The sequence below is a fragment of the Musa acuminata genome, chromosome BXJ2-10 (assembly GCF_036884655.1).
Source record: "Musa acuminata AAA Group cultivar baxijiao chromosome BXJ2-10, Cavendish_Baxijiao_AAA, whole genome shotgun sequence".
In the NCBI taxonomy this organism is placed as follows: Eukaryota; Viridiplantae; Streptophyta; class Magnoliopsida; order Zingiberales; family Musaceae; genus Musa; species Musa acuminata.
Genome location: NC_088347.1, coordinates 19202764 through 19274852, shown reverse-complemented (window position 1 = coordinate 19274852; position 72089 = coordinate 19202764). Strand labels below are relative to the sequence as shown.

At 38.2% G+C, this 72089-nt stretch overlaps 5 protein-coding genes and 1 non-coding gene across 7 annotated transcripts; 2 read left to right on the top strand and 4 right to left on the bottom strand.

Moving 5' to 3' along the window:
* Positions 1-38668: 38668 nt before the first annotated feature.
* Positions 38669-40296, bottom strand: LOC135626051 (uncharacterized). The gene is made up of 2 exons (XM_065131240.1): positions 40265-40296; positions 38669-39413 (listed from the first exon to the last, which is right to left on the bottom strand). The coding sequence occupies exons 1-2, from the start codon at positions 40279-40281 to the stop codon at positions 38873-38875; spliced, it is 558 nt and encodes a 185-aa protein (XP_064987312.1). The 5' UTR covers positions 40282-40296; the 3' UTR covers positions 38669-38872.
* Positions 40297-42851: 2555 nt separating this feature from the next.
* Positions 42852-44387, top strand: LOC135626030 (protein PHYTOCHROME KINASE SUBSTRATE 4-like). Its single transcript, XM_065131217.1, has one exon. It carries the CDS (start codon positions 42852-42854, stop codon positions 44385-44387), a length of 1536 nt encoding a protein of 511 aa, XP_064987289.1.
* A 1630-nt stretch (positions 44388-46017) lies between these two features.
* Positions 46018-49031, bottom strand: LOC104000035 (uncharacterized). The gene is made up of 6 exons (XM_009421973.3): positions 48863-49031; positions 48480-48550; positions 48219-48395; positions 47789-47887; positions 47458-47700; positions 46018-46688 (listed from the first exon to the last, which is right to left on the bottom strand). Exons 2-6 carry the CDS (start codon positions 48546-48548, stop codon positions 46224-46226), a joined length of 1053 nt encoding a protein of 350 aa, XP_009420248.2. The 5' UTR covers positions 48549-48550; positions 48863-49031; the 3' UTR covers positions 46018-46223.
* A 1065-nt stretch (positions 49032-50096) lies between these two features.
* Positions 50097-51387, bottom strand: LOC104000063 (non-specific lipid transfer protein GPI-anchored 11-like). Of its 2 annotated transcripts, XM_018820029.2 has the most exons (3): positions 50641-51387; positions 50501-50557; positions 50097-50434 (listed from the first exon to the last, which is right to left on the bottom strand). In XM_018820029.2, the coding sequence occupies exons 1-3, from the start codon at positions 50984-50986 to the stop codon at positions 50289-50291; spliced, it is 549 nt and encodes a 182-aa protein (XP_018675574.1). In that variant the 5' UTR covers positions 50987-51387; the 3' UTR covers positions 50097-50288. The 2 variants fall into 2 exon arrangements, with proteins under 2 accessions (XP_018675574.1, XP_064983994.1); XM_065127922.1 differs by having other exon boundaries at positions 50097-50557.
* A 112-nt stretch (positions 51388-51499) lies between these two features.
* On the bottom strand, positions 51500-62208 carry LOC135624389 (mitochondrial import receptor subunit TOM40-1-like). The gene is made up of 11 exons (XM_065127921.1): positions 61883-62208; positions 60765-60846; positions 60593-60692; positions 60404-60499; positions 60256-60306; positions 55666-55731; positions 54540-54641; positions 53412-53480; positions 53245-53328; positions 52052-52147; positions 51500-51896 (listed from the first exon to the last, which is right to left on the bottom strand). Exons 1-11 carry the CDS (start codon positions 62070-62072, stop codon positions 51840-51842), a joined length of 993 nt encoding a protein of 330 aa, XP_064983993.1. The 5' UTR covers positions 62073-62208; the 3' UTR covers positions 51500-51839.
* A 221-nt stretch (positions 62209-62429) lies between these two features.
* On the top strand, positions 62430-62501 carry TRNAC-GCA (transfer RNA cysteine (anticodon GCA)). The gene has a single exon. It is a non-coding gene; the product is annotated as a tRNA-Cys (tRNA).
* The last annotated feature ends 9588 nt before the right edge of the window (positions 62502-72089 follow it).

The window sequence follows — 72089 nt, the reverse complement described above, 5'->3', positions numbered from 1 at the left end:
CCATAGATCTATGTAATGAAAATTAGATCATGATGAAATCACGATAATGAGACCAATTCACCTTTAAACATTGACCCTAAATAATCCTGATCATAGGTTATTCGAAAGGGACATTAAGATAACCGGACAAACTGGTGTGCTGTATATCCATCCATATGATGAAGACAGTTGGCCTTATAGCTACTTGTGTGGGGACATTAAGGATATAGTGTAGGTGCTCGTTGGAGAATGAGTTCACTAATTGATCCACTCACGGAATACTGGATAGTTGATGATGTCTTATTATCAAACAGTTATTCTGTAGTCTCAATAGTATATCTGGTTCTTGTTAGGATCGAGAGCACTAAGAGGGGGGGGGGGGGGGGGGGGGGGGGGGGGGGGGGGGTGAATTAGTGCAGCGGAAATCTTTAAGCGATTAAAAACGAAAGCTGCGTTCGTTCAATAAAAGCGACTTCGATGTAAAAGCCGATTCTAAGATAACTTAAGATTAAGCGCAGTTTACGTCTAAACGCAGTTTGCGTCTAAACGCAATTTACGTCTAAACGCAGTTTGCGTCTAATCGTAGTTTGCGTCTAAACGCAGTTTGCCTCTAAACTCAGTTTACGTCTAAACTCAATTTACGTCTAAACTTCGTTTACATCTAAACGCAGTTTGCGTCTAAACGCAGTTTTACGTCTAAACGCAGTTTACGTCTAAACGCAGTTTTACGTCTAAACGTAGTTTTATGTCTAAACGCAGTTTTGCGTCTAAACGTAGTTTTACGTCTAAACGCAGTTTTGCGTCTAAACGTAGTTTTACGTCTAAACGCAGATTCTGAACTTTGAAAAGCGTTTTATGAATGCGCAGAAAGCAGTTTGCAGTTATGAATGGAATCAACAGGTAAACGTAAACTGCAATGTAATGATCGTACGTAAAACGTCGATTTACGTCTAAACGCAGATTCGGAAAGATCTGAACTTAGAAGCTTGTTTGTAAAAGCACAGAAGACAGTTTGCAGTTATAAATAGAATCAGAACGTAAGCGTAAACTGCAATGTAAAGATCGTACGAAAACACCGATTTACGTCTGAATGCAGATTCGGAAAGATCAGAACTTATAGACTCGTTCGTAAAAGCGCAGAGGGCAGTAGCTATGTAGGAGATTTGCAGTAATGATAAAGTGCTCAAAGTAAAAGCAAACCAGAGATTTAGAGTGGTTCGGTCAGTCTTGACCTACTCCACTTTTGGCTTCCTCCACCGACGAGGTCACCGACGTCAACTAGAGGCCTTCCTTCAATAGGCGAAGGCCAACTGCCCTTTTACAGTTTCTTCTCCTTTTGACAGGCTCAGGAGACAACCCTTACAGATCCTTTCTCTCCTCTCTTTACAACTCAAGACTTGAAGAACAGAAAGAGGAGAACTTTTGGACTTTACACAAATTTTGAGCTATTAGAATCACAGAAAAGATCAAGAATTCGGTGTGGATCTGTTTTCTTTCTGTGCTGAATGGGTGGGGTGTTTATAGGCCCCAACCCAGTTCAAATTTGGAGCTCAAAATGATCAAATCTTGGAATTCCGGGATCAGGCGGTTGCACCTCCTGACTAGAGAGGTTGCACCGCTTGGCAGAGCTCGAAGACTGAGCCTCTGGGCGGTGCCACCTCTGTCAGAGGCGGTTGCACCTCTCTGCCAGAGCTCGAAGACTGAGCTCAGGCGGTTGCACCGCCTGACTGGAGAGGTTGCACCGCTTGGCAGGGCTCGAAACTTGAGCTCTGGCGGTGCTACCTCTTGACAGAGGAGGTTGCACCGCCCAGTTTCGCTCGAAGACTGAGCCCTGGGCGGTTGCACCTCTTGGCTGGGGCGGTTGCACCGCCCAGTCTCGCTGGAAGACATAGCCTGGGCGGTGCTACCTCCAACCCTGGCGGTGCCACCTCTTTCACTATTCCAGCTCACTTGGTTTGGCTCCAAACTTGGTCCAAACCAGTCCGAACTTGGGCCTAATTGGCCCCTACTTGAGTTATAGGATTAACACCTAATCCTAACCCTAATTAATGTGCTAACTATGAATTTAAAGACATTTTCTAAGCTATTACAAAGTCTGCAAGTCAAGACTTCTTCTGGCGAGCTTCCGGCAAACTTCCGGCGGTCATCCGATGAACTCTCGGAAACCATTCTGCGGACTCCCGGCAAGCTCCTAGACTTCACGATTTGATCTTAGCGAGTTTCAACGAGCTTCATCGGCAAGCTCCGATCTTTCTCGGCGAGCTCCGCGAACTTCCAACGAACCTTCCGGCGAGCTTCCGAAAAACCCTTCGGCAAGCTCCCAACTCATTCTCGGCTAGTTCCGGTAGCATTCTCGACGAACCTTCAGACTTCCGTCGAACTCTCGAACTCGCAACAAATCCTTCGCGCATGACTCCAACACTTTGTTTCACTTTATGTCTTCATTGTTATCATAGTTAATCCTGCACAACAAAACAAAACTTCGATCGAGACAATTAATCCTAAGCAATTAACCAAGTTGTCCGACATGTCATTGGTCCCTCGACGCTTCGTTCGATTCTTCGACGCATCGTCCTCTTCTGCAGCCTATTGCCCAATCGGCCAGTTGACTCCGCAACTCCGATATCCTTGGCACAATACCCGCTCTTCTTGGCCCGATACCCGATTCCACGGCCCGAAGCCTTCTGTCAATACGTTGACCGATCCACCGGCCCGACGTCCAATCTTCTGACATGTTCCTTCGGCACAACATGATTTTCCTGCTTTAATTGTCTCATCCTGATCGAAGCATCCTGCGTCACTCAAAACGCAGATTAAATCATAAACATATATCAAGTAGTTTCATCATCAAAATACGAGATTCAACAATCTCCCCCTTTTTGATGATGACAACCACTTGATGACGGAGTTAAACTTAACTCCCAGAGTTTAAATAAACTCCCCCTATCAATATGCCATATTGATAGAACCTTGAATTCAAACTGAATTCAAGTCATTGCAATATTCATCATGAATACTTGCAACACGTCAACATGAACATATGCATAAACTTATGCATCACATGTCATGTCATCAACATACTTCTCCCCCTTTGTCATCAACAAAAAGGAGAAGTATCACAATTAATCGTTTGTGTGTGATATTGGTTCAACTCATTGCATAAAAATCATAATATCAAGTTTTATCATCATGCAATCTTGTAGCTAGAAGATTTAGCAAGTGTTACATCATGCTTAGAACATTCATGCTATCAAGTTTTAGATATGCAAGTTTTATAGCATATAAGATAGCACTTTTGGTAATGTTCAAGATAGTAAGTTCTACATCATGCAAGCTAGCAAATTAGAGATGTTCAAGAAGGGCGCAAGTTAGCATTTTTGCCTCTTGAGATAGGCAAGATAGCACATTTGCTTCTTTTGAGATAGCAACTTTTTGCTTCTCTTTAGACCAACAAGCTAGCAATTTTTACGATATACAAGTTTCACAATATATAAGCTAGCAAAAATTTCGAAAGCAAATGCAAGATAGCTTTCTTGTGTAAGCTCATGATTCTTGCTTCCTATTGCAATGTGCAAATTGTAAGTTTTGCTTCTTGAGATATTCAAGATAGTGATGTTCAAGAAGACAATTTTTCTTCTTGAAATAAGCAAGTTAGCAATCTTTGCTACTTAAAATAGGCAAGCTAGCAATCAAGTTTTTGCATCTTCTTGACTTGTACAAGCTAGCTATCTCCCCCTTTGTCATTGTAAAAAAGAAAGAGAGAATACAGTTTTGTAGTTCTCTTTTCCTTTTACAACGATTTCAAAATCATGACAAATGATGAATAATCAAGTTATGAATGTCAAGACAATTTTTCATCATGAATATTTTATCATTGCATGCATCATTATCATAAATTGAAGTATTACATGCATGATATCATATCACCATTCATAATTACATTAATGTTTCAATATAACAATTTCTTCTCAAAATGTGTAACTCGGCACTCATAGCATTTTAAATCATGATTTACATTATATGTAATGCATCACATCATAATTAGAAAGCACAAGTATTGCATGCATAATTGCACATCATAAATGTTTCATATCACGATGGTATCAATTTTGTCAAATTATATCCTACCATGCATGATCAAAACTTCTCCCCATTTTATCATTGAAAACAAGAAGAAAGTAGGGGGAAGAGCATAAAAGTGTTAAATATTTCAATCATTTCAAGGCATTTACATCATAGATCAAGTCATGATTCGTGATTCATCATAAAGCAAGTTAGTTTTCAATCATCACATAAGGCTTTTAAGGAATTTTTGAAACATAGGAGAATGATTAATTTAAGCATACAATGTTTCAATCCATGAATACCACAAGATATTATTTGTGACTTCAATTTTGCAAGATCAAGATTATGATTTAGATAAAACTTATTCAAATCAAATCATTAACTTGAAATTCATAATCAAGTCATTAAAATTAATTTCGAGATTCACAAAATATCATGAAATCATTAATCTCGATCAGATGGGAAAAGCATTTTTTAAGAGATTCTTTTTCATCTAAGCATGCCTTAGTATTTATATGCCAAATTAAGATAAGCATGAAAGTTCAAGACATAAGGCAAATAAATCTTGTATTATGAAATATATGATATCAAGGCTCATGATTCATTCGAAAAGATATAGTATAAAGAGCAACTTGAAACATTCTTATCAAGATCACATTTTAAAATATTCCAAGTTTCAAGATATCAATATGACACTTCATTGAATTGCATTTCATTTGAAGAACTCCTTTTTGATAAATGTAGGGAGCATAATGAAGGATCTTGATTTATAAAGAGCTTCATGTTATAATTACCAAGATCATGATTTTAATAATTATTCTCTTGAGCAAAGAATCACAAAAGCACTTTATTTTTGCATAAGAAATCTCATTGTATTATGATTTATAAATTCTTTTTCTGCACATGAATCATAGGAGATATGAATGTGAAACAAATCTTTGCAAGCAAAAACACTATCATTCATATTTCAAGATGGAATTTATAAGCAGGAATCATTTCATCAAATCCATTTTAGAAAAATATTTTTCATAAGTGTATGAGAAAATCTGATTGTTAGGATACCAATTGTTAAGTGAATCCGAAAATGAAATTAACACTTTCATATATTCAGACATGATTTTTGCTATAGATGTTGAAATTAAATCAAGAAGATCAAACAAGCTCGTGATCATGGATAACTTAAAATCTCATGCATAAAATTGTTAATAACCATTTAATATTACATCTTTATGCATTACTTTAAATCAAACGTGATTTCATTCAACAATGTTAATCAAACATGATACACATTATTACTTCTTAACCATGATCAAAATCATTTGTTTGTTTATCATGCAATATTATCATTTTCCAAATTATCAGCATGATCATAATTTTTGTATTTTTATTTTTAAACATGTAATTTTCAAGAAAATTAATTCTAAACTAAAAAAGAAAATATATTATGAAAGCATCAAGTAATTTTAAAATAAACCAAAGGCATTTTAATTACCTCAATGTCGTAGGCTGGTAAGGCGTAGTTTGCCGCCTCACTTTTGTTGACTTTCTCGTCTTCAGAGGAGCTCGATTCATCCCAATTTTTGTTCTTCTTCTTGCGTTTAAAACAAGTAGTTCCATTCTTTTTGCTTTTTAATTTTCGTTTTATTTGTAGTTTAAGTTCATCATCACTTGAGCTTACGCTCGAGTGGTCTTCAAATGTTCTATGTCCCAAATCCTTCCTTTTCTTTGGAAGGTTGGTTTGTTCATCATTGTCCTCATCACTTGAGTCATCGCTCAAGTGGCATTCATTTGTCCAGAGTTTCAAATCCTTCCTGTTCTTTGGAAGGTGATTGTGTTCAACATATTCATCATGTGCATTGTGCACCATTTCATATGTCATCAATGAACCAATTAGTTCTTCAAGTGGTAAGTTGTTTAGATTTTTAGCTTCTTGTATTGCAGTTACTTTTGAATCCCACTTTTTAGAAAGAGAACGCAAAATCTTGTTTACGAGTTCAAAATTCGAAAAATATTTTCCAAGAGCTCTTAAACTATTGACGACATCCGTGAAACGGGTGTACATGTCGCCTATAGTCTCGCTTGGTTGCATTTGAAAAAACTCAAAATCATGCAATAAAAAGTTAACTTTCAAGTTTTTGACTCTACTAGTTCCCTCGTGCGTGATTTCAAGAATTCGCCAAATGTAAAGCCGTTTCACACGTAGAAATCCGATTGAACTCATTTTTGTCTAATGCGCAAAATAAGGCATTCATAGCCTTTGCGTTTAAAGAAAAATACTTCTTCTCCAAATCCGACCATTCGTTCATCGGTTTGGAGGGAAGTTGAAAACCATTTTCAATGATACTCCATAAGTCTAAATTCGTAGAAATCAAGAAAACTCTCATTCGAGTTTTCCAATAAGTGTAGTCCAATCCGTTAAACAACGGTGGACGAAAGACCGAAAAGCCCTCTTGAAGAGCCATTTCTCTCGGGTGTAAATCCGAAATGACAAATACCCCGCTCTGATACCAATTGTTAGGATCGAGAGCACTAAGAGGGGGGGGGGGGGGGGGGGTGAATTAGTGCAGCGGAAATCTTTAAGCGATTAAAAACAAAAGCTGCGTTCGTTCAATAAAAGCGACTTCGATGTAAAAGTAGATTCTAAGATAACTTAAGATTAAGCGCAGTTTACATCTAAACGCAGTTTGCGTCTAAACGCAGTTTACGTCTAAATGCAGTTTGCGTCTAAACGCAGTTTGCGTCTAAACTCAGTTTACGTCTAAACTCAATTTACGTCTAAACTCCGTTTACGTCTAAACGCAGTTTGCGTCTAAACGCAGTTTTACGTCTAAACGTAGTTTACGTCTAAACGCAGTTTTACGTCTAAACGTAGTTTTATGTCTAAACGCAATTTTGCGTCTAAACGCAGTTTTACGTCTAAACGTAGTTTTACGTCTAAACGCAGATTCTGAACTTTGAAAAGCGTTTTATGAATGCGCAGAAAGCAGTTTGCAGTTATGAATGGAATCAACAGGTAAACGTAAACTGCAATGTAATGATCGTACGTAAAACGTCGATTTACGTCTAAACGCAGATTCAGAAAGATCTGAACTTAGAAGCTTGTTTGTAAAAGCACAGAAGACAGTTTGCAGTTATAAATAGAATCAGAACGTAAGCGTAAACTGCAATGTAAAGATCGTACGAAAACATCGATTTACGTCTGAATGCAGATTCGGAAAGATCAAAACTTAGAGACTCGTTCGTAAAAGCGCAGAGGGCAGTAGCTATGTAGGAGGTTTGCAGTAATGATAAAGTGCTCAAAGTAAAAGCAAACCAGAGATTCAGAGTGGTTCGGTCAGTCTTGACCTACTCCACTTTTGGCTTCCTCCACCGACGAGGTCACCGACGTCAACTAGAGGCCTTCCTTCAATAGGCGAAGGCCAACTGCCCTTTTACAGTTTCTTCTCCTTTTGACAGGCTCAGGAGACAACCCTTACAGATCCTTTCTCTCCTCTCTTTACAACTCAAGACTTGAAGAACAGAAAGAGGAGAACTTTTGGACTTTACACAAATTTTGAGCTCTTAGAATCACAGAAAAGATCAAAAATTCGGTGTGGATCTGTGTTCTTTCTGTGCTGAATGGGTGGGGTATTTATAGGCCCCAACCCAGTTCAAATTTGGAGCTCAAAACGATCAAATCCCGGAATTCCGGGATCAGGCGGTTGCACCGCCTGACTAGAGAGGTTGCACCGCCTGGTAGAGCTTGAAGACTGAGCCTCTGGGCAGTGCCACCTCTGTCAGAGGCGGTTGCACCTCTCTGCCAGAGCTCGAAGACCGAGCTCAGGCGGTTGCACCGCTTGACTGGAGAGGTTGCACCGCCTAGCAGGGCTCGAAACTTGAGCTCTGGCGGTGCTACCTCTTGACAGAGGAGGTTGCACCGCCCAGTCTCGCTCGAAGACTGAGCCCTGGGCGGTTGCACCTCTTGGCTGGGGCGGTTGTACCGCCCAGTCTCGCTGGAAGACATAGCCTGGGCGGTGCTACCTCCAACCCTGGCGGTGCCACCTCTTTCACTATTCCAGCTCACTTGGTTTGGCTCCAAACTTGGTCCAAACCAGTCCGAACTTGGGCCTAATTGGCCCCTACTTGGGTCATAGGATTAACACCTAATCCTAACCCTAATTAACGTGCTAACTATGAATTTAAAGACATTTTCTAAGCTATTACAAAGTCCGCAAGTCAAGACTTCTTCTGGCGAGCTTCCGGCAAACTTCCGGCGGTCTTCCGATGAACTCTCGGAAACCATTCTGCGGACTCCCGGCAAGCTCCTAGACTTCACGATTTGATCTTAGCGAGTTTCAACGAGCTTCGTCGGCAAGCTCCGATCTTTCTCGGCGAGCTCCGCGAACTTCCAACGAACCTTCTGGCGAGCTTCCGAAAAACCCTTCGGCAAGCTCCCAACTCATTCTCGGCTAGTTCCGGTAGCATTCCCGACGAACCTTCGGACTTCCGTCGAACTCTCGAACTCGCAACAAATCCTTCGCGCATGACTCCGACACTTTGTTTCGCTTTATGTCTTCATTGTTATCATAGTTAATCCTGCACAACAAAACAAAACTTCGATCGAGACAATTAATCCTAAGCAATTAACCAAGTTGTCCGACATGTCATTGGTCCCTTGACGCTTCGTCCGATTCTTCGGCGCATCGTCCTCTTCTGCAGCCTATTGCCCAATCGGCCAGTTGACTCCGCAACTCCGATATCCTTGGCACAATACTCGCTCTTCTTGGCCCGATGCCCGATTCCACGGCCCGAAGCCTTCTGTCGATACGTTGACCGATCCACCGGCCCGACGTCCAATCTTCTGACATGTTCCTTCGGCACAACATGATTTTCCTGCTTTAATTGTCTCATCCTGATCGAAGCATCCTGCATCACTCAAAACGCAGATTAAATCATAAACATATATCAAGTAGTTTCATCATCAAAATACGAGATTCAACAGTTCTTAGATTTGAGACACAAAGGATGTCTTATATGAGTACTCCACTTTTTGATAATAGTCTTATTTGTTTGGAAGTTCCAAATCTAGTACAGCCGGTTATTGAGAGTGACAACCAACCTTACGAGGGCTATTGAATATCGATAGAGGATCATCCGCTCTCGATATCATGAGAGGATATCCTGCGTATTCTTGCTCAGACAAATCATTGGCCAAGGTCATTCGGATTGAGAGAGAAAGAGTTCTCTAAGAGAATCCGATTAGAGCGAGACTCGAGGAGAAACTATACGGGCCTAACAGCACCATGCCCGATATATAGTCTATGGAATATTAGATGGTTGAGGGACTATGATACATGGTAACTAAGGACAGATAGGTTCAAAGGATTGGATTCCCCTGTATCGTTTGGGGACTGCGGCGTAGTGGCCTAGTATGTCTGCAGTCGATGAGTTAAGTGAATTATTATGGAGATAATAATTCACCAAGCCAAAAGGAGTCCTGATAGGTATGACTCATGAACAACTCGATATTGGGCCTAGAGGGTCACATATGTTGAATCTCGTATTTTGATGATGAAATCACTTGATATATGTTTATGTTTTAATCTGCATTTTGAGTGACGTAGGATGCTTCAATCAGGATGAGAGAATTAAAGCAGGAAAATCATGTTGTGCCGGAGGAACATGTTAGAAGATTAGACGTCGGGCCGGTGGATCGGTCGACGTATCGACAGAAGGCTTTGGGCCGTGGACTCGGGCATCGGGTCAAGAAGAGCGGGTATTGTGCCAAGGATATCGGAGTTGTGGATTTAACTAGCCGATTGGGCAATAGGCCACAGGAGAGGACGATGCGCCAAAGAATCGGACGAAGCGTCGAAGGACCAATGACATGCCGGACAACTTGGTTAATTACTTAGGATTAATTGTCTCGATTGAAGTTTTGTTTTACATATGCAGGATTAACTATGATGGAAGTAAGACATGCAGCAGGAGTTTGTCGGATGTCCGCCGGAGCATCACCGAAGGTTCGTCGGATGTTCGCCGGAAGAAGCGATTGACGCACCTGAGCAAGTTGTAGTAAATGTCCTAAGAAATATCGTAGTTAGCATGTAGATTAAGTTAGGAATGGGAGGTGATCCCATTAACTTAATCTGGGGGCAATTGGGCCCTTGACAGACCCAAATTGGGCCAAATAGATCAACCCATTCGGACCAGAATTCTTGCTAGGCGGTGGCACCGCTAGGGTCGACGGTGGCATCGCCCAGGAGAGGGTCTCCCAGCGAGACTAGGTGATGCAACCGCCCTAGGCAGGCGGTGGCACCGCCCAGAGGCTCAGTCTCCGAGCTGCTAGGCGGTTGTACCGCCCCAGTCAGGCGGTGGTACCACCAGGACCTCGGAAATCCAGGAAAAGATATTTTTGAGCTCCAAATTCAAACTATTTTGGGGCCTATATATACTCCACCCTTTCCTGCATGAAAGGGCACTAAAAATCCAATCTTACTCTGTGATTTTTAGAGCTCAAAAGTGTTGTAAAGGCTAGAAGTTCTCCTCCCTCTTTTTCCAAGTTTTGATCTTTCAAGAGAGGAGAGAAAAGTTTGTAAGGGTTGTCTCCTAAGCCCATCAAAAGGAGTGAAACTATAAAAGGGTGGTTGGCCTTCGCCTATTGAAGGAAGGCCTCTAATGGACGTCGATGACCTCGTTGGAGGAGGAAGCCGAAAGTGAATGTAGGTCACGTTTGACCGAACCACTCTAAATCTCGGTTTGCATTTACTTTGAGCATCTAATCTTTACTGCAAACCTCCTCAGTAGCTTACTGCCTTATGCTTATTTACGAACGTATTTCATAGTTAAGTATTTTCCGAATTGGCATTAAGATGAAAATCGGTTTTATCGTACGAACGTCATATGTCAGTTTGCGCTTACATTCTGATTTCTATCTTAACTGCAAATTGCCTTCCTTACTTTACTTCAAATATATTTCCGTAAGCTTTCAAAGTTATTATCTGCATGAAACGACTTTTACATCGGAATCAGATTTCAACGTACGAACACAGTTTTAATCATCGAAAGTTTTTCGCTGCACTAATTCACCGCCCCCACCCCCTCTTAGTGCTCTTGATCCTAACAATTGGTATTAGAGCCCGGTTTTTCTCATTTCAGATTTACACCCGAGAGAAATGGCTCTTCATGGCTTTCAAGATGGCTTATCGGTTGTTCGTCCATCGTTGTTTAATGGATTGGACTACACTTATTGAAAAACTCGAATGAGAGTTTTCTTGATTTCTATGAATTTGGATTTATGGAATATTGTTAAAAACGGTTTTCAACTTCCCTCTAAACCGATGAACGAATGGTCGGATTTGGAGAAGAAGTATTTTTCTTTAAATGCAAAGGCCATGAATGCCTTATTTTATGCTTTGGACAAAAATGAGTTCAATCAGATTTCTACATGCGAAACGACTTTTGATATTTGGTGAACACTTGAAATCACACACGAGGGAACTAGTAGAGTCAAAGACTCGAAAGTTAATATTTTATTGCATGATTTTGAGCTTTTTCGAATGCAACCAAGCGAGACTATAGGCGACATGTACACCTGTTTCACGGATGTCGTCAATAATCTAAGAGTTCTTAGTAAATCTTTTTCGAATTTTGATCTCGTAAGCAAGATCTTAAGATCCCTTCCAAAAAGGTGGGATCGTAAAATAATCGCAATACAAGAAACAAAAGATTTAAATATTTTTCTACTTGAAGAACTAATTGGTTCGTTGATGACATATGAAATGGTGCATAATGCACATGATGAACATGATGAACAAAATCACCTTCCAAAGAATAGGAAGGATTTGGAACTCCGGACAAATGAATACTACTTGAGCGATGACTCAAGTGATGAGGACAATGATGAATTTGAACTTCGAACACTAAATCTTAATAAGTTTATTAAACAAAAATCTAAAATAAACAATGAACTTGAATGGAGGAAGAGGCCAAAGAAGAGGAAGGCAACCAAGGATAAATAAAAAAACTTCCAAAGGTGAAACGACGAATTGGGTTTTGACGAGCTTCGACTACAAGATAAGTAACTCAACTCACCTGAATTATTTTGAAATTACTTAAAGTCTTTCATGAGTGCTTAATTTAGATAGTAGGAATAGGAAATAAAAAATTGTTTTTTAAAAATTATATCATGTTTTTCTTTTTAGCATCTTTGAAAAATTAAAATTTTGATCATGAAAAGTATATTGCTAAGGTTTCATGCATGATATGTTTTGAAATGTTGAATGATGTATACAACATTAGGGATGATAATTATATGATATGTGATAATGCTTAGGATTAATCCATGCATGTGTATCTTGATGATTTTACACTATTACATACCTTAATAACATGTTGGAAATTATGTATTTTGGATACAAAAATTTTCATGATCATGAGCATGTTTTATCTTTATGATTGAATTTGAAAATCTATAGTAAAACCATGTCCGAATGCATGAAAGTGTTAAATTTTATTTTCGGATTTTCTTGATCCTAACAATTCATTTTTTAGAATCTATTGATCTTGATGACGAAATTCATTTTTCGATCCTAAATGTCGATGCATGTTTTTATTTAACATAAATAAAAAAGCATGCTAACATGAAATCAATCACTTAAAATGAAATACTTAAAAAAAAGGAAAATATATTATCAATGAAATCATGAATCTACCTATGTTATGAATTTTGTGAACCATAAAAGTGATTTTGATGATTTGAATTTGAAATGAGTTTTATCAAAATCATGATATTGATTTCTTGGAATAACATGAGATTACCTTTGATGATCATTTTGATTCATGGAATTTTAGATTCATGACTTGGTCTTACATTTGTTTATGAGATGGTTGAAATCTTTGTACCTTTGAATTATTCCATTCTCTTTTCAATTTTTGAATTTATGCATGTTATATGTCAAATATTTGAAACCATGTTTTGGTATCATACATATCTAAGAAATGTTGATTTGACAAATTGAATGAGTTGAAAAAGAATGATGATTTTTCTCTTGAATATAACTTGTGATATTTTTTATATAAATCATCATTTTGATTTCTCGACATTCGATACATGAGATTTTATTATGAATCAAAATTTCTTGTTAATCGATCTCCTATGATTCTACTTGATATTTTCATAAGAGGAGATTTTCTAAATGAATCATGATTTTTCCTTGTGAGTTCTTAGATTTATTACTTGATTTTCTTTTAAAACAAGATCTCTTCTTTGTACCCCTATGATTTTTCTTGATATTTTATTTAAAGAAGATATTTACTATATGAATCATGTCTTTTGGTATTCAAATGATTTTATCCTTCATGACATGATTTCTTTGTATTTATGGCTTGCATGGCTTGAAATGTTTTGGAATGATGCATGCAACACTATGATTTTTCCCTTAGATAAAAAAGCATGCAACACTTTGATTTTTTTTGAAATAATGTGAAAATCAATAATTATCATTTTCTGATAGAATGATGATTTGGAATCATGCATGTAATGATGATGCTATATTTTATATACATGATGATTTGGTATTATGCATGCAATACTTATGTCTTTTATTATGATGTATGTGATGTATTGCATATGATGTGAATCATGATTAAAATTACCTTAATTTGAATTCAAGGTTTATCTCAATTATGGAATTTAAAAATAATAATGATTACTCACCTTTGTCATGATTTAGAAATTGACGCAAAGGGTCTTCCTTCTTTTTGACATTGACAAAGGGAGAGAAATATCGCTAGCTAATCTTGCAAAATTTAGAAACATGCACTTTACAAAGGAAGCAAATATTTGCTAGCTTAGATATTGCAAGGAAAAGAACTTGACATCTTGAACATCACAAAAATTTGCTACCTTGCATGATGTAAAATTTACTAGAATCGCTAGCTTGTGATCTAAAGAGAAGCAAAAAGTTGCTATCTCAAAAGTAGCAAATTGTACAATTCAAGAAGAAAGCAAAAATTGCACTTCTCAAAAGAAAAGAAATTGCTATCTTGAACATCACCGAGAATTGCTGGCTTGAAATCTCAAGAAAATGCAAAAATGTGCTATCGTGCCTCTCTCAAGAAAAGCAAATACGCCAACTTGCATATCTTTGAATTTGCTAGCTTATATAACTTGCATATTTCAAGAAGCAAGAGTTGCTTTCTTGAACATCTCTAAATTGCTAACTTGCATGTTCTAAAATGTTGTAACATTGCTAGCTTGCAAGATGTAGAGCTTGCTATCTTAAACATCTTAAGAAACAAAAATTACAAAAGTACTATCTTGCTTATCTCAAAAAGCAAAACATGCTAACTTTCACATCTAGCAAAGTTGACAAAATTTACATATTTCAAGAAGCAAGAGTTGCCTTCTTGAACATCTCTAATTTGCTAGCTTGCATGATGTAGAAGTTGCTATCTCAAAAGAAACAAAAGTGCTATCTTGTATGTTGTAAAACTTGTATATCTAAAACTTGATAGCTTGAATGTTCTAAGCATGATGTAACACTTGCTAAATTTTCTAGCTTCAAAACTGCATGATGATAAAACCTGATATTATGTTTTTCATGCAATGAGTTGAACTTATATCACAAACACAAGAATAGTTGGACTTCTCCTTTTTGTTGATGACAAAGGGGGAGAAGTATGATGTTATGCATAAGTTCATGATGACGTGTTGCAAGTATTCATGATAAATATTGCAATGACTTGAATTCAGTTTGAATTCAAGGTTCTATCAATATGACATATTGATAGGGGGAGTTTGTTTAAACTCTGGGAGTTAAGGTTAACTCTGTCAACAAGTGGTTGTCATCATAAAAAATGGGGAGATTGTTAAATCTCGTATTTTGATGATGAAACCACTTGATATATGTTTATGTTAATCTGTGTTTTGAGTGACATAGGATTCTTCGATCAGGATAAGACAATTAAAGCAGAAAAATCATGTTGTGCTAGAGGAACATGTCAGAAGATTGGACGTCGGGCCGGTAGATCGGTCGACGTATCGACAGAAGGCTTCGGGCCATGGACTCGGGTATCGGGCCAAGAAGAGCGGGTATTGTGCCAAGGATATCGGAGTTGTGGAGTCAACTAGCCGATTGGGCAATAGGCCGTAGGAGAGGACGATGCGCCGAAGAATCAGACAAAGCGTCGAGGGACCAATGACATGCCGGACAACTTGGTTAATTGCTTAGGATTAATTGTCTTGATTGAAGTTTTATTTTACATGTGCAGGATTAACTACGATGGAAGTAAGACATGCAGTAGGAGTTTGTCGGAAGTCCGCCAGAGCATCGCCGAAGGTTCGTTGGATGTTCGCCGGAAGTTCACCGGAAGCTCGCTGGAAGAAGCGATTGACGCACCGGAGCAAGTTGTAGTAAATGTCTTAAGAAATGTCGTAGTTAGCATGTAGATTAAGTTAGGAATGGGAGGTGATCTCAATAACTTAATTTGGGGGCAATTGGGCCGAATGGATCAACCCATTCGGACCAGAATTCCTGCTAGGCGGTGGCACCGCTTGGGCTCAGTCTATGAGAGAGACTGGTTGGTGCAACCGCCCCAGTCAGGCGGTGGCACCGCTTGGGCTTAGTCTCCGAGTGAGACTGGGCGGTGCAACCACCCCTGTCAGGTGGTGGAACCGCCTAGAGGCTCAGTCTCCGAGCTGCCGACGGTTGTACCGCCCCAATCAGGCGGTGGTATCGCCAGGACCCCGGAAATCTAGGAAAAGACATTTTTGAGCTCCAAATTCAAACTAGTTTGGGGCCTATATATTCCCCACCCTTTCCTGCATGAAAGGGCATAGAAAATCCAATCTTACTCTGTGATTTTTAGAGCTCAAAAGTGTTGTAAAGGCTAGAAGTTCTCCTCCCTCTTTTTCCAAGTTTTGATCTTGAAAGAGAGGAGAGAAAAGTTTCTAAGGGTTGTCTCCTAAGCCTTGTCAAAAGGAGTGAAAATATAAAAGGGTGATTGGCCTTCGTCTATTGAAGGAAGGCCTCTAGTGGATGTTGATGACCTCGTTGGAGGAGGAAGCCGAAAGTGGATGTAGGTCACGTTTGACCGAACCACTCTAAATCTTGGTTTGAATTTACTTTGAGCATCTTATCTTTACTACAAAGCTCCTCAGTAGCTTACTACCTTCTGCTCATTTATGAACGTGTTTCATAGTTAAGTATTTTCCGAATTGGCGTTAAGACGAAAATCGATTTTATCGTACGAACATCATATTTTAGTTTGTGCTTACATTCTAATTTCTATCTTAACTGCAAACTGTCTTCCTTACTTTACTTCAAATACGTTTTCGTAAGCTTTCAAAGTTATTATCTGCACGAAACAACTTTTATGTCGGAATCGGATTTCAACGTACGAACGCAGTTTTAATCATCGAAAGTTTTCTGCTGCATTAATTCACACCCCCCCCCCCCCCCTCTTAGTGCTTTTGATCCTAACAACATATATATGGTAAGTGTTGCAACGAGTATAGGTTCGAATATGAGATATCCGTTGGAGCCCCTATCTTATTAGATATCCAATAAGCCCCTGAATTATTAGATCCCATGGATGAGATCCAATAAGAGCTAATAAGAGATTATTGGATAAAGCTCACTAATATAAGAGGCTTGGATAATTGGATGGAGATCTTGTACTCAATAGGGCAGAATCCATTAGGGTTAACTGGGGATCTCTATAAATAGGAGAGAACTAAAGGCCCATAGGTTAGGGCTTCTTGGTTGTCACCTTCTATTCTTCTCTCCCCTTTTCCTCCTCAGATAGTAGGTATGGAGATTTGAGGAGCGTCGTCGTAGCCTTACTGTGTGGATCACCGCTAGAGAGGAGGACACTTGACCTCCTTCATTCTATCCAACAGATCTATAGGGATTCAAGGATATATGATCTCCCTAAGTAAAACATAATTATCTTTCTGATATACAGTTTTCAATTTTGTATATTTCAAGTACCAATCTTCGTATGATGATTAATACATATTGGGAAAGTTGAGCTTTTTAGTTTTGTTCTTTCGCTATGCATGTGATGTCACCCCTAAATTTCCTATAGCCACAACAAATCTTGATGACCCTCAACACTGTCCTACCTAAGCTAACCCTAGATATGACATTGAACTCTATATCAACACTTGTGCTAAGACTTAACTACCCTATCATCTTCCACGAAAGAAGTAGTCATCTTAAGGTGCTCCCAATCAGTTCTACTTGAATCAGAAGGGCAATCAACTAATGAATTGAATTATACATCACACACCCATATCTAGGAGATGGATCAATTTGGAGTACATGCATTGGGAATTCTAGCTTAGTAAGGTAGGTGATGGAGCTATCCTACATGACAAATCCCCTTTCATCCAGAAGACCTAAGAAGAGTTTATCCCCTAATGGTCTACCTATTAAACATAGAGACATTCGATAGCAATGTCGACCCTGTAAAGCATGTGACAACATTTTGGAGATACTTCAATTTTGAAAATTAATGGTTTGTTAGGTGATACATGATATACTTCAATTAAGGGTGTGGATGGCTGCAGAACCGATCATTATATTGAATGATCATCAAGTTAGGAAATTAGATATTCCAAAAGATTAGATGATGTGTTCGATGACATGACAGAAGTTTTAATGCCATGTTAGAAGGGTAGTTGATGTGCCAAACTTTCTGTCGAAGTCAAATTGGATTGTTAATTGGGTTGGAAGAGAGATTAGAACCAATCATTACTTCGACAAAATTTTTGTTGAAGTGAAAGTTAATATAGTTTTAGGTAATTCATGAATATCTAAATAAGAATCAACATATGTGCATTAACTATCTTTTGAGCTTCACCAATGGATCTAGAGACATAGTCAGCCAACGACTCATCATCCCCATGACAAACTACTTGGAGAGTGGTAACAGATCGCTTAGGGCATCGACCACTAATGAAGTGTAGTTCAAATCATTTTACTAGTTAATCTTATTAGGATCTTAATGATACTAAGAGGGAGTGAATTATGCCTATAAAAATTTAACCAATTTATAAATTTAAACCAAGAAAATCAACTATAATATATTATGATAAGCAAGTCAGAGATAGACACACTGAGTTATAGTGGTACAATTTTACTTACCTATATTTACAATTAATTCCTCTATTCTTAATATCATCAGTTTTCACTAATAATCTTCCTCTCAACTATCCTTTTACAACAATTTTTTTTTTTATAGCTTAGGAGAAAACCTTACACTTAATCTTTTATAAGTCAATCTCACTTCCTATAACTTGGAATGATAACTTCAGTATGTAAAAGAGTTTAAACAAGGTTCAATAAGAGAGTTGCAACAGTTTGCAAACTTAATAGATGTTTCAGATCTAAGCTCAAATAAGATATTTGTAGCCCCCACAAAAAGCCTCAAAAGTGTAGCCAAAATAGTGAAAGTGCCTTAATATCAGGATATTGGTGACACTACTACAGACTCGAGGTGATACTACCATAAGAATGATGTTGACACATGCTAACGTTTGATGTAGGTGGTACTGCCATCGACGGTAGGTGGTACCTCCATTGGCCTAAATGATACCACCATCAGCTTAGGGATTATTATCATTGACAATGTTGACAAAGCATCGATATTATTGTCGACTGACTTAGTCATACCACTTATTGAGTTGGTAGAACCATCACCCTTTTGTAGTAGCTTGCCACATGTTTCGCTTAGTAAAAGCTCAAGTTTGGCCCGGATTTAAGCCCATTGGTTATAATAAGTTGTCACGACAAGTGAGCTCTCTTCCAACCCAATTAACAATCTAATTTGACTTCGACAAAAAGTTTGGCACATCAACTACCCTTCTAACATGCCATTAAAACTTTTGTCATGTCATCAAACACATCATCTAATCTTTTGGAATATCTAATTTCCTAACTTGATGATCTTTCAATATAATGATTGGTTCTACAACCATCCACACCTTTAATTGAAGTATATCATGTATCACCTAACAAACCATTAATTTTTAAATTTGAAGTATCTCCAAAATGTTGTCACATGCTTTACAGGGTCGACATTGCTATCGAATGTCTCTATGTTTAATAGGTAGACCATTAGGGGATAAACTCTTTTAAGTCTTCCGGATGAAAGGGGATTTGTCATGTGGGATAGCACTATCACCTACCTTACTAAGCTAGAATTCACAATGCATGTACTCCAAGTTGATCCATCTCCTAGATATGGGTGTGTGATATATGGTTCAATTCATTAGTTGATTGCCCTTCTGATTCAAGTAGAACTGATTGGGAGCACTTTATCAAGGTGTTTTACTTTCACTTGATTTGTTTTCCCCTCACTTATTCATTTCCCTTCCACTTGGATTTGCTTGTTATCTCTAAGCCTAACTTTCAACTTGTGAGTTTTATCAATATCTCTACATATTGATCTGCCTAATATCAAGGATTGAAATTTCGTAATGTACTAGAGTTTCGAGATTCACTCTATACGATGCGGTATTGTATATTGAGTGGTAGTCGTTGATAACGCTGAGGCCTTATTGCCTCAAACGAGGAGGGAGAGCGATGTCAAATCTCTCGAGATTCTCCCTCTTTTTTCTTCTCTCTCTGCTAATACCATCTAGTAACAGGCAATAACGACCGATTTAGGGTGGTAACAGGGCGGAAATAGCCCCAGTCGACGATACCGCTTATTACAGGTGGTATTATTCGAAATTAAAATCCTTGCTTGATATATGATTAGAACATCCACTATCCAAAAACTAAATATCATTTAAGATATCACTAACTTATGAACGAGTCATAAATAACTTACTACATTCTTCATTTTCCTCCACATAATTTGCTTGCTTTTCTTTTTCCTAGTAATTTACCTTCATGTGATCAAACGTTTTACAATTGTGATATTGAATTTCACTCCTGTAGTTTTTTATCATAATTTGATTGATTTTATTTATCATGCCCATCAAAGTGTCATATTCCTCTCCTATTTTCTCTACCACAAAATCCTCCTTTAGCGCATCCTCTCTTATTGATTTTTTTGTGTCTTCTTTCGAAGTAGAACTCTCCCTTAACTTGAAATATTTTTTCTTCACTTTTCTTAAGTGATATATTCAACCTTGCTTCATGTGCTTGCAAGAAACCTATTCATTCATAAAATGAAAAGGTAAAAAAATCTTTTAACTTCTCAATTGTGGCAATAACATGATCCAATTTTAGAATTAAGCTTCTTAAAACTTTTATAATAATTATATGATCAAGAAGATGTTCACTATAAGATTTTATTTGACTAATAATTCTAGTCACTCGGAAAAGAAAATCTTACACTGATTCATTATTTTTCATGAATAAAATTTTAAACTCATGATGAAGGGTTTGAAGTTTTACCATAATCATCTTTAATGAGGCTTAAATTTTATTTTAAAATATCAATTAAGCTTGCTTTAGGTTATAGTTGCTATAATTCTTGAAAAGATTACCTTATGTACAACTTGTTGAATGAAGAACAATACATTTGAGTCATTCTCTCTATTCTTCTGATTTTTTTATTTGGATCTACATATTAATTTTCTATTAAGTCATAAAGATTTTGAGAATTGAATAGAGTCTTCATCTTGATACTCTAAAATTCAAAAAATTTATCAGAAAAGATAGGAATAATAGGTTAAGACATGAAATTACCATTAGAAGTTATAATGCTAGTTCAGATTGAACTTAGCTATGATACCACAAATGCTGGGAATGGAGAATCAAGGAAATGATAAAAATAGAATACTACAATGTAATTAAAAGAAAATACTTTCAATCAAGAAAACTAAAATAGTATTAAATAAGAGGTAAAACTAAGAACACTTACAAAATATTACCAGTGCACATATCTTTACTTCATAAACTATGGTCCTATTTATAGGACCTGATGGTAACTATCTCATCCTATCATATCACCAATGATTAAATTAGATTTAGAAACTACTTCCATGATAATAACTTTTTAGATCATGGGTCACTTGAGTAGAACTGCTTAGTCATCAACATAAGTAGAACTATCTAAACTACCTAAAACATGATAACTATCTAAGATAATTATCTATAAATTAATTTTTAATATGAAATAGATTTTAGAGAGAAAGAATAAAAACATATATTTTATCAAGTTGACCACAAATTTTTTTATGAGATTTTTCTCTAGAAGGAAGCCATAATCATGCTGGCATAACTATTAATAACATAGAAGAAGAGATCCAACAAATTTATCACCCAAAACAAGCTTTCTCATCCAAGAACATGTCACCATAACTTGAGAAGCTTTAACAATATCATTTTTTTCTCATAAATTTTTTGAAAAATTTAGATTTTGAAGATACCAAGGAACTAGGTACAGGCCAGAATACATTTAACATAGAAGAGATAAGAGGATTAGTTAGAAGAGTAGAGGGTCGAGTCACCCTTAAATCCCTTGGTCCTTAGTAGTGGGGGATTTAAGGAAGAGTTATCTATCTCTTTTCTCTCACAATCAAGATAAGTGTCTCCTCTAGAACAAACTCCAAAGGGTCCCGATAGTAAAAAAACCTAAAGCATGCCATAATGAGAGATGCCTCAAAAATTGTCATGATAGAATGAGCATTGAAACCCACCACAACACAATGAGCCATAAAATCTACCACATTAGAGTGAGGCTCTAAAGTCTGTCATGTTGGAGAGAAAGTGAAGACCTGCCACAATTGAGAGAAGGTGACATTTCGCTATGGTGGAGGAAAGGTTCAAAGACCCACCATGGTGGAAGCTCAAGATTCACTACTATAGAGGAAAGAAGAAATCAGCTACGATAGAGGAAAGATTCAAAGCCTACCATGATGGAGGTTTGAGATCTACAATGGAGAAGAGAAGAAGTCCTCTATGACGGAGGGAAGATTCTGATGAAAATAATAGAAGATAAGAATAATTATTGAAGAAGCTTTATTGAAGAAGTGAAAAAGCTTAAATACATTAAGCTGACCCTCTCCTATTTATACAAATTAGGAGGAATTATTTTCCTCAATAGAATAGAGAGATTTCATCATATAATTGGGGAAATCTTATCTTCTATCATGCCCCCGCAAGATGGTGCTCCTGTCAAGGATACCAATCTTGGATCGATGCAAAGAATGGTTTATGAGTGAGAGACTTCATGAGTAGAGCAAGAGCATATCATTGTTGTTACTGCGATTGCTGTTGCTGTGAGGGCATAGGTGTTCCTTTCATTCCCCTTAAGTCTGCCCTTCATTCTCCTTAAGTCCGTCGACTATTGGCAGATCAACGAAGACTATCACGAAGAAGAAAATGAAGATTAGCCATGGAGCCTCTTAGGAATTTGACTACAGCGGCATTGGTCGCTGGCCGAATGCAAGGGCGAAGCTTTGCTTTTCTCAATGATGTTGGTCGCTGGCCGAAGGCAAGAGCGAAGCTTCACTCTTCTCACTGCTTTGATACCATGATAAAAATAATAGAAGATAAGAATAATTATTGAAGAAGCTTTATTGAAGAAATGAAAAGCTTAAATACATTAACATGTCCCTCTCCTATTTATACAAATTAGGAGGAAGGATTTTCCTCAACAGAATAGAGGATTTTTCTCAAAGAGATTTCCTCGTATAATTGGGGAAATCTTATCTTCTATCTGAGGATTATGAAAGTTGCATGATAAGCAGATAAGATTTCCTCAAGACAATTGAGGAAATCTCTAAGCTTCCCTCGCCTCCGGTGCCACTGCTTCCTGTTCTAGAGTTTCCAGAGTCGGAGACTGCTCGGCCACCTCCTGCCCTCACAAGAACCTCGCCTACATTACCATGGTGGCCGCCGTCCTTGCAACTACTCCCCGGCCAGCGACCTCTCCTCTTCGTTCCCACATCTCACTCGAGTGAGAAGTGTTGCTACCGCCATCCTTACCGCCACAGCCATCTACCTTCCTGCAGCAATAGGAACGATTATAGTTTTTACAGCTTCCATCTGCAGCCGCTTCCCTCTGCCACAGCAATTTCTCTACCACAGCAAGCTTCAGCAGTTGTAAATACTGTAGATTTTTTTTTTTTTCACCTAATCACTGCAGATTTCTCGCTATCTCTACAGCTTCCTCGCCCATCGCTGCAACCTCCTCTGCAGCTTCCTCACCCATCACTTCCTCACCCATCGCTGTAGCCTCCTCCACAGTGCATCGCTGCAGCCTCCTCTACAGTGCATCGATCTGTTTTTCTCCTCCTCCCTCCCTCCTATATCTTTACATATTTTGTAAAGATCACTTAAACTGCCATAAAATATCTGGGATGTCTTTATTTTCCTCTTCTGATATTCCTGTCCCTGTTTCTGTAAGGACTTTGAGCACTTCTCAAAGTATTATCACCATCAATGCTACAGCACTCATTCCCTTCAAATTATCCAAAGGCGGCAACTACGCATCTTGGTGGGCACAACTTTCTAATCTTCTATTTGGCTATGATCTCCTAGGTTACGTTGATAGCTCTCTCCAGTGTCCACCTAAAATGATCAACATCCCAGGCGAACCCAGTCCAGTGCCAAATCCAGCCCACAAACTATGGTTACATCAAGATCGCCTCATCCTCCAAGCTATTCAAACTTTTGTTGCTGGATCTATTGCCCCATTGATATCCTCATGTACGACTGCTACAGAAGCATGGTGCAAGTTACAAACAACTTTGGTAAATCGCTCGCATACTCGCATGCTCGGACTTCTCTCCAATCTGATGAAAACGAAACAAGAGGGAAGTACTATTGCTGATTATCTACAAATATCAAAGTTATCATTGATGACTTAGCTTTGATAGGTCATTCTCTCAGTGATGAAGAAGTCCTAATCCATACCCTCAATGGCCTAGGAGGCGAGTACAAAGAACTTACAGCAGCACTTCGAGCATGCGACTCACCAATATCATTCGAAGAACTTTATGATAAGTTGATCGACTATGAGACATACTTGAAGCGTGATGATAAGTTGCCCGGACCACCTATTACAGCTCAGGTCAATCAAAAATCCAAGAGGAAGAGCAACTGATACAATAAGTACATCAACAATGATTTGGCTAAGCTGCCTCCTAGCCTTATGGGGCCCAGACTAAACCCCCCTTATCCATATCAAGGTGGTAACTTTCATAATCCTCAGCCATCACATCCTAACTTCACAAGCCACCAACGAGTCGTTTGCCAACTATGTGATAAAGTTGGACACTCAACGAAAGTCTGTCAGTCTCGCCCTAGACTCCCTGCTCTATCACAGTGGCCTTAGGCGAATTTCATGGCTACTCCAACTCCTACCCAACCTAATTGGATTGTGGACTCGGGCGCCTCTCATCACATCACCTCTGATCTTCAAAACTTGTCCATCCACAATAACTATGACGGAAATGAAGATATCATCATCGGTGACGGTAAAAGAATTCCTATTACTTATTCTGGTTCCTCAATGCTTAGTTCACTTACCACAACTTTTACACTCGATGATATTCTGTGTGCACCTCACATTAAAAGAAACCTCATTTTCGTTTCTCAATTATGTAAACAAAATAATACCTCCATTGAATTATTTCCTAACTTTTTTTCTTGTCAAGGATTTGAGCACGGGAGCATCTTTAATCCAGGGCCAGAACAAGGACAACATTTATGAGTGGCCATCCGCTTTGCAAATTACCCTACCTACTACTCACTCTTCAGTTGTAGCTCCGGTTGATGTATGGCATCGTCGTCTTGGTCATCCCTCCCCTTTTATCCAGCAAAAATTACTTTCTCGTTATTTTCTTCCTACCTTAAAAATCAATAGCACTGTCAATCATTGCAATAAAAGTCATAAACTGCCTTTTAGGATAACTTATGTTTCTTGCTCTAAACTATTTGAAATTATTTATACCGACGTGTGGGGCCCTACCCCAATTCCTTCTTTTAACAAGTTTTGCTTTTATGTCATTTTTGTAGACTATTGTACTAAGTACACATGGTTATATCCTATCCATCATAAGTATGATGTTTCCACAGTATTTACCAACTTTCGAAAGTTAGTCGAGAATTTTTTTCAATCTTTCATTAAAACAGTTTACTCTGATGGCGGAGGCGAATATCAAGCCCTCACATCCTGTCTCTCCGCTTGTGGTATATAACACCTCAAGTCACCCCCATATACTCCCTAATTGGTTGGCTCTACTGAACGCAAACATCGACATATCGTTGAAACTAGTCTCTCCCTTCTACATTAAGCATCTATGCCACCATCTTTTTGGTCCGTAGCTTTTCAAACTGTAGTTTATTTCATTAATTGTATGCTCACTCCAGTCTTACAATACCAGTCACCATTTGAAAAATTATTCCACAAGCTTCCAAACCTTCATAAACTCAAAATTTTTGGTTGTTTATATTATCCATGGCTTCGTCCCTATGCCTCACATAAGCTAACACCATGATCTAAACCTAGCACTTTTATAGGTTACTCTCTTGAACATAATGCTTTTCGATGCTATGAACCCCAAACTAAAAAAGTCTTTATATCACGTCATGTTATTTTTGAGGAGTCTGTCTTTCCTTTTCAAAACAATCCTACTATGCAAGCTACTCCGATAAACATACATCACTGGAATATCCCTCTGATCTCATCACACGAACCTCCAATGACTCCGTCCAGTCTTTATCCTCAAGATCTGCATACTACTATTACTCCAGTTCAACAGCTTTTCACTCCCTCTATTTCTCCACTCCCTTCCTCACAAGTTTCCCCTATTAGTGAAGTAATACCCTTGGCAACATTGTCACTGGCTTTACCTTCTCCTAGACCTAGTGACATTGTCATGCCAACGGTTGGCCCGGTCCATGACAATTACTCGCCCTCGGCTATACCACCAACATAATCTACCACTTCCATCCCCCCTTGACATCCAATGACAACACGCTCCAAAAGTGGTATTTTCAAACCACGTCAAGTCCTTGACTTACATGTTATAACAAGTTCCTCCACTGAAGCCAGTGAACCCACTACAATCACTCAAGCTCAAAAATCTTCTCACTGGCGTAAAGCGATGTGTGACGAATATGATGCTCTCCTCCATAACTCTACATGGACCTTAGTACCCTTTCGTCACACACAAACTATCATCGGGTGTAAATGGGTCTTTCAAATTAAGCGGAACCTAGACGGATCTGTTGCCAGATATAAAGCACGTCTAGTTGCCAAAGGGTTTCATCAACGACCTGGTGTCGACTTCATAGAGACATTTAGTCTCGTTGTTAAACCCACAACAATCCATCTTATCCTGAGTTTGCCCATCTCAAGGGCTGGCACATACGACAATTGGATGTGAACAATGCCTTTTTATAGGGGTCACTTACTGAAGATGTCTTTGTTAGGATCGGAGCGGCACTAAGAGGGGGGGGTGAATTAGTGCAGCGGATTAAAACTTGTATGTTTGAAATGATTTTTTAAATGCGTAGATATTTCAATTCAACAATGAGTAGCTCGAGTAAACTGAGAAGATGAAAACCGAAAGCTTTGTTGCTATATAATAATGGTTTCAGAAAGATAAATACTCATACATTCAAGGGACACACCAATTTAAAGTGGTTCGGTCAAAATGACCTACATTCACTTGCGAAGCCTTCTTCGATGAGGCTCCCAACTTTCACTAGCAAATCACTTTGAAGGGGAAGGACAAATACCCCTCTTACAACCTTTTACAAGTGGTTCACACTATTACAAATTTTTAAGGAGAAAGAAGGAGGTGAACACTCAAGCAATTGAAAACAAGACTTGCTAAAGACTTTGCTAAGGCTTTTTTCTCAATCTATTGCTTCTCAAAAGGTTGTGTTCTGCTGAGAATTGAGGGGTATTTATAGACCCCAAGAGGATTTAAATTTGAGCTCCAAATTTGAATTCTCTTGGATTCCCGAAGCTGGCGGTGCCACCGCCTATCAATATCACATTGACCGTTAACTAGCGGTGCCACCGCCTGACCTTTCGGGTGCTGGGCGGTACCACCGCCAGACCTCTTGGGTGCTGGGTGGTGCCACCGCCCGATCCTTGAGTTTTGGGCGGTGTCACCGCCCAGTCCGGCAGTTCCACCGCCCAGTCCTATGGGTCACTAGATGGGCTTCAAATCTGACCCAAACTAGGTAATATTGGGCCCAGTTAGCCCCTAACCAGGATATAGGATTATCCCTTAATCCTAACCCTAATTACATGTAAACTATGTAACTGAAAATATAGTCCTAAGCAAGTTTTCAACCGACACACGTCGAGTCTCCTTCCGACGAGCTTTCCGGCGATCTTCCGGCGGACTTCCGATACACCCTCGGATTTCTTCCGGCGGACTCCCAGTAGGCTCCCGATCTTGTGGCAAGTTCAAGGAGTAGCCGAGTCTTCTCGGTGTTCTCCATGAACCTCCAACGATCTCTTCGGTAGACTTCCGAAAACTTCAACAAGTCCCCGATTTTTTCTCGGTTGGTTCTGGCAGCATCTCCGACGAATCTTCGGACTCTTGAACACCCATCGAACTTGACTCTGGTAGACTTGCTTTATGTCTTTAAGCTATCGTATTTAATCCTGCACATGTAAAACAAAAGTTCGATCTAGACAATTACTCCTAAGCAATTAATCAAGTTGTTCATCATGTCATTGGTCCCTCGACGCTTCGTCCGATTCTTCGGCGCATCATCCTCTCTTGCGGCCTATTGCCCAATCGGCCAGTTGACTCTACAACTTCGATATCCTTAGCGTAATACCCGCTCTTCTTGGCTCAATACCCGAATCCATGGCCCGAAGCCTTTTGTCGATACGTCGACCAATCCACCGGCCCGACGTCCAATCTTCTAACATGTTCCTCCGGCACAACAGGATTTTCCTACTTTAATTGTCTCATCCTGATCGAAGCATCCTACGTCACTCAAAACACAAATTAAATCATAAACACATATCAAGTGGTTTCATCATCAAAATATGAGATTCAATAGTCTTTATGCAGCAACCTCCTGGTTTCATTAATCCTCAGTATCCGAGGCATGTCTGTAAACTTCCAAAAGCTATTTATGGACTTCGTCAAGCTCCAAGGGCTTGGTATACCGAGCTTGGCTCATTTTTGACCTCAATTGGCTTCATCAATTCCAAGTCTGATACATCGTTATTCATTTGCTAGCATAATAGAAGCACAATATATCTTTTAGTATATGTGGATGATTTTATTGTCACAGGAAATGATCTTTTGAAAACTCAGGCATTTCCAAAGCACTTGGCCGATCGATTCTCCCTCAAAGATCTAGGAACTTTAAGCTACTTTCTGGGAGTGGAAGCAACATTTACATCTTCAAGTCTCTTCCTATCATAAAGAAAGTATATTCAAGATTTATTATCAAAAACAAACATGCAGGATGCGAAAGAGGTTACAACTCCTCTCACTACCAGTGAATCACTTAAATTATGCGATAGAAGTCCTACTACAGATTTGACTCAATATCGACAAGTCCTTGGCTCCTTACAGTACTTGGCTCTCACCCATCCAGATATCTCATTTGTCGTCAATAAATTATCACAATTCATGCATTGACCATCTACTATGCATTGGTCTGCGGTCAAACGAATTTTGCGGTATCTTAAAGGGACTCTTAATCATGGCATTTTTCTTCGTAAAAATACTTCACTCCATCTCCATGCCTTTGCTGATACTGATTGGGTAGGGAACTTTGATGATAGAACATCTACGTCAGGGTACATTGTCTTCCTTGGAGCTACTCCAATCAATTAGAGTTCTAAAAAACAAAAGACGGTTGCACGATCTACAACTGAAGCTGAATACCATGCCATTACCACCACCGCTGCTGAACTCAATTGGGTCACAAATCTGCTCAAGGAACTCAATGTCAACTCCATGGTTATTCCTACAATATATTGTGATAATATAGGAGCTACCTACTTATGTTCCAATCCAATATTCCATTCCCGCATGAAACACATTGCCATCGACTTCCACTTCATGCGAGATCCGAGATCCAATTGTCAGACACCAACTCTGTGTTTCTCACGTACATATAACCGATCAACTAGCAGACTCACTCACAAAGCCTCTCGCCCGCAAACTATTTTCATCTCATCGGTCCAAGATCGACATCCTTGATGGAAGCTCAATCTTGCGGGGGCATGATAAGCAGATAAGATTTCCTCAAGGCAGTTGAGGAAATCTCTAAGCAGTTGAGAAAAATCCTCTCTACTGAATGTGTATAACCTCCCTACTGAATGTGTATAAATAGCTATCAAGAGCTCACTATCTAAATGAACGAGGCAATTACATCTCATATATTTCATAGTTTCTTCTACAATTTCTATCTTTCTATCTTCTTTGTTTAATTCTTTACATGAATTATGAAAGTTACCACTGATAAGCAGATAAGCTGCTTTGAGGAAATCTCTAAGCAGTTGAAAAAAATCCTCCCTGCTGCTCACTATCAAAATGAACAAGGCAATTACATCTCATACATTTCATAGTTTCTTCTATAATTTCTATCTTTCTATCTTCTTTGTTTAATTCTATACATGGTATCATAGCTTTCTTCCTTGCGGATGTAGGCAGCTCTGCCGAAGCCTTCTACTACTCCTCTTTTCTATTTAATTGGAAAGGGCAGTGTTGCAAAATAGAGGATTTGTCTTGAGGAAATCTTATCTTCTTATCAGATTCAAGGCTCACCACAATGGAAGCTCGAGATCCACTACAACAAAGAAGGGAAGAAGTTTGCTATAGTTGAGAAAAGATTCAAGGCCCACCATGGTGAAAGCCTAAAATCCACTATAGTGGAGGAGGGAAGAAGTCTGCTATAGCAAAGGGAAAATTCAAACCCCGTCACGGCGAAAGCCCGAGATCCACTATAACGAAGAAGGGAGGACAAATTTATCATAGTAGAGACATTGGGCTATCTGTGCCCGAGGCATGTGAGTTGGGAAAATATAACCTGCACTAAGACATCCACCATGATGAAAACTCTAGGACAAATGTGCCCGAGGCATGTGAGTTGGAAAAATCTGACCTGCACCAAGATATCTGTCATAACAGAGACCCCAAGCTAAATGTACTTGAGGCATATGAGCTAGGAAAAATCTAACCCATACCAAGATATTTGCCATAGTAGAAATCTCATGTCAAATGTGTTTGAAGCATATGAGTCAAGAAAATCTAACCCATGCTAAGACATCCACCACGATAAAGACCCCAGGCCAAATGTGCTCGAGGCATGTGAGTAAAAAAAAATTGACCCAAGCTAAGACGAATCTACCACGATAGAGACTTTGGGTCAGATATGCTCGAGACATATGTGTCGAAAAAATTCGACCCATACCAAGGTGAATCCACCATGATAGAGACTCAAGTCAAATGCACCCAAGGCAATGTGAGCTAGAAAAGCCCAACCCCTACCAAGAGAAATCTACTATGGTGGAAACATACTCTCAACGTACCTGAAACAAATTAGGAAAACTTGACCCATAAGATGAGATTTCAAATGCTCCTATGTCGAATGAACTAGACGATGTGCTTTGAACCCCTCTCTCAAGAGCCTCGAAGTATGTCTTTGAGGGAGCAAATGATAGGAAATATTCTGGTAACTAATTCCAACTCACTAACTAGTTGCCATAGAGGCACTAATGTGGAAGATGAGAGTCGAGTCCACTATATTCCACTCCATTCCACTTGGTAATTAACCCTTTTATACTACATTCCATTCCAAAGCTAATTTGAGCATTAGAGGAGTTGGGTCGAGAAACTTGCTCTAACATTGATCTTTGTGCAAGAACCCACCAAAGAGCCAAATTCTACCTCGGCATAACCTCAAGACCAACTCAGACACTCAAATTCTACTTGAGGACTACCTCAGAAGTGCCTTAGACACCTCCGTGCCCCATCAATCGTCTCGTAAGATTATCACATGGGTTTCTCATATGCCTTTTTGCCTTTGGGTCTAGATGGAACCAAGCCAACTCACGATTTCGCTCACGATTGACAGTATTCTCTCCAAACAAAACTAAATGGCCAATTGTTTTGAAACCTTACACCCAATGACTATATTTGTGATTGTAAACTTTGACATAGTTGCAATATCCAGGTTGTGGCAAAAGATTCCTAAATTTCCCAAGGAAAAACTTTCTTTATACATATCTCAATCCTTCTCATCATTTACTACAAAGTTTTTATCAGCGAAACATTTTGTTTTTGAGTTCCCATCTCCGAATCAAAGTTCTAATGCTGCTTTCCTGACAATGGATCATGATGCATCCATCATATGCTGTTTTACGTGTCATTTCAGTAGACAAAAGATCCTTGCAGACAGGCATTTTTTGAGATATGAATAATGTGATATCGTACTAACACATGGCTTGATCTCTGTCAGGAGGATCCTATCTGAAGACTGTAACAGGGTCCTACAAAGGCGAGGTCACGAAGAAAAGAAGGATAAGCTGACACGGAAAGAAATAGTTGAAGCTGATGTGCTTTTCTTGATATCACAAGGAAGAGCAGCCACGCTGTTCTGGATCATAGAGAGGTCCCCATGGTTGGGGTTTGATTAGAGGCATCAGACAAGGTTACTGCAACATGTGAAATCAATTTTGTGACTGTGAGTGATGTTAGAGCTTCAGGGCTTGATCTATGTCAGGAGGATCTTCATCACTTCCGTGAGGGAGATGATGCGGCCGCCAAACAGACCGGTAGGCATGAGTTCACGGCCTCCTTTGTCGATGACTTCGAGTGGAACGGCCACGGCAGGAGTGATTCGTGCCTAGACACATCGATCGCATCCTCCGAGGCTAGCTGGAACAACAAATCCAGCCTCCTCTACAAGCCGCCAAATTCTGCAATGGTCACCGTGAGAGCATCTCCCTTAAGAGATCCGAGGAGGCTGCGGGCCTCCAGCTCCCACCGGCTCTAATACCGATGTGATGCAGAATGGGGGGTATAGTAGAATAGAATTCGAAAGAAAATCGATAGTATAGTTTGTCGAATAGAAAAGGAGCGAACTAACAAAGCAACTTTGATAAAAATGAAAAGCAGCTCACCACCAAGTTTAAAATCACAATGGGATACAGAAAGTTTACCACCCAATGGAAATTAAACAAGGATATAGAGCTAGAAAATAAAAGACTCATTACTCAAGGATACATCCAAGAGATACAGGGTTTATGGGAGCACTCTAAGAGAGCTTCTGCCAAAATATCATTAGTTTCTAAAGACCTTTCTAAGCCCTAAATACCAATATAAGTACTAGTGCATGAAACAACCCTTCATGCATAGGGAATTTCGAAATTAAGTGTTCACAACTATTAACCAACTCCTTTAATGCATTCCTTGATTATGAATAAAAGTACCTTGAAACAGCTTGAACTTTATGCAGAGAATATGCTGATGAGCTATCATATTTGAGTGGGCTGAGTTAAAGATTATAAGGCATCATTGTTGGCTGAAAAAAATACCATATCATAATCAAGGTTCATATGATCAGATTATAGTAAATTAGACACTCCCATGTCAATCTCCCCCGGTTAAAAAAGACTTGTCCTCAAGTCCTTATTTGATTCATCAACATGATTATAAAAAGGACTTAAATCAGCCATATTAAATGTTCAGGATACTCCGTAATCTTCGGATAGCTCAATATCATAAGTATTTTTATTAATTCTCTTAAGCAACTTGAATGGACCATCAACCTTTGGTTTCAGTTTTTCAAATTTGCTCGGTGGAAACCTCTCCTTCCTTAGATAAATCCATACCAAATCACCTGAATTAAACTCCATATATTTTCTGTGTTTGTTGGTAGCTTGCATGTACCTCTCATTTTGCTTCTCAATGGTTGCTTTCACACCCTTACGCAACTTCTTTATCTGCTTAGCTCTTTCATCAGCATCTCCAATAAATTGCTTTGTTGTAGAATGAGGGATTAAGTCCAAAAGACCAGCAAGAATAGCACCATAAACTACCTCAAAAGGACTCTTACCAATACTATGATGCATAGAATGATTGTAGGTAAACTTAATTTGCGGAAGAATGATATCTCACTGCTTAATATTCTTACCAACATAACTTCTAAACAAATTTCTCAAGCTTCTGTTAGTTACCTCAGTTTGCCCATCTGTTTATGGATGATGCGAACTACTAAAATTCAAAGAAGTATCTAGTTTTCTCCAAAGAGTTCTCTAAAAATGACTAACAAATTTTGAATCTCGATCAAACACCATAGTTCTTGAAATACCATGCAATTTAGCAATCTCTTTAAAATACAAATCAACAATATGAGATGCATCATTAGATTTATTACAAGGAACAAAGTGAGACTTTTTTTTAAAATCTATCAACAAGAACCATGATAAAATCCTTATTCCTTTGAGTTCTTGGCAATCCCAAAACGAAATCAAGACTCACATCCTCCCATGGAGCATTTAGCACTAGCAATGGAGTATACAAACCAAAATTTTGACTTCCTGTTTTTACCAAATGACACCCTTGGCATTGCTTCACATATCTCTCCACATCTCTGAATATCTTAAACCAATAGAAATTTGATTGAATAAAAGCTAGAATCTTATCCGTACCGAAATGTTCTCCCAAAACACCACCATGAGCTTCAGCTAGAATTACTTGTTTCAAAGAACAAGATGGAACACACAAGGCATTAGCTCAAAACCATCAAAGATAAAAAATTATTGAAAGGAACCTGATTTACAATTTTGCCATATTAAGTTGAAATCTATATTATTCTTATATAAATCTTTGAACGTCTCAAATCCAACAACTTTGACTTCCATTGCTGATAATAAAGAATGTTTTTTGTTCAATGTATTAGCAACTACATTTTGAATACCAGATTTGTGCTTAATTGTAAAGTTATAAGATTGCAAGAACTCCACCCAAGCTACATGCCTCTTATTTAGCTTATGCTAGTGATTTATGAACTTTAATGCTTCATGATCTAAATATAGCATAAATGGCTTGGCAAGAAGGTACCGATTCCAATGAGATAAAACTCGATATATAGCATAGAACTCCTTATCATAAATAGAATATTTTCTCTTTGTATCATTTAGCTTCTCACTAAAACAAGCAATGGGCTTTCCGTCTTGACTCAAAACAGCACCAATTCTCACATTAGATATATCACATTCAACCTCAAACACATTGTCAAAATTTAGTAAAACTAAGATAGGAGATTCAGTCACCTTTCTTTTTAAAAGCTCAAAACCATCATTAGCCTCACTAGTCCATTTGAATTTATCATATTTTAGACATTCGATGATTGGAGCGATAATAAAGGTGAAGCCCTTGATGAATCTTCTGTAAAAGGAAGTTAAGTCATGGAAACTCCTCGTATCATGCAATGAAGCAGGTGTTGGCCAATTGAGAATAGCTTCTACCTTAGTTTGATCTATCATGATTCCATCTTTTGAAACAACGTACCCCAAAAACATAACACTAGAAGTAAAGAAATCATTTTTTTTTATATTAGTATAAAGCTTTTACTATCTTAAAATAAGAAAGATCTATTTTAGATGATTCATATGCTCCTCTTCACTCTTGCTATACACCAATATATCGTCAAAGTAAACTATAACAAATATTCTAATGCATGGCTTAAGTATATGATTCATAAATCTCATGAAAGTGTTAGGAGCATTAGATAGCCCAAATGATATAACCAACCATTTATATAAGTCTTCTCTAGTTTTAAATATTGTTTTCCACTCATCTCCAGGCCTCATTCTTATTTGGTGATAGCCACTCCTCAAATCAATTTTAGAGAAAATAGAAGCACCACATAATTGATCAAGTAAATCATCTAACCTTAAAATGGGAAAATGATAATCCATTATGATTTTTGTTGATAGTGCGGCTGTCCACACACATTCTCTAAGAACCATCCTTCTTAGGCACCAACAAGGCTGAAACCGCACAAGGACTCATGCTCTCCCGAATTAACCCCTTTTTCATCAATTCATCAACTTGTCTTTAAAGTTCTTCATGCTCCTTGGGACTCATTCTGTATGTTGCCTTATTTGGTAGAACAGCCCTCGGAATAAGATCAATGTGATGTTGGATGTCTCTCAAAGGTAGAAGGCTACGTGGAATCTCTTCTGGTATAACATCTTGAAATTCCTCTAGGATTGGTTTCATGATTATTGATTTCTTCTTATATTGTTCATTCTCCTCTACTACCATTAGGGCCAAAACATGACCACCCTTGTCTAATTCATATTTGCATTCACCATAAGACATAAAAGTACTAACTTCCTTCTTTGATGCACTGATTTCGGAAGGTTGTAATAGAGCTAAAATAATCTTCTTTTCATTCACCTTAAAAGAATAAGTATGTTTATAGTCGTCATACAACACCCTTCTATCATAATGCCAAGGTCTTCCCAACAGCAAATGACAAGCATTCATAGGAGCAACATCACACCATACTTCGTCTTTATAATATTTGCCAATAGAAAATGAAACTAAACATCTTTTAGTTACGATGTCATTTCCTTTTTGCGACCAACATAATTGGTACGGATGTGGATGAGGGATTGTATCCAACTTTAGCTTTTATACCATCTGTAAAGATACCACATTCTCAAAGCTGCCATTGTCTATGATCACCAAGCACACCTTGCCAAGAGAAGTGCATTTAGTATGAAACATGTTTTTTCTCACCTAACTTTCATCCTTAGCCACATAAGACACTTGTAAGCTACGTTGCAATACAATAGATAAACCATGATATGCATAAATAACCTCTTCCTCATCTTCATCATATTTTGGTCGGCTTCAAATTCTCCTTCATCATTATGATCTTCAACCAAAGTTACAATCCTCCTATTTGGATAATCTGAAGTAATATGCCCAAAATCATGATATTTGAAGCATTTTCGGCCACTTGGAGTAGAAGAGTTAGATGTTTTTTTACTACTAGCATATTCTTCATCCTTTTCTTGCACCTTCGAAGTCACCTTACTTTGGACAATAGGCTTTGAACTTCCTCCTTTTGTATATCCTTTTTTTGAACCATATCGATAACTCTTTTCAAACTTCTGTTGTTTTTTAACTTTGAATGCCAACTTGCTCACATCATTTAAAGACCAATATGGCTATAATTGAACAACTTTAGCAATCTCATATTTCAAACCTCCTAAGTATCTTGCAATTGTTTGCTCTTCCGGTTCCACAAGCTCTCCTTTTAACATTAGATTATCGAATTCTGCAGTGTACTCCTCCACACTAAGATCTTTTTTCTTGAAATCATGGATTTTTAGAAAGATCTCTTGCCTATGAGGTAAATATTTTCTTTTCAGCTCCCTTTTTATTTTTTTTCCATGTCACGATTTTACTCTTCCCTTCACGTTCACTTTGTTTTTTCAGATTTTTCCACTAAAAAGATGCATTCCGTCTAAGTTTTAGTGCCACAAGTTTGATCTTCTTTTGTTCTAGTAGTTCATGAAAATTAAAATTTCTTTCTACTATATTAAGCCAATCGATAAAGTCATCAATATTAATTTTACCTTCAAATTCTGGAATCTCCAATCTTGGGTTATATTTATTCTACCACTCGTCTTGGACTTCATGCCTTACATGAAATCTTCTCGACTCACTTGGATGAGAAGGTGTATCATCATCAGAAGTAAATTTGTGGATATCATTTTCATGTTGGTTGTGTCTACTTTGAAGTTCTTCAATTATTTCATTTTTCTCTTGCAGACTACGCAGCAATCTTCGTAGCTACAACCTCAACGATGTAGCATCATCTTTATGGTCACTACCTTTACCAACAATATCTTTTCCATTCCGCCTTACCATGATCTATAGCCTTTAGCTCTTATACCAAATTGATACCGGTGTGATTCAGAATTGGGGGGGGGTGGGGTATATTAGAATAGAATTCGAAAGAAAACCGATAGTATAATTTGTCGAATAGAAAAAGAACGAACTAACGAAGAAACTTTGATAAAAACGAAAAACAGCTCACCACCAAGTTTAAAATCACAATGGGATACAAAAAATTCACCACCCAACAGAAATTAAATAATGATACAGAACTAGAAAATAAAACACTCACCACTCAAGAACACATCTAAGAGATACAGAGTTTATAGGAGCACTCAAAGATAGCTCTACCAAAATATCATCAGTTTCTAAAGTCCTTTCTAAGCCCTAAACACCAACATAAGTACTAGTGCATGAAACAACCCTTCATGCATAGGAAATTTCGAAATTAAGTATTCACAGCTGCTAACCAACTCCTTTAATATATTCCTTGGTCATGAAAAAAAGTACCTTGAAACAGCTTTTAACTTTGTGCAGGGAATATGCTTATGAGCTATCATATTTGAGTGGGTTGAGTTGAAGATTATAGGCATCATTGTTGGCTTAAAAAAATACCATATCATAATCAAGGTTCATATGATCATATTGTAGTAAATTAGACACTTCTGTGTTAGGCTCTTCCGTCATAGCTGACCCTACTTCGGGGAGAAGTTTGTCGATGTTGAGGAGAGGCACTTCGAAATGAAGAGCCCGACTCGCTCGTCCATGGAGTCGAATGCCACTATAAGCATGAAGAAATAGAGCTGTCGAACAGGGGAGGTGCATCTCAGTAGCATCCCAGAGAGAGTGACGACCGAAGAACCCAAGAATGAATTCGATGTCAAGGAAGTGACGAAGGTGGAAGATTACTCTGGGAAACTGGGGTAAAGATCGGAGCTTTTTACACGTTGCGAATCGGTTTTCATTGGAAAATACCATTCCGACTAAAATTAGCCACCGTATATTGAACCCCGGGAAGTCGTTGACTGACTCATCCGGCTTCTCCTTCCTGATCCTCTGTCCACCATCCTCGAACCTCGCCGAAGAGCCATCGCGGGATTCACTGGAAGTCTTCCGACCAACCGATGAGTCGACGAAGATGACGAAGAAACCGTCGGAGTTCCAACGACGTGTGACGGTGTTGTCGTTTCCTGTCGAGCGAGACAGCCCCAGCTTCACCTACTCGACGAGCCCAAAGCCTAAGCCGGAGGATGACTCGGCGTGAATCTAATAAGAGTGCTCGAGTTTAAATTACCATCATTTTACACTATATTTGATACGATGACTATTTTATCCGGACTATACTAGTAAGATGATACATGAATCCTAATTAGTTTGATTCGTATCAAAATAGACTAATCTCATCCGCCATCTCAACGTCTAGCATTTATTCAGAATATTCCATCAATTAAATGAGGCACAAAAAATCTTTCCTAACCATATTAAATCATCATAAATGAGCCTCCTACTTAGGTACCCCAACAAGTTCGACACATCATCAAAGAGACTTTTTTCGGGTACGCCACGCCACATATATTAGTTTTCTACCAACTCCGCACTACTAAAATCCTTGAAAGATAAGTCTGGTCGGATTAGACTTATTTCTTGAGTTCACAATCAAAATCAAACTTATGGAAAATTGCAGCATAAATATAAGACAAAACTCTGTAGAGTTGTGTTCTTTGTAGAAAATATCAGTAAGCATCTTGTCCCGTTCATGGCGTTCTAATATTGTGTCCCATGTCTGATCCAGAAGACATTGCTATCAAAAGAAAGCCAAGATTGCTTGCAAAACAGGGCCTCAACACATTTGCACGTTAAGCCAAAATGTTGGTGATAGAGACCCAATTGCTCACAACAACATCTATATCAAGACTTACGCCTATGTGAGCAACAATAAGATTATACGTATATAATACAACTCAAAATAGCACAAAGTTAAGCACTTATATATATATTTAACCCAAAAAACCGGTCCGAACCGGTCTAATGTTTCCCGCGGCCCGGACGCACTTGCGCTCTCCCCATCTTGGTTACCCGGGGCACGACGTCCGGGTCGACCGGAGGCCGGATGCGAACCGGGCTTGGGCCGACGCTGACGGCTTTCTCGCTACGGCAGTCCAGAAGCCCGTTCCCTTTCCGCCGCGGTCCCGCGGGCTCGCCGCCCATCGCCGCCGGGAACCGGTTGTGCTCCTCCTCGATGAAGCGGAACTCGTCGTAGTTGGAGGCAGCGCTGGAGAAGTTTGCGGCGCTGGCGTGGTCGAACCCCTCGGCGGTCGTGACGCTCCACTCGACGCTCGCCTCGCTGGGCTGGTAGCACTCGCTCGGGGCGATGGATGGCGCTGCCGCCCCCTCGAGGCTCCGACGGAGCTGGAGGATCCCGGCCGCCGCGCCGCTGCCAACGAAGCGGCGTCCTTCGAGCTCGTCGAGGGAATCACGGCGGCGGTACGTCATATGTGAATAATTTGATAGAGTAGTAGTAACACATGGCTTGATGAGAATCCTATCTGAAGACTGTAACAGGGTCCTACAAAGGCGAGGTCACGAAGAAAAGAAGGATAAGCTGACACGGAAAGAAATAGTTCAAGCTGATGTGCTTTTCCTGATATCACAAGGAAGAGCAGCCACGCTGTTCTGGATCATAGAGAGGTCCCCATGGTTGGGGTTTGATTAGAGGCATCAGATAAGGTTACTGCAGCATGTGAAATCAATTTTGTGGATGCGAGTGATGTTAGGGCTTCAGCTTCCTGTGTGGCAAATTGATGCCCATAGCTTTAGCCATAATTTAGGGAAGAAGATAAGATGGTACTATTCTGCACTGATTTCTTTCAAGGCTTTCCATGGGAAGAGACAGACATCTCTCTCCTATTGTCATTGTTGTGTTTTGGGTGATGATATGTTAGCTGTTCTTTTATAGGGTGCTAGATATGAATGTGTAGGCCAATTAATGCACTTTTCCCAACCTAAAGTGCAGAAGAAGACACCAGGTTAGGGTGGTAGGGGACTCGTATACGATAATGGATCGGAGGTGTTCCTTTGATCTCTCTTTTTTTTTTTTTTTTTTTGAAGTTCTTTATTGTTTTATAAGGTTAGGTTCTTTCAAGAAAGAGGATTGACATGGATGTGCTGAATAAAAATATAGGACATTTGAGGATTCTACTTGTTTACGGTATTATTATCTCATTTCTAAGATTTCATCTATAAATACATGTTAATGATGAATAAGTTTGAGGATAACAAGATACTTTTATATTAAAAAAACTAACAATAGTTATGCAATTATCCTTTTAAATCTAAATTTAATATATAAGTAAATTTCTAAAAAAATTATCACTTTAAGAATTTTCAGCAGAGCAATTCAACTTTGAAAATACTTACGGAGCATCTTTGGTCATGTGAAAAAAAGACTATTTACTCCATCTTTGTTGAACCCATCATCACCTTTTCTCTATACCACCAACCTGCACTACCTATGCTGTCTCCGCCACTACCCTTGCTCCCTCACCAACTCCCAACAACCATTTTCCATCCTCTCGCCCTCATCGATTACATCACCCATAACCCTTGTGTGAGGAAGGAGGGGGGCACCAGGGCCGATGGGGTCAACCAACAAAGGTAGTGGCAACCCTCGCTTCCCCACCTTCCTTATGAGAGGGTTACAAGCGAGATGCACGGGGGAAAGGTCGATAGGGTTAGTGAAGGTAATGATAGCTCTCGTGCTCGTGCCCTCTTCTTTCCAATGCGAAGGCAATGAACTACAGGTCTAATAGAGTAAAGGGGAAGAGAGGGGAGGGGAGGGGAGACAAGTGCTAGGGTCCAACAATTGCAAGATCTCCACCACTAGTCGCCTGCATGTATAATCGTATGCACCACGAGCACTAGGTAATTATTCAAAGTGGAGGGGGATCGTCGACAAGGCAAAGGCACAATTAGACGACTAAGAGCTTGGCGAAGAGTGATAGCCAACAAGAGTTAAATGGTTATTTTAATAAAATTAATACTGTACGATAAGTTTTAGAAGTTGGGGTAAGAAATTATAAAAATTAGTGATTTTTTTATAATTTATCTCTCACACACACACACACACATATATATATATATATATATATATATATATATATAATATTCTTAGTTGATGGTCAATGTAATGGTACTGAGATTCCAAATAAATTAGTTACCTATAAAAATATTATATATCCTAAATTACTTTTATGCTTATAATTTTAAATTTAAGTTTAGATATAGTAGTCAAATTGTCAATGACAATGGACATTTTAGGGATTTAAAATTTTATTTTAAATTTATTAGTAAGCATGATTATTTGTTATATATGAAGGATTATAATATTTGAAGGGATATTTAATATGCAAAATTTAAATTGCTACTATTTCCAAAATTTTAAAATTATATATGCGTCTTCTCTAATGAATATTATGAATTGAACAGAAATATTATGAATTGTTCTCTTTGTTGCATTAGACATTTAACTATGATAACACACCACGATATGCAGCACCTCAAAGCCGAAATCGATTCCTCCTAACTAATCAACAATATCAACTCTATCAAAGTGACTCATTGAGGACTTTAAACCTATGTCTCATTTTGTCCATTTTAATCATTTTGAGATATCTATAAATCTTGTAGCTCATGATCACTCTAATTTTTATAGGACGAATATTTATGCCCATTTTTTGTCTATCTTTGAGGCCTCTTGACTCCTTTCTTTTTAGCTCTGGGTTAAGGTAATATAGCTTATTTCCTTTAAACAAAATATGATAACACATCAATTAAAATATTATCTAAACATTGTTAAATATAGCACCTAATTCCACAGTGGCACCAACCTAAAAATGCTTCATGACACAAAAGGATTTTGACTTGATTGAAATTCTCCCTCTCTTGGTATTTACTCTAAATTTAATTGACCATAAAACTCTCCCTTTCTCATACACATATATGTCATTTTAGTTAATCTCCATTAGTAAATAAAAGCTGATTATTAGATGAAATTCTAATTATATTACTATCCCTTGAAAACTATCTCTGATGGCAAAAATATTAGATATATCTGAAGTATTATATATTTTCTATGCATTATTTTGAAACTTTACAAGGATGTAATTGTAAAAACGCATAGCATTAGTAGGTAAATAGTATATGGTACGCACACATGCATGTATATGGATCAATTTTCTATGATTTTTTAAGAAAATAATCATATTTTAAATATTTTTTAATTTATACTTTTTTTTGTAAATAGTACCCCCTAATTTGAAAGCACCTATAGATTATCCTTCAAAGATTTTTTTTCATCTTTTACAATGTGTTTGTTTGTTATAGTATTTTTGGCTTATTAAAGTATTTTGATTTTCTGAATAAAAACACTATAAAATTTACTTTAAAGTATAATAAATGAGTCAAATAAAATTAAAATATACTAAAAATCATTTGATATATCATTCTACGATTCAAATATGTATTTATAATGAATTAGGAACAATATTATCTAAGTAAAAACTAAAAATTGACTTTTTATAATATTGTAGTCACCACAATAAAAATACCATAAATGAGCTAAATAAAAATACTATAATAGTTTATAATTAATAAAAAAATAGATAAAAAAATTTAATGGAAAATTTTCTTGAAGGGTATTTTGAGTGTTTTCTAAATTAAAATTATTTTTTGGAAAAAATTAAAGAGGTAACGATTAAGAAAAAAAATCAAAATGTGAGTATTTTATAAGTAAATCGTTCTTTTTTTTTTAACCTTCGTTTTTAATCTTCTTTTGTACCTTCGTAATGATTGGAGACAAAGTGAGGACCACCGACCCATACTTGCCACTTATGAGGCGGGTAGGGATCAGTTTAGTTGCTCCATAAAACCCCGAAGCCGCAGATTCCCTGCAGAGGCGGAATCCAACCCTTACGTCTTCTTCAACTCCGAGACCGAAACAGCGAGCATGGAGAGGCGCAGCGGAAGAGCAAGCTTCAACGGCAGCCTCTACCCAATGACCCACCTCGGTGAGCCCCTCGCCTCCTCGTACCTTGGACACGAAACTCCCCGCGCCACCCACGATCACCGCATCGGCCGCCGTGTCGATGGCACCGAGCTCAACGTCTTCGACGCGGAGCGGTACTTCCGCGAGGGAGACGATGCGGCCGCCAAACAGACCGGTAGGCACGAGTTCACGGCCTCCGCCGTCGACGGCTTCGAGCGGAACGGCCACGGCCGGAGTGATTCGTGCCTGGACACGCCGACCGCGTCCTCCGAGGCTAGCTGGAACAGCAAATCCGGCCTCCTCTACAAGCCGCAGGATTCTGCAGCGGTCACCTTGAGAGCGTCCCCCGTAAGAGATCCGAGGAGGCCGCGGGCCTCCGGCTCCCGCTGGCTCTTCTGTCGCAGCTGCCCCTGCTCCGGGGAGAAGTCCGTCGACGTCGAGGAGAGGCACTTCGAAACGAAGAGCCCGGCTCGCTCGTCTATGGAGTCGGATGCCACTATAACCGCGAAGAAACAGAGCTATCGAACAGGGGAGGTGCGTCTCAGTAGCATCCCAGAGAGAGTGGCGGCCGAAGAACCCAAGAACGAATTCGATGTCGAGGAAGTGACGAAGGTGAAGATTACTCCGGGAAACTGGGGTAAAGATCGGAGCTTTTTCCACGTTGCGAATCGGTTTTCGCCGGAAAAGACCATTCCGACCGAAATTGGCCACCGTATAATGAACCCCGGGAAGTCGTTAACTGACTCATCCGGCTTCTCCTTCCCGATCCTCAGTCCACCATCCTCGAACCTCACCGAAGAGCCACCGCGGGATTCGCTGGAAGTCTTCCGACCAACCGATGAGTCGACGAAGATGACGAAGAAACCGTCGGAGTTCCAACGGCGTGCGACGGTGCTGCCGTTTCCTGCCGAGCGAGACAACCCCAGCTTCACCTACCCGGCGAGCCCAAAGCCTCAGCCGGAGGATGACGCGGCGAGCGACGAAAGCTCGGACCTTTTCGAGATCCAGAGCCTATCGACCCAGATGACGTACCGCCACCGTGATTCCCTCGACGAGCTCGAAGGACGCCGCTTCGTTGGCAGCGGCGCGGCGGCCGGGATCCTCCAGCTCCGTCGGAGCCTCGAGGGGGCGGCAGCGCCATCCATCGCCCCGAGCGAGTGCTACCAGCCCAGCGAGGCGAGCGTCGAGTGGAGCGTCACGACCGCCGAGGGGTTCGACCACGCCAGCGCCGCAAACTTCTCCAGCGCTGCCTCCAACTACGACGAGTTCCGCTTCATCGAGGAGGAGCACAACCGGTTCGCGGCGGCGATGGGCGGCGAGCCCGCGGGACCGCGGCGGAAAGGGAACGGGCTTCTGGACTGCCGTAGCGAGAAAGCCGTCAGCGTCGGCCCAAGCCCGGTTCGCATCCGGCCTCCGGTCGACCCGGACGTCATGCCGCGGGTAACCAAGATGGGGAGAGCGCAAGAACGTCCGGGCCGCCCGGTTCAGAAACATTAGACCGGTTCGTACCGGTTTAATCGTCCAATTCACTTATGTTCCTTTTTTGGGTTAAATATATATATAAGTGCTTAACTTTGTGCTATTTTGAGTTGTATTATATACGTATAATCTTATTTTTGCTCACATAGGCTTAAGTCTTGATATAGATGTTGTTGTGAGCAATTGGGTCTCTATCACCAACATTTTGGCTTAACGTGCAAGCAATCTTGGCTTTCTTTTGATAGCAATGTCTTCTGGATCAGACATGGGACACAATATTAGAACGCCATGAACTGGACAAGATGCTTACTGATATTTTCTACAAAGAACACAACTCGACAGAGTTTTGTCTTATATTTATGCTGCAATTTTCCATAAGTTTGATTTTGATTGTGAACTCAAGAAATAAGTCTAATCCGACCAGACTCATCTTTCAAGGATTTTAGTGGTGCAGAGTTGGTACAAAACTAATACATGTGGCGTGGCGTAACCGAAAAATGTCTCTTTGATGATGTGTAGAACTTGTTGGGTACCTAAGTAGGAGGCTCATTTATGATGAGTTAAACCGCAGTCGCATATGGTTAGGAAAGATTTTTTGTGCCACATTTAATTGATGGAATATTCTGAATAAAGGCTAGATGTTGAGATGGTGGATGAGGTTAGTCTATTTTGATACGAATCAAGCTAATTAGGATTCATGTATCATCTTACTAGTATAGTCCGGATAAAATAGTCATCGTATCAAATATAGTGTACGATGATAGTAATTTAAACTCGAGCACTCTTATTAGATTAAGTTTCCCCCTTGTTTTTTTTGGGGGGGGGAGGGGGGGGGGGGAATGATAGTAGTGAAGACGAGATTTGATCGTAAGATTTTGTTATTAACAATCAAAATTTGTAAACCAGCTAAAATTCTCAGTTTGATATCATTTTAATTAAATAATAATAAATTACGACAAAAACTCGCTATGTAACAACTAAAACATATGTTAATAATTATATTTATATATATTCTTCTTAATTTATTCATGTCGGTGCATGCGAAGAAAAAATATTTTTTTAATTATTATTTTGGTTTGAATCATGAATGGCACGAGTAAAGCTTGGATCGAAGTGAGACCATAATTTTTTAGTGGCCTAAGGAGACATATATGAAGAAAATTAAATATATCACCACTGACACCTTTAATTATGCAAGCTACAAAATGATCATACTCTTTCTTGACTAATATCTTTAATAATAAGTATCTCTCCCTCTATTGAAGATTCATCCAATCGTGTCATATTGATAGTTTAAAATCTCATTCGATAAATTTTGGAAGGTCTTAGCCAGATTCTTGAATCGAATATTATATCTCTCCTTATAAGTTTGCAAAAAATATATATAATATAATATAATATAATATAAAGGTTCCAAAACCAGACATCAACCCATAACTTGCCCATCCATTTGCCAGCTCAATTTGAAGCCAATTGTTCTTCTGGTCCAGTCCCTACTATTGCATGAATGCCAAACTTAGCTACCTTTCTCATTGCATGCATATTTCATGACCATTACTTGTGACTCATTATTGTCCAAAAAGTTCTCAAAAGGGCTATAGGGCTTCACTGTTACATAGAAAAGGAATGATAGAGGAGAAGAATAATATATGGATAACAAAAACTTTATTTATCATTTTTCAATGTCTCTTTTAATCTCTGATGTTACAAAGTCATATGCACCATGATCTAACTTGATTTATTGGCACTCCTGGTTATATCAGGAATCTCAAAGTCGAACTTCTAATCTAGATATAAAATTTAATTTAACATTCCAACAATTATCTCATGACGGAGAAAAGGTTTATGCATCAATTAAGCAGACTCCCTCATTTGAATCATCAGCTCGTGTTGAGCTTCTGATTTAGCAGCTCCACTGTCACTGCGGTTCACCTGCGGTGCATTCAAATTTTGGTTTGAGTTTTTGACATGAAGTGACCTGGGAGATTCCTCATCACCCGAGGAAAACGAATCTGATGAGCCCTGTGACAGGGCTTCAGATGTCGAGGGCTCTGGTTTCTGGAGAATGGACAAAAGGGATGGTTCTTTGGAGAGCACAGAACCTCCTGAGTTGAGGAAATCAGACATCTTCTTGTCATCCTCTTTCATTTGTTCAGCATAACTGCTGATATCAAATCCATCTTGATTATGACCCCCAAACGCAGATTCCAGCTTATTGATGTCGAAGAGGTCTGTCATAATCTTCTGGCTTTCTGCATCATCCGAGTAAACAAATTTAACCTTTTTGTATGTCTTCTGGTCCACAAATGGCTTCACTACCTGCAAAAAATGGTAGTTGATAAGGTGAAACTTCTCAATACACATTGACCTGAATCTTACTACAGATTTCTTGTTCATATCCAGTGACTTGTATAGAGAGCAAGTTGTTCATCTACATGATTCAAGAAGCACATGACATGCTATTCACATGTTCCTGATTCTGAAAGTTCATTGGCACACACAACTTACTGTCAGCATTTGGCATACAAAACTATCAGAGACATGATTATGCAGTTTAAACATCATGTATGAACATTAGTATTGGATCACCAAATAAATTCAGCGTGATGTGTTGTTCTTGATGCAATTTCTTGTGTGACCAAGGAGAAGCATCAATCAATCTGGAACCTTATAAACAGATTTCTTGTTCAAGTCCAGTAACTTGTATGGTCAGCAAGTTGTTTATCTACATGATTCAAGATGCAAATGACATGCCTATTCATATATTCCTGATTCTGAAGTTCATTGGCGCACACCAATTAGTGTCAGTATTTGGCACACAAAACTCTTGTAGATGTTCAACGTATAATAGGCATGATTATGCATTTTAAACACCATGTATGAACACCAATACTGGAACAGTAAACAAATACAGCGTGATGTGTTGTTGATACAATTTCGAGTGTGACCAAGGGGAATCAGCTGTTCTATCTTCATTTTGTCTATATGGATATCTCAAGCATCAGAATTGGTGAATGTATTGTTGGTGTCATGCAAGCATCATCTTGAAATCATAGGAAAGGATCGGCATGTAAGATCAGATGGTTACCTTTGAAAAGGATTCGAAGATTCTTGGGGGGTTGTAGAGGATTCCTAGAGCCAGTCTTTCGGGGTAATAATCCTGCAACACACGAGCTGTTTCACGGGTCGCCTTCACCGATGTGCTTGCCATAGTCCAGCCCTGGAAATCAATAAGCCACACCATCTGTTCTTGATCTGCTGCCAAGTTCAAGATGGCATTCTCCATGCAGTACACCAGGTACTTGATCTGCCCTTTGGCTGAGCTAGTATTCTAATCAAACACATAGTGCAATTAGCAAAAGAACAAAACCATGAAAACCAAAAGGTAAAGAGCACATAGCATCTTCTATACGCCAAACCTGAAATCCAGGCCTCATTACAAGAACTGCTCTTCCATACTTATCAAGATAATTAGCTCTGTAGATTTTTCCTGTCTCAGCCTCATGGACAACATCTTCCTGAACAATGAAAACAAAGAAAATGCATCACAATCTGATTCTGACACAACAAAGCATATGTTTAATCACTGATTATGATATTGTCAGAGTAACAACTCATCAACCCACGGAGGCACGTTTACTTCCATATGTGTGCTGGCCATATTAATGTCAGAAACCAATGAGTAGACTCCAGATTACATATATAATAGCTATCAAAATTTTATTTGATCAGGCATATTTGTTGTGTTTAGATATCTAGGAGATTGAACATAATACTTTAATGTTAATTACAAGTAACTTGACTCGGACAAGATTTTGTGGAAATTGCTATAGAGATGACAGTGCATACCCAGCGGATGGTTTCCGGTTTACATTCCAATCTCCACTTTAGAGTTTCCTTCAGCATTTTACCTGACTTCTGAACATCCCAATTTCTTGCTCGGAGATACCGCAGTATTGAAGCATCTGAACAGAAATTTGGCAGCCTTTCTGCCAATTGACCCAAGAGACATCGGACTTCATTTATCTGAATGCCAAGGAACAAAAGTATCATTACACATATCAGACAGAGATTTAAGTGCATTTGTTGGCTTGATTCAGCATCTCCAACCTTTGTTTGCTGTTCTTGGTATGACAAGGCTTTCTCTGCACTGCTAGCTCTTGGTTTTCTTAGATACATCCCTACATAAATCAGGAAAGTCTAAGGGATTTGCAACTCAAGTAATCATAATATCTTAGTCAAAAATGGGTCTATAAATGCACGCAAACACATTGGATAACAACAACACGATTCTCCGATCTGTAACGAAGTGGAAATTTGATGAGTGATTTGATCTCCAAACCAAATCAAGAAAAGAACTCCTATAAAATCCCATGCATAGTTCACCTCATATAAAATGAGACAACCAGTTGTGAAATCGAAGGAGCAGCAGAAAGCAGGAACAGATTCTTACTTGGGATGTTGGGCAGGAAGTAGGGAATAATATTGCTTACCAGTTAGGACTTCTGCCTGAAGAATAAATCGTCAGATGCTGGCTTCTCACGGCCTTTAAAGAGAGCACAAACCCTGCCCCTGCAACCGGGAGATGTGGTGCGACAAGGGTTGATGAAAACAGCGGAGGAAGATGGAAGATTTGGTGGCCGAAGGCCGAGAGTGCCATGCGTGTCTGACCAGCTGTTGGCCTTCAATTCCTCGCAAGCAACAGCTTTTTCTCCATGACACTTGTTAAAATTAATTCAAATATTTAGGATATGAAAAAATAAAAAATTTAAATTTAAATTTAAATAAATAGATAAGGGTGAAAGATTTATTATGACATGATTTTTTTTTTAATTAATTTTATCTTTTAATCAATATAAAGAAGTATTGTTAGATCAATCCAAAAATATTACAGATTGAAAACAGAAGTATATCGATTAAAAAAGAAGGTTCGTTAGTAGATCAAAAAAAAAAAAAAAGATAGTAGGCATTTGAGTAAGTGTTTGTAATCTATTTTTTTCATTCTTCAAATGTGATAATTGTTGAATCTCTAATTTTGATAATGAAACCAATTAATAATGTTATGATCTAATCTACGTTTTGAGTAACGCTGTACTAGCTTCGATCAGAAGAGGCAAATTAATTAAAGCAGGAGGAATCGGATGTTGGGCCAGAGTTGAATATGTCAAAAGATTGGACGTCGGATCAAAGGATCGGTCAACGTGTTGATAGAAGGCTTCGTCCCGTGAATTCAGGCATCAGTTCGAAGGATCGAACATTCCGCCAAGGAGATCGAAAGTTACGGGTATCAATATGCCGATTGGACAATACACCGAAGGAAAGGATGATGTGTCGAAGGATCAAACGAAGCGCCGAAGAACCAATGGTATATCGGACAATAGATGATTCGTCCTTTGTAATAATTTGTCTAGATCGAATTAGTTTAGGTCGTAATTGGATTGGTTTGGGTTGGTTTAGAATATAATTTAGTCAACTCAATTAGGGATCAACTTAAATAAAAATGAGATTTAGAATATATATATATATATATATATTATATCGAGTAATTTGGGCGCCTTGAAGTGCTATCGTCGCAGCTAAAACGTCGTATATTTGGTGGGGAATAAAGTCGAATACATGGCAAACAATATGGCTCATAATTTTCTTGAGAATTTATAGGAAAGCTTGCTTTTAAGCTTGTGGTATAAACAATTCGAGTAGAGAGAGAATATACGAAGCTATGCGTCTTATCATGAAAGAGGATTAGAGAAGTCATCAATGAAGAGGATTAGAGGAGACAGAAAGAATCCATGGCAAAATAATACAAGTAGTTTTGGTTTCCAACACAACTTAATAGAAGATGCTTCAGAAGCAACAAGTGCAGTCCCGGGAATAAGCTTGTTATTGCTGATCTATCCCCGCAATATGTCAGGCTATCATCTACGCATGTAGACTTGCAAGGATCACATCAACAAAAGACAGAAGAATGAGAAACGCCAAACCGGTCGTCCCGTATCTCGAACTGCTGTTGTGGCTGTTCGGTGGTGCGGTGGCTGGCGTCTCTGTTTCCAGCGATGAACTGGATCCTGCTGGAGATTCTAACATAAACTCAAGTATGTCTACGTACAAGAAGAAGAAGACTTCAGCCATACCTGGTTCTTCTGGATCTCCACTTGATGGTGACGGACTTGCAATTGGAGCTCCAAGAACTGCAGATGGTACGCGCAAGGAGGAGTGAAGCTAACAGGCAGTAGGAGATGTATGGAACGTCGAGAGTATTGAGCATGCCGACCTGCGCACAGGGTCGCCGGCGGCGCGTCAACGCGGCAGGCAGTGGGGAGCGCGAGGGCCTTGGTAGTGTCGATCTCCACGCCGAACACATCGTTGTCACAGATCAGCTGGCAGAGGCAGACCGGCTCCGTGTCCACGACGCTGGCGAGGCCACGGCAGCACCCCTTGCCAGGGCGGGTCAGGTTGCTGCCGGCTTCCGCGTATGTCAAGCACGCCGACAAGTTCATCATGGCGCCGGTGCAGTCGAGCGCGGGCGGCGGGGCTGGTGCCGACCTCTGGGATAGCGGGCCATGGAGCAGAGAGAGGAACACCGAGAACGAGACCACGACCCATCGTGTGTTCGACATGCGTCGAGCCTTCCTCCGCAATCCCTTCTCCCTGCTCAACGTTAGCTGGTGTAGTCGGTGGCGTGCGAACGATCACAAAGTCATTTGAACGATTGCTCGTTCGATCTCGCACGAGCAAATCAATAGAGTCGCTGATTCAAACAGGGATTGATTCTAAAAGCTGTCATCACCTCTCTGATAAAACCGTGACAGCTACAAACTGTAAGAATACATTGTGTTTGCCAGAGAGATTGTTGCAGACTTGGAGCCGAAAGCATTAATGCCGTCGGGCAGAGCTACTGTTCCTGGGAGGAGATCACATGAGTTACGTGGGTGCGGGTTCTGAGGCAATCGCCGAGAGACCTGCCTCTGCTGACAGTCTTTACACATCTAAGAGATGCGTGTCAAGAACCTCATGAACTCCACTTCATGCTTGCAGTAATTACACGATTCACAACCCATGAAGGCAACATGATCAAGCAGAAGTAGATGGTCAATACTGGGTAGAGGATTAGACAAGTAAAGCATGAAAAATATCGAGTCACAAACGACGGCATGATCTTTGGCTTTCTAGCAGTAATGGTCCTCGCATAATTGAGGTGACAGGGAATGCATTGTCTTGCAACCTGTTGAAGATCTTGCTCCATGAGTGAATAAATCATGACAACAGAATGACGCATCACCAAATGGCTACCGATGATGGAAATTGCTAAAAATCTAACTCATCAAACCATAAATAATGGAAGTTTCTCTCTATTGACTTCAGCATATATGCGCACAGCAGCCATAAACTGTGGAGCTTTTAATCACCAGAGGCCGAGGGAACCAAGAAAACCAGTTATTCCATCTTCTGAAGAAACTACACAAGAAAACTTCACTCTCCTACGGTCATGCCAAATCCAAATTTGTAATCCTTCTTTCGGTGATCAACCTGCAGCATGGCAAACGATTGATTAGGAACAATTATGGTACAGCAAATTCTTCTATCAGTTATTTCCTCTCCCACAATCCTTGTCAGAGACTAATTAAGGCAGAGAGAAAGCTTGAAAACTTTGAGAGACTATCGAGTACAGAAGTTCTAATCACCTCTGCGGAAAGAATAAAATTAACACCCATATTCAGTCGCTCCTCCAGAAAAGCAGCAAACACACCGTTGGAATCAATCTTTCCCCTCAAGCGACACTGCAAAAACATTTTATTTATACAAAAGGAAGAACAGAGGCTCAACATATCATGAGTTAGGTCTTTAAATATTAATAAATTAATAGCTAGCAATCTACCCACAATATTATGTAGAATAAACTCTAAGCACATATTGGAAGAAATCATATCTTCATTCTACAACAAAAGAATGGTTGTTGTTCAAGTGCTATTGGAGATGAAGCAACATCGTCGATATACAACTATTTTATCCAAAAAACTATAAAAGACAGCATCACGAATTGTTGTTCTTGTAGTTCAGCGCCAACAAGTGATCAAGCAATGAGCTTTGGATGAACACAAGATATTCTATGTGCGAATGCGATAGACTAGACAATGAATTTATAATAAAATTTACTTCATTTTTTTATAGTCCAAAAATGCTTCAAAGTTTTTGTTTGTATAGTTAGTATGTTTTTGTTTGCATATAAGAAACTTAACCATTTGAGTATACTATAATGTCTAGTTTATAAAATCAATTTAATGTCACATATGCAACAAAAGAAAATTATGATAGATGTACTCTTAGCCAAAGTTACATAAAGCTATATTGCGTGCACACATGCTTATGTGCACATGCCCATGCCAGACATGCACACTGGCATGCACACATACACAACATTTGCATTCACCAGTATTTTCCATGAAATCAAACACAATAGTCTGTATGTGCATATAATAGTCCAAAAGGGCAGCTCAGTAAAAGTGTCATATACTCAAAATGGGAATCTGCCAAAGTTTCCAGTAAAAGTTAGATATAAAAATTCATAATAAGAGATCTACTAAGACAATTTCATAGCCTTTGAGGTTTTTCCTACCTTTTTTTTTTGTTCCCTTTATTTTGTGTGCTCTTTTAGTTTACTAATTGAATCGTTTCATGCAACCAAAAACCAAGAAAGCAGGAATCATGATGCATAAAATCCTATTTCACGAAATCCAATGCCCCAATAAGTAGAAGTGTTTTTCTAGGATTACAGATAGCTGCAATTAGAATTATAAAGGGCATAAATTAGAGCAAGGTAATAGCTATTGAAGCCAATGGCCACATTGATAATTGAAAGAAGCAGGTAGGAAGTTACCTGCCGAAGGATGTAATCATACCCAAAACTTGAAGTAACATCTTGTGTTAAATGATTGTACATGAAATCAGATGCAAGAGAGACCTGCAAGAAGTGGTAAGATTTATTACAGCAAATAAATAGATACAGAATGAATAAAAATTTCCTGCAAATTTCAGATTCCTAACCTTCTCAGATACTTTCTGCACATAGCTAAGTGCAATTATACCAGTGCTTGCAACTTGCCCTGTTGCAACCTGCATAAATTATTCATCACACTGTCAGCAACTAACCAAAGCTAAGCACATTGGCAATTTTAAAATGAACGGCTTCCAAGCATGTAGCTCTGAAGTGGATTTTGACAAAGCCAATAGATTGAAAATTAGAAGAAAATTGAGAAAGAACACATGGTGAGCAGTACTGAGGCCACAAGGTGCCATGGCCCTCCCTGGCTTTTAGAGAACATTTACCTCCCTTGTTGCTATAGCGAAAACAGCAGGGGCACAATTTTTCCGCAAACGAAAAAGATCAGAAGAGTAAAAGTAAGAAAGGAGAAACTTACAGTATTAAGATTTTTAGAAACCTAATCCTATGCCCTTTGCTGCCAAGAAAAAAGAAACCAAAGCTATTACTATTTTCAGATATTCTGGTTATCAAAATCTCATGCCGCTTCCCTGAGGGAAAAAAGAAAAGAGAATAACCAGCCTAATGCCTTCTACATGACATTATCTCCAGGCACTAGTGCCTCACTTATCATTTTTCCAAGAAGGTATGCAGGGCAATTAAAGGTTTTAAAACTTAAAATATACCTTCACAGCATACTGCACTAGCAGATTGATTTTACAAATAGAAGGAATTGCCTTAGGTCACTGTCACTGTTCAGCATTATGGCCAATCTCATACATATCTACCAAAACAATTGTGATTTAGTCAATAGGGCATCCTAAAAAAGGAGATTCTAAAGAAGTGAGCATATGCAAACAAAGACAAGTTAATGAAGGACCCAACAGAGATCCAACAGCAGGTGAACTTTAATGCAGGTACAGAATTCTTCCAGATCCTAGCCATTGAGGACAACTATGGTTGACACCAAAAGTTCTGCACCAGAACATTCAGAAAGCCAGTATCCAAAAAGTTGGCAAAAGAATAACATAGGACTAATTGACATAAACAGAAATATATCCTTCATATGGAAGGATACTAAGACACTTTTAACAAAAATGATGAAGCCAAACCTTTATTGCAATTATTTACCTTTTGGGAGGGTGTGTGTGTTTGTGTCTGAGAGAGAGAGAGAGAGAGAGAGAGAGATTTACCATATTATCAGTATTGTACCGAGCAGCAAAACCAATACCAGACTTCCTCTGATGACCAAGCCAAAATATTTCAGTGCCCAAGGATAAATGTGGTGAAATACTCTGCAGAATAAACAGAAAAGGGTTGGTGAGAATACTAAATAAGTGTAACTGGAAGTTAAATGCTAAGAAGAGTGAAAACTATTTTTTCATGGACCAATGTGGTATTAATCAAACTTATGCCTTAAGATCCTCTCAGCTTGAACAGTTGCACCTAAATGAAAAGGAATACGGATAAACATCTTATGTGAGTAGCAGGCAAATAATGAGATTTAATTTGTACAAGTTAGTGCATCTGCTCTCAACAATTCCACGGATTTAGAATTTCATAAAACAAGTGTTATAATCTCCACATTTGTTTATATGTCAAGACTAGAAACTTGATTTGTCGGTGATAAGAATGGATTATATCTTTAGAATGAAAAATGTATTTACAAATTATATAAAATCATGAAAACAACAAAGATCATCTTATTTCTAGTTCTACCCAAGAACTGAACAAGGATGAGACAATGTGGAAGTAACAGATTTTTATGAGGTAAGAAACATCAAATACTGATGGTTTGTTTCATATATAATGCAAAGTTACATGCATATGCAACATTTTCTGATAGAGAAACTTCAAAGAACCTTCAGGTTCCTTAAACCTATATAAAATTCATAGCTAACGATGCAAAGGTTTTTGCTTACAGAGGTTGCTAATATTTCACAGGCCTTTCAACAGCACTTCAAATGGAAAAAAAAAGTGCATTAACAAAGAGGGCTTACAAAGATATCAACCAGAATTCTAACTGTTACTTTATCAATCCTCGTAGTTGAGAAAGGACTATCTCACACCAACAATTTAAGGTGCTAAGCAAAAACATTAAGCACTAAAATGAATATTCTTGATGTGAGATAAATAATGCCCAAGTCTTCCACACACCATTTGTCCTTACCTCGGTTGACAGGCAACTCCATTTAGTATGGAGTCACTTGCACAATCTTATAATTCTTTAGGTGAGAGGTCCAAGTAACAACAACTTATGGAACTCAACTCATTAAGCAATCAACCAAACCAAATCCAAAAACTACAAAAATAACCTACCTGAATATAATTGCCACCATAGAATGCATTGTTCCCTATTTGAAGCTGACTCCTGAAGTCTGTTCCCTGTACATGCAGGAAGTATTCTGCATTAGAAGTTAAATAAAGGAAAGATTGACCCCAAAAAACTGTACAACAACAACAGGTAGCAGTCTCCATCTGCTTTATGTACTGTAAGAGTGCAGTTAAGTTAAAAAAAAGAAATGATTAACATAATATCAGGTCTCCAAGGAACTAAAAGTAGCCTTGGCCTACTAGCACAAGATTGTGGAACAAATTGCATTCTCAAGATACACCTTTGTCCAGTGGGCCTAATAGTGCTCCACTGGATGATGAGCACGTGTGGCATCAGAAATTCTAATTCTTGTTATACATATGAAAGGGTATATGTAGTGCCCAAGTTTCACACACACACAGCACACTTAGCATGCCAATGGAAGCGCAAATAATATGCATATGTTACCATCATTTAAAGATATATTTTGTGATATCTATGCTTCAGAAACATGATATATGGCATGCTCATGTTATTGATTTTTAAAGTTGAAGTGCACGCTTTCAAAAATGCTATGCACAAAGTCCTTCCAAATGCTATTTGAAGTATATACAAGCATTAATGCATATTTAAGTATGTTTTATAGTAAACAGTAACGATCCTACGATGCAATAAGCCCAAGTGTACTAGCAAACTTGAGTACGAGTCAAGTCATGCCAATAAGCATGCACACGGTCATTAGAAGAAACTTTTGCGAGTCTTAAGTGATTTTCAAGGCTTGAATGAGTTTGATCGTGTTTAAAGTAAGTTTGAGGTTTAAGCATTATATGTGTGGAAAATAGTAAATTGATTTACTTATACATGGATGAAGTAGTAGATAATTACATGGAGATGAAAATCTAAGAGAAATGTTACACTAAAAATATTAAGATGTATAAGTGAGATTAAATGATGCATTTAGAGCGAAACTTGTCATTTTTGTCAATCCAAAGTAGGATCAAATTAAGTTCCAACAACCCTAAAATTATGTAAAAAAAGAAAAATTTTGAGATGAGACCTAATGGGATTGAACTCAAGACCTCTTGGCTGCCTCTTAAGCAGACCATACAACACCTTTACTCTATTTTGGCCTCATCCTTCTCACCAACCTAATAAGCCACGAAATCTTTGTCTCCTTCTTTAGCAATTCTTCCAGCTCTTCACCTTGTCTTCATTGAGGTCAAAGACCCTGGTTCTAAGGAAGAACATGGTAAGAAATCATAACCTTTTCCTAGATATAACCCAGGGTTTTCAATTTAATAGATTATAGGCTGATACTTTCAGCTGCTTTTTAAGTAACCTAGAGTTTGATTTAATCTTTGATTTTGGGATAATGTAGTGTATGAATTTGTTATGATTCCAAGGCCTCTAGTATTACTTTAATCTGAGATTGGTATATAGAGTTATAGATGCTGCAATCTGAGATGCTCAAAATCCCTTGTTTTCTGTGAAAGGATTATGTTCAAGCTGATTTAACACCCTTATGGGCACGATTAGCTTCTGTTTGTTACTATGTCTTAAAAGGGTCCCTTAGGGCTCTGTAGGTTTTGCAGTTGAGTAAATACCAACTCTATACACCAATATATAAGCTTTAGAAATTAATATAGTCTCAATCCAGTTTCAGTAGAACTGAATAGGTGATGGTAGTTAAATTGAGAGAGTACTTTAGCCTCCTAATGATTCTGCTTTAAGCTAAAATTTTATATATTTAGTTTTATAGGTCTCCTAAGCTCCTACGAAATTTTACGATAATCTAAGATGGTTTGATCGACAGTAATAGTGAAACAAGATTCCTTAGCTGAATCATATAATTGTTTGATTGGTAACAACAAGGTCATTTGATTATAGGTGGAATTGTTGACGAATTGGTGATGGAATTTAGGTAAATTTACAAATTGGGTATAATTTAATTAAAAGAGGATACTACCAGAATTTTGCTACAAATCATTGGTTATATTAGGAGTTATGAGTGATTTAAAATGAAAGGTTTTTAATTTGGGCATATCATGACATTGAGTTCCAATTTGATATATTTCAGCTCCCTAGCACACCCAATCACTGGGGGGACCATGGCTCTTTGATGGAAACTTCATTTTTAAGCTGAATCAATTATAAGCTTAACTTACTACAAAATAGTGGACATATGCATTACGTGTATTCAAATGTATTTTTGAAAGCAGGCTTTGAATGAGATGATTATGATGAGATAGCTACAAACATGATGTTAATGTATGCATTACATAAGATAAAAGATATGCATGTATATATTATGACGTGCAATATAAGAATGTATGTATATGTTATCATGTGTGATATGAGAGATCATGGACATGTTGTGATATACAATGTAGGGTGCACGCACATGTTATGATGTGCCATGTAGGAGTGCATGCATATGTTATAGTATATGGTATAGGAGTGCATGGATATATTATAACGTACAATGTGGGAATGCACATATAAGTTATGACGTGCAGTCATGGACTTGCGATATGCATCCGCAAAGGGTCAACCAATTTAAAACCTCGCTCGGGTCCCGGAGGACCTATAAAAAGAGCAAGTTGATTAGTTCGAAAACGAGCGACGAACAAGTCCCGACGTCTTACGAAGAGAGCAGCTTTACAAGCGATTCAGCAAACACTTTGAATACGAGAGAGAAAAGAGAGGAATGAGAAAACAATAACTTTAGAAGGCAAAACGAACAGTCGCAAGTCTACAAACGACTGCTCACCGGGTGTCGGGTGCGATGGCAATTTCTCGTCAAGTTAACGTGCGAACTTGTGTAAACCGATCAACAACCAACACTACCCCAAAGCCCCATCCACCCCTGTGCCACCCGAGAGGTTCCAGGGGTCTAAGATGGCTAACGTTTCGTGCGCAATTACGGTTTGCAGAAAACAGGCCATGGCAAGTAAAAACGAAGCCATTTTAGGGTAGTTTTGCTTGGCATGGCACACTGCAGCGCTGCGAACTATTCTTACTTACATTTTTCAAGCAAAAACACACAAAACAAAACATGCTGCCATGCATATGTACAAGCATGCAAAAGCGACGGACAGTTCGTTGAGCAAAGATGTTACGAGTGCGCGATGACCGTTCGTGACAATGCAGTGTGAGAGTACATGTATATGTTATAAAGTGTGATGTAGAAGTTTATGAATGTTTTATGATTCCCTATTACATGTACTATGAATTATCCTTATATATATATATGTGTTTAAATTCACTTTAAATCAGAATTTTATCTCTCTATTAAGCATATGTCATGCTATAATATATCCAACATGAATGTTTTATGTGTTTGTATATACTACTGTGTGCGATATAGGAGTGCTCGTATATGTTATCGAATGTCATATGAGATTCATAAATGTATTATGGTTTTTGATTGCATGCACTATGAATTATACTTGCACAAGTGTGTTGAGATTTACTTGAAATCAGAATTTTACCTCCTTGTTATGCATTTGTCATGTTGTGATGCATCTGTTATGAAATATCTTATGCATTCATATATACAATGTGCGGTGCGGGAGTGCGTACATATTATAAAATATACTGTATAAGTTCATGGATGCTTTTGCACATGTGTGTTCTAATTTACTCTAAATTAAAATTTTACCTCGTTACTATGCAGTTGTCCTGTTACGAGATTAGATGTTGCTAAAGAGGCCATAATAAGATGAGTTTATCATGAAATGTTTTATGCACTCGTATATACGTGTAGTATGGAAGTGCACATATATGTGATGATATGTGATGTGGACGAACATGGATGTATTATGATTTCATATTGTATGTACTATGACCTACTCTTGCATAGATGTATTACGACTTAATTTGAATCAATGTTTTACCTCTTTATTACGCATCTTTCATGCTACGAGGTTATACGCTGCTAAAGAGGCTATAAGAAGGTGAGTTTACCATAAAATGTTTCATGCATTTAATTTTGAAATGTTATATATATGACACAATACATGCTCACCTAAATAAGATTATCAAAGCTTATACTTATTGAGTTATCACTCATCGTAGACCCTATTTTATAGGTAAGGGAACTAGTACCCCACCTACGTGATGGACAGGGAGGTGAGCAGGTGTGGGCCCATGCCAACGCAAATATGGATGATGACGTGATCATTTTTGTGCATATAAATTTTAGACATGGTATGCATATGTGATGCTTGAGTTTTATATGTTTATAACATATGTACAGTTGTCAAACACCAATGTATACAGGGAGAACCATGTCGTCCTGTTTGGCAAGTGAAATGTTTCAAACTTGCCCACTTTTCCGCTATGATGTTGATAGCTTAAGTAAATGGAAAGGTGACATCCTATGTATGGTATGAGTGGCTTTAGGATTAAGGTATTACAGTCTAAGAATCTATTGCTGTAAATATTATTGGCCAATCAACAAATGAAAAAGTTTTGAACATTATATTAGTGCAATAGGGAGAATGTGCAACAAGGAGAAATTTTATATTAAATGGAATAACTGAACTGCTAGAAGAACAGAACCAATGAGTCTTTTTTTTGTTTGAAAGACTAACCTTATAATCAAAGTTAAACATTCCTTGGGAGAAATGTGGTTCATTCGTGATCTGAAAAACATATCAGATATATAGTGAACAATCAATAAGGATGACAATAGAAGAAAAAAATTGGTTCTTCTCAGAATAATAGAGAACAATCAAGCACCTGAGCATTTATCTTCATAGTGAGGTTATCAGTCAGATCACATTTTACTCGTGCATTTAGTCTTCCATCAGTCAGTACCCTTCCAACAAGCATCAACTATATAATTGCAATGTAGATGTTCATTAAGAAACACAACTGGATGAAAAAAAAAAAACTATGAAAGAAAATGAATAATTACAGAATGCAAACCTTTGGATCAAGAAAGTTGGCACCAAATTCATAATGTGCAGTAGGAACCTTCAACGTGTCAGAAGACTGTGATGGAACCTCCATGGATCCCATGAAAACACTGTAGGAGAGTCTTCAATTTAAGAATCACGAAGATAACATCAACAAGATAATCAAATATTAATTAAACTACCTGTGGCTCAGTGAAAATCTCTGATTTAGCCCTTTTGTGAAGTCAAACCTCAATCCCTCAAAAAGCTCGGGCTTCAAGGACACTAAATGACGCATAGAAAGGATATTTAGAACTTGAATTAGCAAAAAGAATCCCCACCTAGAATCATTTTTGTTTTCACATTTCCTTTATTTGTATTAGAATCAGTCTCTTCTATTGGAAGTAGAAGAAATATAAGTATATGGTTCTTTATACTATGAGTACTAAATTGTAGTCATAGGTAGAACCAAGTGTAATGACCTAGCTTTATGAACTTTCTGTTGACCCCCTCTCATGCTCCTTTAATGTGCTTCTTCATATTATGGCTTCAACCTTAATATGAACTCAACCAATCTTGACATTGTATGTGTTAGTAAGAGACTATGTTTTCACCAGTTTAAATGACAAACAAATTATTCTTTTTTTCTGAGAAAAAGTTAGTTTTATTTTTCAGCAAGAATTCTTTCTCTAAAAATGTAATAGTTTCAACAGCCAACAATTTTAATAGGTTAGGGATGGAAGATAATTATCGTGTATTCATTCATAGTGGCCTATACGGTGTCCTTCTGTCATTCGTAAGTTTATAACATAATCACATTTATCAACTTCTTATTGGTCATATGATCTCATTTCACAATAATCATAATTCTTTTTCAACAAACAACCTCAAGGTTAATATTTTCAAGGTATGTTAAGATTCGACAGCAAAGATGCGCCTTTGACATTTCCCATTCGATATTTGGGATCAGGATCAACGTCCTGCAGATGCATGTTAGACACAGAGTTAACGTTTTCAAAACAACCATGTGTGCCGACGCAAGAATTGATAGGGACTAACCCAACCATCTACAAGAGGGCAAAAGGAAGCTCCAAGATCTACTCTTCGGCTTAAGATCCCGAAATCACTCCGTGCACTAATATGCCGAAACTCAGACATCCATAAACATCGCAGCAGTGACAACCAAAACACCTATGCTTTATCCGTTAGCATTACACTTTCAATTAAACAGGTAACTGAGAATTTTTCAGCTACCAACAACAATGGCAACAAGAAAGCCAAATCAGAAGCTGAAGCGACAAAGATTGGTCAGGAGACTCACTCAATGCCTCTCGTTGGATCTCCTCGAAGGGAATGGGGCAGGGGAGATTCAGCCAGTCGACTTTCTCCGGCTCGGCCTTCTCATCCTGCTTCGGTGGTAGCGCCGCCGCGAGGCCGACTGAGGAAGGAGACGGCGAAGGCGAAGGCAGAGGCGGTGGCGGCGCGGCGGCGTGGCTTACAGAGGATCCCATCGCGGAGAAAGCAAAGGAGCCGACCCCGTTCTGCTACCCCTCTGCTTGTGTGCGCGCGTTAGAGAAAGGGAAGGGTTTCGGGCTGGGGCTGCGGCTGCGGCTTACAGAGAGGTTTTGGGAGGGTTTTCTTTCGGCTCCGTGCGAGTCACTGCCTCGGTAACACATGGATGGCGCCTCGTGCCCGGACGCCGACCCGAATCCGAAGCTCCGCCTCAGATCACCCAGTCGCCCCTCTCAATCGTTCCTCAGCCGTCGGAATGATGAGATCGGATGTTCTAGCTCGCCTAGGATAAGAATACCCGTTACCAATTCTACAGAATAGATATAAAAGAGAAATGAGAGCAAATTTGACGTCAAGGGTCTATAGCTCAGTGGTAGAGCATTCGACTGCAGATCGAATGGTCACCGGTTCAAACCCGGTTGGGCCCTTAATTTAATTTTTGGCTACTTTGATAATTATTAAATTAAGGATATTATTTGAAACACAATCAATCGTTATTTTGTTAGATAAAAATATTATCATAAACTCTATATATAGATGAATACATTTCCTCTTCATTCTTCAAGTATTCATTTTGGCTAATATGAAAATGAAGGATCTTATCATATACCTCAGATTTTTTTGGCTAATTTGATCATGAATTAGGCTTTATTATTCCATCCCGTTTTGAGTAGAGTATATTTATGTGTTTAGAAAGATTTATTATTCGAACCATCATATGTCAATCATTTTGTTAGACAAAATATTAACATAAATTAAATTGTTTGTCTCTAAATTTACTGTTCAATGGGAATTTAATATTTGGTATGGTAATTGGGCTCTAATTATTTGACCATTAATCTGGAAAAGTTGCCAAATGAATATTATCTCTACAGCTTCTGATAGAAAACCTAAACCTTTCAATCTTTGATGTTAGTCTCTCTCTTATATGAGAGGATTTTTTTAAAATTTTTGAATAAGTGATGAATAGGAGAAGATATATTTTTTTTCAAAAAAAAAAAATAAAGTGATGAAGACATGATTCAAATCCAAAATATATATTCAAACCCTCAACCTTAGTAAATAGATGTAGTATCTCACCATTAAATTAATAATATATATATATATATATATATATATATATATATAAGAGGATGTTTATAATAATTATAGTAAATAATTAATTTCCTTTTATGGTAGAAAACTTGAGTAGAGATCCAACACACATGCTCTATCTTTATCTATCTTAGTTAATACTTAATCTAACATGCATAATTTTGTACTAATTATGTATTCCGAGAAGAAAATCAAAGTGGTTGACTCGATTTTGATGGATCTCGTTGTTTTGTTGGTAAATGACACTTTTAAAATAATAATAAACATTGAAAGATTGTGATGGCTCAAAGGAAAAATTTTACAAACACTAGTTTTCGTATTTAACCTCTTAAATTTGAGTTTAATATATATGCTTTGAATATGCTACAAGTGATGGTCTAAGTTTGACTGAGAGGTAGATATGTAGCGGTATATATGCTATATTAAAATATAATAAGGGTAAAAATATTATTTTTAAAATATAAAAAAATTATTGTTATCATTTTTGGATAAATTCTCCAAAATAAAATCTATTGTTTTCACTTTGACCGATTAGTGCATCTTTTTTCATTTACTTGTGTAGAGCATCTTTTTTTTATTTAAAAAAAATAAAAATTACCCATGTTGTCAGCTCTCACCTTCACCGAACGCCTCTATCCTGTCTCCCTAGCCTCTCTTCTCTCTTTCATGGTCACCCTTGTCTCTCCTCCTCTTTTCCTATATCCTCGTTATCGTCCTCGTTCGTGGCTTCCTTGATCTCGTATAGAGTATCCAGTTATATCTAGAAGTCAACGAGGTGAGTAATCTTGATACCGACTTTACATTTGATCTTTGCTCTATATGACACAGTTGGAGAAGGTGCAAATGAGGCAAGAGATGGCGAGGCGAATATGATGTAGGGTTATGTTACGGAGGTCGAAGGTGATGGGCATAAAATTGATGTTGAAGATGTTGTAGTCCCAATTAACGACAATGACAATGATGAGGTTGAGGGTGCGGAAACATAGGTAAGGACATAGGTAAATATAATAATGATGTAGTTGTCACCATTCTATCTCCTCTCCCTTCTTTATCGATGATTATTAACTTGATGGGGGGGGTTGCGCAAATAGGTAAGAGAGATATGTTGAATATAGGATTAATGATGAAATCAATTGGTGAATTAATAATCTAATATATATGTTGAGATAAGTGATGTAGGTTTAACTACAATCATGAGAAAGGCAAAATGATTAAAGAAGAATCGAAGTTGGCCGAAGTCAATGATCGGGCATCGAGCCAAATGAATTATGAGATAGACTGAAGGATCGGACGATACAGTGAAAGCTCACCGGGAGTTCACTGAAAGTTCATCAGAAGTTTACCAAGAGTTCGCTGAAAGTTTATTGGAAGATCGTGGGAGTTTACCGAGAGTTCGGATGAACAATTGACGCGTCAGACAACAAAGATTACTTACATTGTAATTGTCTAACCTTAATTGTCGTAGTTAAAGTTTCAATTCGAGTTAATTTTGGAAAAATCCTACTAACTCAATTAGAGTCCAACTGGGCCTTTAACAGGATTGAATTAGGTCGGTTGGATGGCCCATTCAGCCACTTAGAGTCACGTTAGGCGGTGGCACCACCTAGACTGGGTGGTGGAACTGCTTGAGGCATACGGTGGTACCGTCGGCAGTTAATGCTGTCAGGCAATAGTACCGCTAAAGCCCGATCTCCGAGGCTTTGTTAGGCGATCGTACCGTTCAAACTGGACAGTGGTACCACATAGTGTCAGTCTATAAGTGGTGGTACCATCCAATAATGGCAATGGTACCACTAGTACCCTAGAAACCTAGGATGAGATACTTTTTGAGTTTATTTATGAAGTCATTGGGGCTTATAAATACCCACTCTTTCCTGCATGAAAGAAAATGAAAGTGTGAACAAAAATCTTAAGATTTTGAGTTATAAAATTGCTAAGTGTCATCCTTCTCCCTTTCTAGTTTTGTAATTATTCAAGAAGATGAGTGAGGCTTGTAAGGGTTATCTCCTAAACCCATAAAGGAGAAAGCATTGTAAGAGAATGGTTGGTCTGCACCCATTGAAATAAGATCATTAGTGGATGTCGATGGCCTCAATAGAGGAGGACTCGGGAGTGGATGTAGGTCACAACGATCGAACCACTATAAATTTGGTATGCACTCTCTTTTGCTCTTCGTTATTGTTGTTCTCTGTTTTTAATTGCTTATTACATTTACTTCAAGTGAAATACACTTTCGATATCAATTCTAATACGAGTTTCATCGAATCAAACTTTTTTAAATCATTGAAGTTTCTGAATCGATAAAAATTTTATCATAAGCACTAATTCAAACCCCCCCCCCCCTCTTAGTGCCGACTCGATTTTAACAATTGGTATCAAAGCAAGGTTTATCTCCTTTTGGTTTAATACCCAAGTAAGATGGCTTTTACTAGCAACCAAGAGAGTCTTTCTATCACTCATCCTCCTATGTTCAATGGAACGAACTACACATATTGGAAAACCAAAATAAAAATCTTCTTACTTTCTATGGATTTCGATTTATAGAACATTATTGAAAATGGTTTTGAGAAGTCTTCCAAACCAATGAACGGATGGAATGATTTGGAAAAGAAGACTTTCTCTTTGAATGCTAAAGCGATGAACGCTTTATTTTGTGCTCTTGATAGGAACGAATTTAATTGAGTTCAATGTATGAAACTGCACATGAGATTTAGCACACTCTTGAAGTCACACACGAAGGCACAAATATGGTTAAAGAGTTAAAAATTAATTTTTGGTTCATAGCTATGAGTTGTTTCGTATGAAACCAAACGAGACTATTGGAGATATATACACCCGTTTTACAATTGTCATCAATGGTCTAAAAGCACTTGGTAAAAGTTTTTCTAATTTTGAACTTGTTAACAAGATATTAAGATCTCTTCCAAAAAGTTAGGATCCTAAAATAATAACAAGACAAGAAGCAAAAGATCTTAATAACTTTCCACTTAAAGAACTTATCGGGTCCTTGATGACCTATGAAATGACATGTATAGCACATGATGAACTTAAGAACAACATTCTAAAGAACAGTAAGGATATGATACTTAGAACCAAAGAATGCCACTTGGGTGAAAACTCAAGTGATGATGATGATAATAATAATGACTTGACACTTATTACAAGAAGGTTTAAAAAATTCTTAAAAATGAACAAAACAAAACAAGACATTAAGAACAAAAGTGAACTAAAAAGGGACCAAGTAATTTACTATGAATGCAAGAAGTCGGTGCACTTCAAAAATGAATGTCTCTAAGTGAAGAAGAAGTAATCAAATAAAAAGAAAGCGCTCAAAGCAACTTGAGATGATTCAAGTGCATCCAAATATGAGGAGCCAACCAACATAGAAGAAGTTGCTAACTACGCACGCTCAATGACAAGGTAAGTGACTCAATCAAGTCTTATTTAGTTTATGATGATTTATTTATCACTTTCAATGATCTATATGATGAATGTAAGTTAGTTGGTAAAAAATATAAGTTGTTAAAAAAAGGAGCATGCTTCTCTTGTTAGTGAATTTGATAAATTAAAAAATAGCATGATGATAGTATGTTAGCTTCTTGCACTAAGTGTGATGAGATATATTCACTTAAGAAAGAAAATGTTTTATTACAAGAAATGTTAGAAAATTTTAAAATAAGAAATAAAGCTCTAAACATGATCCTTGCTAATAAGGGTTATGTTTATAGAAAGGAAAGAATTGGCTTTGTAACACTCAATAAAAGCTAACTATCTTCATTAAAAAACCTACATTACATGTTTCACCTAGAGAAAAATATAATTTTTATAGAAAATATAATTATTTTTTTCTATAAATATCCATTTAAAAGATATAGTCCACACAAATTAGTTTGGGTTCCTAAAGGAACTATAAATCACTTAATGATAGGTAGATATATTTATGAGGAACCCAAGGTTAAATGAGTACCTAAAAGAAAACCTCATTTTCTTGTAGATATGTCTACAATCACAAGTTAGGAGCAAGAGATGGTACCTTAATAGTGGATGCTTAAGGCACATGACTGGAGATCCAACACACTTCTCTAAACTCACTAGCCAAGACGAAGGATTTATCACCTTCGGAGATAACCACAAAGGAAAATTTATTGGGAAAGGAAATATAGGTAACAAATCAAACCTTTTAATTGAAGATGTGTTATTAGTAGATGATTTAAAACATAATATACTAAGCATTAATCAATTATATGATAAAGGATATATTATCAAATTTGAATCTAATGTTTGTATTATTGAAATACCATACAAAAATAGATATATTATTATCTTAAAAAATAATAATGTGTATCCTATTGATATTGATGATTTTTACGATGAAACATGTTTTTCGGCTTTAGACAATGATACATGGCTTTGACATAGAAGATTAGGTTATGCTAGCATAAAACTAATTTCTTAAATTTCAACTAGAAAACTTGTAGGAGGAATGCCTAGCATCAAGTTTGTCAAAGACAAAGTTTATAATGCATGTCAATTAGAAAAATAAATAAAAAATAATTTCAAATCAAAGAATCAAATAAGCATCTCTAAACTACTATAATTGATCCATACGGATTTATTTGGACCATATTTATACAACAAGCCAGGAGGTAGTAAATATGCTTTTGTAATTGTTGATGATTTTAGTAGATACACTTGGATATACTTCTTTGCTCACAAAAATAATTATTTTAAATATTTTTTAAAATTTTATAAACTTGTTCAAAATGAAAAGGGTTTTATGATTTCATATATTCGTAGTTATCAAGGTGGTAAATTTCAAAACCATGATTTTCAAAAAATTTGTGAGTCAAATGGGTACAACCATAATTTTTCTACTCCAAGAAATCCACAACAAAATAGAGTAGTTAAAAGAAAAAATATGAGCTTACAAGAAATAGCAAGAACCATGTTAAATGATCATAGCCTACCCAAATATTTTTGGGCCGAAGCTATTAAATGACATACTATATCATAAACAGGGTTCTCGTATGACCATTACTTTTTAAAACTCTCTATGAATTATGGAACAATAAAAGATCCAATATTTCATATTTTAAAGTTTTTAGTTATAAATATTTTTTTTAAAATAAAAAATATGTCTTCGAAAAATTTAATGCTAAATTTGATGAAAGCATTTTTCTTAGTTATTTCTCTATTTCTAAAGCCTTTCATGTCTTTAATAAAAAAAAATTTGGTTATAGAGGAATCCATTCATGTTATTTTTAATAAGCTTCCCGAATTTAAGAAATAATTTTGATGATGACTTTGAGTTTGATGCTTTAAATTTGAATGAACACTTTCCTCCCCCAAGTAACTTGGATGCATCTTCTTCCAAAGAATCTTTATCTAAGGATTAGAAATATGTAGATGCTAATGCTAAGGAGGTAATCATTGGAGATATATCAAAAGATATTCAAACTCACTCTTCTTTTAAATTTTTTTATGCAAATACAGCCTTTTTATCTCAAATTGAACCTAAATGTATTGATGAAGCCCTAAAAGATTATTCATAGGTATTCGCAATACATGAAGAATTAAATCAATTTGAGAGAAATGAGGTATGAAAGTTTGTTCCTAGACCCAGTGATCATTTGGTAATTGGTGCTAAATGAGTCTTTAGAAATAAGCAAGATAAACTTAGTATCATGGTTAGAAACAAGGCTAGACTAGTGGTTAAAGGTTTCAACTAAGAAGAAAGTATCGATTATGAAGAAATCTTCGCTCTTGTGGCTAGACTTAAGCCATAAGGATTCTCCTTGTCTATGCTAGTTATAATGATTTTAAGTTATTTCAAATGGATATTAAAAGTGCTTTTCTTAATGGTTTTATTTTTGAAAAAGTTTATGTTAAACAACCACCTAGATTTAAGAATATATTTTTCTGACTCATGTATTTAAGTTGTCTAAGGCTCTCTATGAATTAAAATAAGCTCTTAGGGCTTGGTATAAGAGGCTTAGTTCTTTCCTTATTCAAAATAATTTTAAGAAACACAAGGTTGATACTACATTGTTTATTAAATATTTTAAAAATAATATTCTTATTATCCAAATATATGTTGATGATATCATTTTCAGTTTTTCAAATAAATCTTTATGTGAATCATTTGCCAAAAGTATGAGTCAAGAGTTTGAAATGAGCTTAATTGACAAATTAAATTTTTTCTTGGGATTACAAATTAAATAATTAAGTGAGAATTTTTATTAGTAAGACTAAGTATGGTGCACTACAAGCCAATCACGTGAGTGATGACACGTGTGACTTGACAACAGTCTTTTTACTTATTATATTTTAGCGTGCGCGTGCACACACACATACACATACATATTGGGAAATCTTGGGGGCGACATCATATGCGCAGCAGAAGAACAAGAAAACAAAATCCCCGATTCCCAAAAAGATGTTCGTCGTCATGCGAAGATTGGTGCACAAAATTCGCGAAACTTAAAACTGCGTATAGAGTAGATTGTGTTACCTAAGGAGATCATATATCCCTGTTTCCTTGCATATCCTTAGGAGAGGGTGAAGGAGGTCAAGCATCCTCCTCTCTAGCGGTAATCCACACAACAGGGTTGCGACGACGCTCCTCAAAACTCCAGGCCTGCTCTGAGATGGAGAGGGAGAGGAGAATATGAAAGATAAGCAAAGGCTCTAGCCTATGAGGCTCTGAATCCCTCCTATTTATAGAGGTCCCCTGTCAAACCCTAATGGGTCCTCCCCTAGTGGGTATTGGATCTGCATCCAATAAGACAAGGGCTCCGTCGGATATCTCATATCCGAACCTCTACTCATCGCAATGCCTACCATATGTGTGTGACCCTCTAGGCCCAATATCAAGCTGGCCATGAGTCATACCTATCAGAACTCCTTCTAACTCAGTGAAGTATTATCTCTGTAATAATTCATTTGACTCATCGACTACGGACGTACTAGGCCACTACGCCATAGTCCCCAGACGATACAAGGGAATCCAATCTATTGGACCTGTCTATCCTCAGTTACCGTGTACCTATAGTCCCTCATCCATCTAATATCCCAGAGACCGTATATCGAGCATGGTGCTGTCAGACCCATACGGTTTCTACTCGAGTCTCGCTCTAATCGGATTCTCCTTGAGAACTCTTTCTCTCTCAACCCGAATGACCCTGGCCAGGGATTTGTTTGAGCAAGAACACATGGGATATTCCTCTCATGACGCCGAGAGTGGATGATCCTCTATCGACACTCAATAGCTCTCGTAAGGTCGACTACCACTCCCAATGACCAGCTGTACTAGATCTAGGACAGTCAAACCTATAAGTCTGGTATCAAAGAGTGGAGTACTCATACAAGACATCCTTAGTGTCTCAAGTCTAAGGACCAAATACACCATTAGGACTACGGAATCGTTGACAATAAGGCATCATCAACCATCCAGCATTCCGTAAGCGGATCAATCAGTGAACTCATTCTCCAATGAGCACCTATACTGTATCCCTAGTGTCCCTACATGAGCAGCTATGAGACCAGCTGTATCCATCATATGGACGGGTATACAGCACACCAGTATGTCCGGTTATCACGATGTCCCTCTCGAGTAACCTATGATCGGGATTATTTAGGATATATGTTTAAAGGTGAATTGATCTCATTATCGTGATCTCATCACGATCCGATTCCCATTGCATAAATCCAAGGACATCACAATATATATATATGTATTTATGCAATATTTATAAAGTGATATACGCCAAAATATAATAAGCAAAAAGATTCTGTATCAAGTCACACGTGCCATCACTCATGTGATTGGCTTGCTGGGCACCTATGACTAGCAATCTCCCACTTGACCTAAAGCCAATCACCTATGTGTCTGATCCCCATTAGACCCCTGTGACGCTCAAAGACAAAATGAGACAACGACTTTGTTAGTGAATCTGCAATGTTATCTTCGGATGGAACTCTTTCCACTGCTACATCTCCTCGGGTTACGATCTCTTTGATAAGGTGGAACCTCCTCAGAACACTTCTGATGAGACCCGGGTTCCCTTATTTGAGTAATCGCCCTATAGTTGTCGCAATATAAGGAAGTCGACTCCTCGCTACTCGGCATGACTCCCAAATCTGTGATGAACTTCTTCACCCAGACTCCCTCCTTTGCTACATCTGATGCAGCAATGTACTCCGCCTCTGTAGTCGAGTCAACAGTAGTATCTTGCTTGGAACTCTTCCAGCACACTGCTCCTCCATTCAAGGTGTACATATACCCTGAATTCGACTTGCTATCATCGACATCAGACTGAAAACTTGAGTCAATGTAGCCTTCAACCTTAAGGCTATTACCTCCATATACTAGTAAAAGATCCTTAGTCCTTCTCAAGTACTTAAGGATACACTTTACTGCTTTCCAATGCTCCAAGCCTGGATCCGCCTGATACCTGCTCGTGACACTCAGAGCATGCGCTATATCAGGCCTAGTACATAGCATGACATACATGATAAACCCTATTGCTGAGGCATAAGGTATCATATTCATGTTCGCCCTTTCTTCAGGAGTCTTTGGGGACATACTCGTAGAAAGCGATATCCCATGTCTCATCGGTATGAGACCTCTCTTGGAATTTTCCATGCCAAACCATTTGACAATAGTTTCTATGTACCTAGACTAGGACAAGCCAAGCATCCTCTTAGATCTATCTCTATAGATTCTAATCCCCAAGGTATAGGATGCTTCCCCTAAGTCTTTCATGGAGAAATGTCTAGATAACCAAGTCTTTACTGTGGATAGCATTCCTACGTCATTCTCAATGATCAGGATGTCAACCACATATAACACCAAAAAGGTGATAGCGCTCCCACTTACCTTCCTGTACACACAAGGCTCATCTTCGTTTTTAACGAAGTCA

What these genes read in the sequence shown, in the direction of transcription:
- LOC135626030 (XM_065131217.1), top strand. Translation starts at nt 42,852, where the DNA reads ATGGAGAGGCGCAGCGGAAGAGCAAGCTTCAACGGCAGCCTCTACCCA.
- LOC104000063 (XM_065127922.1), bottom strand. Translation starts at nt 50,986, where the DNA reads ATGTCGAACACACGATGGGTCGTGGTCTCGTTCTCGGTGTTCCTCTCT. An exon ending in GCCGGCGACCCTGTGCGCAG is followed by an intron (nt 50,558 to 50,640) that starts GTCGGCATGCTC and finishes TACCATCTGCAG; the next exon opens with TTCTTGGAGCTCCAATTGCA.
- LOC135624389 (XM_065127921.1), bottom strand. Translation starts at nt 62,072, where the DNA reads ATGGGATCCTCTGTAAGCCACGCCGCCGCGCCGCCACCGCCTCTGCCT. An exon ending in ATGGTGGCAATTATATTCAG is followed by an intron (nt 54,642 to 55,665) that starts GTAGGTTATTTT and finishes TTTATTCTGCAG; the next exon opens with AGTATTTCACCACATTTATC. An exon ending in GGTACAATACTGATAATATG is followed by an intron (nt 53,481 to 54,539) that starts GTAAATCTCTCT and finishes TAATTTATGCAG; the next exon opens with GTTGCAACAGGGCAAGTTGC.
- LOC104000035 (XM_009421973.3), bottom strand. Translation starts at nt 48,548, where the DNA reads ATGTATCTAAGAAAACCAAGAGCTAGCAGTGCAGAGAAAGCCTTGTCA. An exon ending in TAATGAGGCCTGGATTTCAG is followed by an intron (nt 47,701 to 47,788) that starts GTTTGGCGTATA and finishes GTGTTTGATTAG; the next exon opens with AATACTAGCTCAGCCAAAGG. An exon ending in TCTTCGAATCCTTTTCAAAG is followed by an intron (nt 46,689 to 47,457) that starts GTAACCATCTGA and finishes CATTTTTTGCAG; the next exon opens with GTAGTGAAGCCATTTGTGGA.